A 72089-nucleotide genomic window follows, 5' to 3' on the forward strand; every position below is an offset into this window, starting at 1 on the left:
CACTGTCTCTCTGCTTTTCCTCCTACCTCTCTGCCATCCCTCATCAAGTTCTTTCTCAGCTCCTCAAAACTCCAACTGCCCTTTAAATGCTGAGATTCCTAAAGGCCCCACCACCCTTGGCCTTCTCCTCTTACTCTGAGGTTACACACTCTCCTTGGATGATACCTTCCAATTGAGTCCCAGTAGACTTTCCAGTTGCTCCGCCCACACAGAGCACAATTCCAAGGGTCAGGTCTCAACTCCAGCTGCCAATCAATTCTCTCCAACATGTCCTAAACCCAAATCATTCTTTCCCTGCCCCTCTCTGGATAATGTCATAACCATCCACCCAGTCACCCCGCCCACTTGGAGTCCTCTTAAACTGCTTCCCCTAATTCGGTCGGGATGCATGATTCACCACCCAGTCGTGTCAATCTGGCCTCCTGAATCTCTGTCCTCTCCATCCCCATGATCATGATCGTGGGCCCAGGTTTCTGCAGTAGCCTCCTTGCCAGTTTCTCTGGCTCCAGTTATCCCAATCCAACCCAGCCTCTACACCGCTGGCAGAGTAATTCCTTCTGAAGCACACATAGGAGCCCCTCCTTCTCCTGCTTGAAACCCTCCCTGCCCTCAGATAAGGTCCAGATCCCTTCACAGGATTCCAGGGCCCTTCATGACCTAGTTCTGCCCACCTCTCCAGCCACACCTCTCACCACTTTGCATGCTAGTGACTCTAACCTGGCTGAATATTAGCATTATCTGGAGAGCTTTAAAACAAGATACCAAAGCCTTGACCCCACCCCCAGAAATTATGACTTACGTGGTCAGGGATGAGTTGCGGGCATTGTTATTTACCACGCTGATTATTAACTGTCTCACCACCTCAAATAGGTGGTGACTTTCATAGGGGGTCTTTCATCACTCCAACAGCAGGCTCGATACAGGTTCGTTGAATGGATGAATTAATGAATGATCCCCAGTCCCCTCTGGCCATGGGAATAGGAACTTGTCTTTTCACTGCTTCCTCCTCCTCCCATAGTTTGATGCCAAAGCACGTAGTAGGTGCTCAATAAATATTTGTTGAGTGGATTAATAAATATCAGATGTGGAGAGACGAGCATCCACGCTGCCCTCATTTTTACAGGAGAGCTGTGGGGAGCAGAGACAAATCAAATTTAACTTCCTACAGTTTTGCTAAAATGGAATTTGCCAAAGACGTCCTGAGAAATGGATTTAATTAGGTCTGTTAATAGGGGAGTCGTTGGTGGCTAAGATTTAAAGCTGAGGCTGGAAAAGGTATCAATAATTTTACCATTTTAAATTATACAGGAGGTTATTTCTCACTCCTGCCTTAATTATGAGAATGCAACTTGATGAAACCTCAGCTTTGGTTTCAGAGGCAAGACCTGATATTTCATTGAAATGGAGCATCAGAGGTATCGCAGCTATACTCGACTGGCTCAGCCCAGGTGTGCTGGCCGTGGAAGAAGTGGACAAGTGGCGCTGCACAGCCAGATCTCATCACACTAACGACTGTCAGTACAACCCCATGTGGCTTTTAATTGCAAGAAACATCCAGGAGAGGGAAAGGTGCGGGCGGTCTCTAATGATGGCGTGAAATTCTGCATAGGTTTTCAGAGCCCAGTAGATTTCTTGCATTTCATTCCCTCATTAGGCAGTTTTAGAGACCTGAGTTCTAATTAGTTCCTCTGTCAGATCCTGAGAGGGGCACGCCCTTCTTCTTTAGCTCACCACTATCAGAAATACTCAGCTGTCGCCAAATGATGGAGCCAAGTAAAAGCAGCTCAGTTTGGGGTTCGAGCTTCCTTCAGATACAAAGACCCTTGAATACCCACTGGAAGACAATATGTTCTCTGGGGACTCAGGAAATGAGCCTGGATACATGGTAGGGCATCATTCATTCTACAAATCTTTCTTGAACGTAACTATGTGTCAGGCACCCTTCTGGGCAGAGCTGGGACTAGGGTGAGGCAAGCGAGGCTCTCAGGGGCAAAATTTGAGAGAGGGACCAAAAAACTCAGGCATCAAGATAATATTTTAATACAATATTATTAAAAATAAAAATTAATGCAGGGGCTTCCCTGGTGGTGCAGTGGTTAAGAATCCGCCTGCCAATGCAGGGGACACGGGTTCGAGCCCTGGTCTGGGAAGATCCCACATGCCGCGGAGCAACTAAGCCCGTGCACCACAGCTACTGAGCCTGCGCTCTAGAGCCCGTGAGCCACAACTACTGAGCCCACGTGCCTAGAGCCCGTGCTCCACAACGAGAGAAGCCACCGCAATGAGAAGCCCGCACACTGCAACAAAGACCCAATGCAGCCAAAAATAAATAAATAAAATAAATAAAGTTATTTTTAAAAATTAATGCAAATATATATATAATGAACAAAATATCAAATTTTTAACTAAAGACAGGATCTAAGGACCTAAGCCTAAGGCGGTCCTTGCAGGACCTGCCTCTCCTGCCTCACCCCAGCCCCAGCCCTGGTTCTAGGCACTGGGGATACAGCGATGAATTGGTCAAAACCCCTCCTCATGTAAATGTTCAAGTGGGTGCGAGACGAACAGTGAACAAAATAACCAAGTCAAATATATAAGGCTGGTGGAGGGTGTTATGGAGAGATCTAAAGCAGAGAAGGGGAAAATTCCGTAGTAAACATCTCAAAACCCCCTCCCCAGTCCGGACTTTCCACTTCCTGGTAGAGTAGGAAGAACAGGGACCCCCAGCCCAGTCCGAGGGACAGATCCCAGCCCCAGCAGCCACCTGAACTAGGTCTTAGGGCACGTAAGTCACTTGCTTTCCAGGCTTCACTCTCACGCTCTATCATCTGAGGAACGGAAAGGCGGAAGTTCGTAACAAGGGTAACGTTTGTGAGCAATCACTCTGCATGGAGCCCTGCGCTAAGCTCATGAAGTTCATTCCCTCGTTCACCGCTCACCACGAACCAGTGGCAGTGGGTATTTCTGTGGTGTGGAAAGCTGACACTTCACATTGAACCCAGGGGAGGCTGAGGCTTTGAGGTTCTTCAGGCCAAATTCCCAGCCATAATGCTGCACACGTCAAACTGCAGCAGGGTTCCACGCCCCAGTGGCCTGGAGCAAGTCCCCGGATTCTTCTGAGCCTTACTGTACTCATCCGAAAAACGGGGATAATGATGCCCCCCCACCCACCCAGGACTGATGAAGCCCGGCGTCTGGCATACAGTGGGTGCCCCATAAATGTGGGTGCCCCTCCTCCCCCTGGCCCCGGCCCTGGGCGGTGATACCAGTCTCCAAGGCAACGGGGCAGAATCAACCAGAGAAGTTCAAACGCGGCCCATTTCCTATTTTCCTGACAGCCTATTTCATGGATCACAGAGACCCAAGTACAGCTGCTTATTCAACGGAGGAAAGAATGAATTCATTTTCATTTTCATTCCTTAATAACTGATGTGACCTATTCTCTGTTGATCTCTCCCTTCCGAGGCTGCAGCCCTTCCGTTTAAATTTGGCCAGAGAGAGGGAATGTGCATTAATGACAGAATGTGCTGCCCGGAGAATGCTGGGAGCCACATCAGCGCCGTGCAGTTGTAAGTCCAAATGAAAGATATTATGTCACGTCGTTTGAATTAAACAGAATTAAACTATAGTCCTAGATCATTAAAAATGAACCAGTCTGCTGGACGGCTTCCAAGTGCTTGGCGTTCAGTGCCCCAAAAGGTGCCCAGCTCCCACAGGGTTTTTTTTTTTTTAACACCTTTATTGGAGTATAATTGCTTTACAATGGTGTGTTAGTTTCTGCTGTATAACAAAGTGAATCAGCTATATGCATACATATATCCCCATATCCCCTCCCTCTTGCGTCTCCCTCCCACTCTCCCTATCCCACCCCTCTAGGTGGTCACAAAGCACCGAGCTGATCTCCCTGTCCTACAGGGTTTTATATCCTCATTTTCTGCAAATAATTCCTCCTCTCTGTGAACGTGAGGGAATAATTTGCTCAAAAGGCCATCACCCATCAGCGGTGGCCGCATTCCGCAGGCGGCCCTGCTGTGCTAACTCAGGGCCAACCCTGCCCTCGCTGGCGCTCTCTCCCCTGGGCTCAGGCAGGCAGGGCAGCCTGGCAGCGGGGATGCACTGGGAGGCACCAGGAAGCCACGGGGCAGGCAGCCAGGGCCGGTCTGTGGACCCAGTGATGATTAACTGCCCCCTGGCAATGTTTTCTCCTCCGGGAGTTCTGGGGAGCTCCCCGCCTGCACCCAAAAGCCCAGAGAGGGAAGCAGGCTGATAGCATTGCTTCTCTTTACCAATGGGGAAACCAAGGCTCCAGAGCCCAGGGCACTTGGGGTCGCACAGCTTAACCCGGCGTGCCTGGGAGGGAAGGCCCCCAGGCCAGGCTCCCGCTCCCTCTCTCACCATGCACCCCGCCTTCCGGGACACAAGTGGCCTCTCCCTTACACTCTGCCACCCACTTGCCTCCTGGTCCAGGCACCGTTTCACCTCTCTGAGAACCTCTGTCCCAGTCTGCAAACCTGTAATTCCCCAGGTGTCCCTCAGAGTGAGATTGAACTGGGAGTCAGAAGAAGGGGTTGAACCCCAGCTCTGCTGCTTACAAGTCATGCAGCTTTAGGAAATCTTGTTCTGCTCACTGAGCCTCAGTTTTCTCATCTGCAACTTGGGACTTAATAACAAAGGACCTTTCTCCAAGGTTCCTCTGCCCTGACACCCTACCCAGCCCCCGGCCAGAACCCTGTCCAGCGTGCATTTAACATCCTCCTGCCTTTAGGTCTCAGCACCTGGGTAAGATGTCACTCTGCTTTCTCATCTAATCTACCCCGAAAGCGAACGTCTGGTTTGCCCTATGTTGACGATAAAGAGGCTTTATACCAAAACCCAATCATAAGAGTAATTAAACCTACTCAGCTTTCCAAGTGTCAGTGTGGCTCTAAGCACTTTGCACCTATTCATTCAGCAAAACTTTAGGGAACGTTTGAGCCTCCTCCAGGCACTGGGGATGCAGCAGTGGCAAAACACACGCCCCCCCCGACCACAAGGATGGCAAGAGCTGGCACTTCCCAGCCTCGTTTCTTGGGGGAGGAGACTGGGGGGAGGGTTTGGATAACTTGCCCAGGTGCAGCGCTGGCAGAAAGCAGAGCCTGGGCCAAGGCCTCGCCCAGGAGCCGCCACCCAGGACTTGCGACCTGGGGCGGGCACACCAGGACTTCCGAGAAGGGACTTCCCACGGCCTGAGGTCTAACCAGATGGCTCGCAAGCTTGAGTGCCTCTAAGAACGTCTGAGGGGGAATCTCTTCACAAAACTGCGGGCCTGATGGACGGAGTGGGTTTTCAGGGGTCATTTTGACCGTATATGACTTCACCGCAGGTTAGGATGACGAGCTCACCCCAGCTTGCTCAGCTCTGTTCCCCTTTAAAACTAGGAGTCCCACATCCCAGAAGCCCCTCAGTCACACGCTGAGCTGAGACACTAACACCCACGTAGGGTTGCTGCCCAGCGTGTTCTGTGCTCAGCGCCCTCTCCCTGCAGGGCCACTGCTTCCCCCCTCCTGGTCCTCTCCTGAGACCCACTGTGGCAAACAGCCCCCTGACATCCAGCTCTGGGGGATTTAACCTCTCTGGGCCCAGCAGCTTGAAGCCCCCGGGGCGGGGGGAAACTGGCCTTCCCTGAGATGTCTGTTTAGGAGGAGTCTGTTTGGGACGAGCCTTCTCAGAAATCCTCAGGGGAACCGTCATGGGAAAGAGACACTTAAAGGAATGTTTATTGCAGGGGGAAAAGAGGAAAAGTGACCTAACTGTTCATCAAGAGAATGGATGAGTTATGACATTCATCAATAGGATACTCTTAACGTAGTGAAAATGAACTTGAGCTACACGACAGACGTGTCCGTTGTATAACGACAGACGAATCTCACAAATCTTTGAACATAAGCCAGTTGTAGAAGGACATATAAAGAACACCACGTGTATCAAGATTAACAGCACGCAGAACAATTCCATGTTGATTTAGGAATATGTCCTTTTACACTTCAAGTATAAAGATGTGCATCAGATTCAGGATTGCCATGGGGAGACACGAGGGGAAGGGGTAAGTGGGTTTTAGGCTATATCAGTAAGGTCTTATTTCTTGACTTGAGTGATGAGCACACAGATATTCACTTTATTGGTCCTTTCTTATGCCGTAAGTAATTTAAATAGTGGGGAGAAAATCAGTCATGGGGCCACTCAGAGGAAGAATTACCTTTCTCCCTGGACAGATCACACTCCAGGCCATGGCTGAGCTGGTTCTCTTTTTCTCGCTCCTGGGAGAAGGTATAGAGCTCCTGCTGCCAGGGCCCCAGGTCCAAGGCTGGAGACCACCCATTTAAGCTCTGATGCCAAATGCACCTGAGTAGGGAGGTACCCACCACTCCTGACCCAGAGGCATGCCTCTCGCTGCTCCCACGACAAGCCCGGCCTGGCGGCCCAGTCAGGTAGCCAGGAGCTGGGCTTTGGGGCAGACAGAGGATGAAAAGAGACTGAGTGAGATATTCATGCCAGCGTCTGGCTCGGCCCGCACACGGTCCCTCCACAGCTTCGGCCCCCGCATAGGGAGCCCCACATGCTCCCCGGTGTGCACTGGGCTCCGGCTCTTAGCGGAGCACTCATCGCGCTGCCCAGTGATCACACACTAGGTGCCCAGCGATGCTCCAAAGTGAATGAATGCCAGCTCTTACCCAGATGGGCCAGATGATGGGGCCTCCTGGGAAGAGATAAAGGCCTCCATCAGAGGACTGCAGGGGAGGATCTCAGATAAGAGTGCTCCATGTGGACAATCTCGGGGGAGAGGGGATGCCCTGGGGGGTGCTGAGGGCCAGAGGGTTTTATAGTTTAAAAAAAAGTGTGTATATGTGTGTGTGTGTGTGTGTGTGTATATACACACACATTTATGTGTCCATGTATATGTAGATATACTTATGTATCATATATATACATATATGTGTGTTCAAATATATGTAGATATACTTATGTATCAATGCATATGGATAAATATTACATGTGTATACATACATACATATATACTTATGCTTTCATATATATACACACATACTTGCATATGTATTTGCATAAATACATAGATATATACTTATGTATGTATTCATATATACATGCATGTATTCGTGTATATATACTTATATGCCAGTGCACATACTTATTTTTTTCATGCATGCACCTGTGTTCTGTCTTAAAGCAGAGGTTCCACGAGGGCGGGCAGCACTGCCAGGCCATGGAGCCTACGGGGCAGCCCCTGCGCTGATGCTTCCTGTCTGTCCGCGGAGCATCCCTCGGGGCTCGGGGAGTGGCATCACCGATGCTGCTGCTCCATTTCCCAGGTAGGGAAACTGAGGTTCAGAGGTTAAGATGGCCACAGCACATCCCTCAGATGGTGGACACAGGATTGGAACTGCAGCTCACTCGGAGTCTGAAGCCCCTCCTCTGGCCTGAGCCCCAGTGGAGCAGGGCAGTCATGCTATTTACCCTGCACTGTGCTGTCTACCCTCCCACTTGCTCCATCACCTGTTTTATTTCCTCCAAAGTGCTTCTCACTGCCTGAAATTAGTCTTGTCTTCCCACTCTCAACTGTGAGGTCCACAAGGAGGGACTTGCCTGTTTTCTGACACAGGCTCCTGAACCCCAAGCTGGCCTTGACCCTGCCCTTCCTCTCAGCCCCACATCCAAACCCTCAGCAAATCCTGAGCCCTGCTTCCAAAATACATCCGGGATCCAACCACTGCTCTGCACCGCCACTACCTCTCCCTGGTCCAGGCCATCCCCATCGCCCCCTCAACTACTACACAAGCCCCAGCTCGCTCCCTGCTCCACGCCTGCCCCTCCAGACTGTTCTCCACTCCGCGGCCTGTTCAAACTCGAGTCCACGCATGTCCCTCCTTTGCTGAAAAGTCTCCAACAGCTCCCAACTCACTCACAGTAAAACCTGAAGCCCTAACCGGGGCCCACAAGGTCCCAGCGCCCCCGTGGCTCCCTCTATGACCTCTTCCTGTGTCAGGTCACTCACTGAGGGACAGCGAGTTCCCACACGCCTAAAGACATGACATGTCACACACACACACACACACACACGCACGCACCATCATCCTCTACCCTTTTGCTCTGCTTTATTCTCCCCCTAACTTTTCCTATCACACAACAGATATGCGTTTACATCTTTTTGTCCATCCGTGAAGGCAGGGGCTAACACACTGCCTGAGACAGGGCATGTGCTCTGTACTGGTAGAAGGAAAGAAGGAACATGAGCTCAGGAAAGAGTTGTTGAATGAATGAATGAAAACCAGAAAACATCTCCCTGAGTTAGGAGTGGTTATGCTGTGTCACATCAGAGAACTGATGCCTCACTTAGCCGGGGGTTTCTGCAGGGTAAATTCAGGTTAATAAATATTAGGGTTGGAGGCCTGGGGCTGCTGGGCCGTTTTCTGGGCTACTGAAGCTCTCTCTGGTGATTTTCTTTCCCATCCTCAAAATCTGAGCAAGTGTATTTCCCCCATCAGGGGACTTGGCTGCTGGGATTCTGAGGGGAGATGGTAGGGCAGGGAAACAGCCCCAGAGCCCACCACAGAAACCCTCAGAGATAAGGCCAAACCAGTGAAACACATCGGCAACGTCCAAGCACATGATATATTAGTCTGTGTAAAGCAGACTCCGCCGTGGTAGCAAATAATCGTCCCTCCCCCCAATTTCGGTGGCTTAGTACAAAAATAGCCCACTGCTCGCTGACATCGCAGGTGCGTTTGGATGAGGCTGGGGGTTCTTCTCCGCATGATCATCCAGGAACCCAGGCTCCATCCACCGTGGGCCTCGGCCATCTTCAGCGTGTGGCTTCCAAGGTCCCTGCAGAAAGGGAAGAAAAACAAGGATGCACAGGAGACACTGATATCCCAGGCCTAGGACGCTGACCAACCCTTCTGCCCATGTTCTGTTGGCCCCACCTAGACACGAGGGGGTGGAAACGTACTTTTCCTACAGTCCCAGGAGAGGAACGAGATGGTTCAGTGAACATATAGCTTTGTCTCTGTCACACCAGGGAAGGGCAGACACTGGTCTCCAGGACACACAGATAATGTGACTGCAGCTAGGCTTCCCGTCTGAGCCTCGGCTGGGACGCAGAGTCAGGCTAAGGTCCTGGGGTACCGGTCAGCTGTGTGAAGAAACTGAAATACATGAGGGAGGGAAAAGGGAGTCTGGAGAAAGAGGCCGGACCGTGCACCTGGGTGAGAGAAGGGTTCCGGGGGGCAAATAGCAGTGGAGGCTGGAAACCGGAGTAGCAGCCTGGTACCTGGTCGCCAGGATGAGAAAGGAGCCCGTGGAGAAACCAGCTTCCACCCGCTTCTCCCCAGATGTGCGTGGCACTGGGGCCGCGAGCTCAGGGCGGTGCTGCTCCACTGGAGCCGTGCGCACCGGCGTCCCCGGAGGATGCCAGGAAACAGCACCTGGGTGAGCCAGCTCTGGTCTGACGCTTTCCCAAGACCCCCAGGGTGACCAGGAGAGACTTTCAGGAGGAGGGTGCTGAGCCAAGCCCCGGCCATTCACGTGGTCTTGCTGCATCCGCAGGCACCGATCCCGACGTTACCTGTGCTGGAAAGGAAGAGCCCTCTCCTCACTGGCGCGCTCTCTGCCCTTTATCCTGGACACGTCCCCAGGTGCTCCCTACAGCCCGCAGGCTCGGAGTGCAGCGTACCTGGGCAGGTGGGGCGGGAAGTGGAGGGAATATGAGTCCCAACAGGCTCACCGTCCATTCCCAGCATCGGTGCACCCGCCCTGTTTTGCATTCATGAAGGGACAGGGACAGTCACGAGCCCCAGACCACCTGCTCGGTGTCGGTCCCTGCCTCCTTCCTGCCCGGCCCCTAAAGCTAAACCTTGTCCCTGCTTCCTACAAGAGCTGGCTCCCGCCACGCCCCTTCCTCTGGATCACCACCAAGTCATGGCTCTGCCCCTTCCCTGCCAGTGCCTGGTGGGGAATGCAGGATTGTGGGAACCAGAAGTCAGACAGCCCTGAGATGCCCTCATACCCCGGAAGGATCAGAATTTCCCAAGCAAAAGAGATGCCTCTGTGTACAGCAGAGGGACGCTGAATGGCCCCGGGCAATGGGAAAGGAATTCATAATAAACACGACAGTGGTGACTGGCCCTGCTGACTGCCAAGGGGCGGGGCCGCTCACTCTCCAAGGAGCGCCTCCCTTCTCCCCTCACCCTGCATCCCAAACAGAGCCAGCCAGCCCACTCCAGACCCATCACAGTCAGGCTAAGCACCAGGGCCATCCCTCTCCCAAGTGTTAGGCAAGAGTTGCGTTGAATCTTTATGCTTCTGGATCTTTTGAGGATCACGGACACCCGGGAGAATGCGATGAAAACTGTGACTCCTCCCTTAGGGGAGAAAAAAGTATACTTGTAGCTCAGTGCAAATTCTGTACACAACTTCAATGAATTCCCCGAGTCCTTAAAACCCACCTATGAACGCTTTAGTGGGGGGGGTCAATGAATTTCTTAATTCAGTCATTCAGTGAACATCTATTAAGTATCGGCTAATAAGTGCCACGCTTGGCGTTCTCACTTACAGTACTACTTAATCAGATTTGCACACAGAATCACGTACAAAAAAGCACAGGTAGCCAAGCGTCTCTCCCACCACAGCAGTTCTCAATGCTGACTGCACGTTGGAATCACGTTGGAGAGCTTTTCAAAATTCTGATGCCAAAGTCTCACCCCAGACCAATTCATCAGAACCGCTGGGAGTGGGACCCAGGTGATCTCAGGTGATCCTGATGAGCAGCCGAGGGAGAGCCACTGTCCTCAAAAATCCAAACGCTCATAAAAAGCTCCCTGCGTGGTTCTAATATACATCTGAAGGTGGTCGATTCACTCATTCAGTAAGTGCTTAATGAGCATCTATTATGTTATGTGCCAGGCGCTAAGCTGGGTATCAGCGGCAGAGCAGAAAATAAGAAATCAAAATCTCTGCCCTCGTGAGGTTGACATTGCAGCAGAGGGAACCAACAGCAATAAATAACCAATACATAAAAATAATCGCAAATCATAATTAAAGCCACAAGGCCCATAAATTAGGATGTGACCTGAAGAATAATAGAGGGATCTTCTTAGGGAGGCCAGGGAAAGCTTAATGAGTGACACTGGAGCTGAAGCCTGAAGGGACCGAGGAAAGAGCATTCCAGGTGGTGGGAACTGCCAGTGCAAAGGCCCTGTGGCAGGTAAGGGCTCAGAATAAGAAAGTGGCCCATGTGGCTGGGCATTCAAGGTAAGGACGGGGTAGGGTGTGACGGGGGATGAGGCTAAGAGCAAGAGCTTGACCAGGCAGGGCCATGGAAAACTTGAGGTTAGACTCCTGACTGTGAAATTCTCTGCAGTCCTCACAAGTGGCTCAGCGAGGAGTAAGCGGCTCAGAAGATGAAGTGATGTGAGGAAACACAGCTCAAAAGGGTCTCGGCTGGGATGCTTGGCCAGGTCTCCTGACATGGCAAAGCAGAGGCCACAGGCCTCTCTGAAAGTGGTTCTCACCTCTTCTGGCCGTGATCCCTTTTTCTGCCCAACTGCCACTAATGCACTTGGTGCCAGCCCAGCATTGTTCTCCCTCCCACCCCACCCACCCGCCTCACAGGCACCATCACCATGGGAACCGAGCCAGCCAATCAGAACACTCCCTTTTAAAGGGGAGCCTTATAAATTGAGCCTCCTCTGCCCAGACACACCACATCCAACACTGAGAGGCCTCCAGGAACCCCTCCCCCTGGAGAAACCAAGTCAGCCGCCCCCTACTTTCCTCCAGGGTAGACAAGGGGAGTCTCCTGCCTGGAATGCTCAGGGCCAAGGTCCAGGTCTACAGCCACCCAGCTTAGAGCTCCCTTCCCCCGCGAGGCCATGCAATGACACAGGAGCCACTCAGGTGCCCCTGAGAGATTCTGGTGGTGACCTGGGAAATACCTGGAGCCGCGAGAGCAACGTGCCGCTGAGCCCGCAGCACTCCAGCCTGGAGAGAGGCAGTGACGTCAGTCGGTTGAGCAGCGGGTACGCGGGGGATGAGGAGAACAGCGAGGTCAGCCTGCTGGGAGGCAGCAGTCGAATCGTGCGGTTGAACAGAAGCCTCCGCACCCAGGCAGGCGGCGCCCAGACCAGCCAGGTTTGCGCCACCTACTCTCCCAACCAGTTGAAGAGCCGGCTAGCCAGCCAAGCTGACAGCACCGTGCAGGCTGGAAGGGAAAAGTGAGACCAGCCTGCCGGGCGGCAGCGTGGACAGCAGGGCCAGCAGCTTGAGTGACATCAGTTTCATCAGCCTGGGCAGCAGCGCCCTAAACTACCAGGTGAGCAGCGGGCTGGTCAGTTCCACGGGCAGCCTTCCCTCCAGCCAGGCCAGCAGCTACCAGAGCATCAGGGTGGATGGCAATGTGCAAAGTGGGCTGCAGAGCAATACCAGTCTTCCGGGGGACAAAGCTGGGGGCAATGTGAATGCTAGGGACCAGGTCGCCAAGGGTGAGCAGCCTGCCCAGGTGTGCATGCCTTTATGAGAAGATTCGCCACTAGGACCTCGAAAAATGCAGACATGAGGACAGAGCAAACCCAGACTTCACCCAGAGTGGTTATTGCCAACAAAAGTAAGAAAGACCTTTAAAAAGTACACACTTGGTCAAAATCATCGATGGATAGCCCTACCTGTAGCAACAACCATCAGCAGAAGAGTCATACGTAGCCAACTACACCAAGAATCAGCAATCGATGATGAGACCATCTACACTTAAAACCATTCTCGGGAAGAATACGATCAAGATCCATCAGTGCTGGGTCCACCTGTGTTAAGACCACCATTGGCAATAACGTCAGTCCTGTGAACCCCAGTGACAAGCCGTCCCTGACAGCATCCATCAATGGCAAAACCATCTCTGTTGAGAACCATTGCTGGTGGGATCACCTGTGCATAAACTCATCAGTGGGGACAACTGCTTTCAAGGCAAGTGTCAACTGTATTAAGAACCATCTGAAGTTAGAAGCTTCCACAATGAAACCATCCTAAGTGGAGAACACCATCTACAACCGACACCAACCATGATGAGCTCAGAAGACACAACCACCAACCACAGATGGGACTGTCCATGTCGAGAGCCAGCTGAAGCGAGCGCTATCCAGGGGGCTCTGTCCCAAGCACGCTCTGTGACACGCACTGCCCACAGGAGCCAGGAGCATCTAGAGAGGACAACTGTGACGACTGCATCAATGGAGCCCCATCCCTGAGGAGCATCATCCAAGGAAGCTTTACACTTTCATTTTGAACCCTGTTTCCAGACAGCTTCAGGCCAGGACCTTCCCAGGAGCAAATGCTCCCTGACGTCCATCCGTGTCTCTGTTGGATCTCAGAGGAGGCAGAGAGACAAGAGGAGAGGCCAGGAATCATCCTTTGTTGAGATGGTTGGGACAGTGCTTCCCATGGTGACAGAGACCAACCCAGCCAAGAATGGCTGCAATGGGTGAGCTCTGGGCCATTTAGTGAATGACCCCTAGGTAGGTGGGAGGGCTGAGGTCTCTGCCCCGCCCCTTCTCAGGACAATAAAGCACTCCCCTGGGCTGATCACATAGACTTGTGGGGGGGGGGGAATGGGGGGAATGAGTGTGTCCTCGGAGGGACAGAGGCCAGAACAGTCATGAAGACATCCACTGGGTACCAGAAGAAAAGCTGAGGGGGCACCAAAGACAATAAAAGGTGTCTGGAGAGGCTATGTGTGTGTGTGTGTGTGTGTGTGTGTGTGTGAGTCTGTACGCTTTCCTGGCACGGCTACCATGACAGTGGGCCACGATCATACTGAAGAACCGTGGAAGGAGTAGGGCTTAGCTACCAACTCTGCTGCTTCTAAGCAAAATCCTCACACTTTCTGAGCCTCAGCTTGCTCATATGGAAAATGAGACCAGTCACCCCTATCTCATACATGGATAGGATGGTTACGTGGATTACACGAAAACGTATTTTAAGTACCTGGCTAGTAATAGACACTGTTTGGTCCCTTCCCTTTTCTTGCCCATCTGTAAAATGGGCACAGTGGTTTCTGCCTTGTTTCACTCACAGGCACAAATTAGACTGCTTAATAGAGCATCTGCTTAGGAGTCAAGATGGTTCAGCAGTTGGGTTTGAGGAGGGGTGAGTTTTTCTGGGTTTGAGGGTGCCACGTGTCTGGACGGGTGGGTTCCTTCCCCTCAAGCATGAGCACGCCTTTGGAGGACAGTCTCCCCGAACTTCCTGGCTCTTCACAAACTGACCTAAGTATGTTTTCCCTACCTCAACTCCGGCTACTTCCTCCTAACGCTCTAGGTACTGTCACAAACCTGAGTTCAAGCCTCTGGGCCTTTGCACACACTCTTCCCTCTGCCTGCCATAATCTGCGTGCAGTATAACTTCCATACAATATAATTCACCCTTTTTTAGTGTACAGTACTATGCTTTTTGACAAACACACACATGCAGTCATGGTGATCCACCATCACCCCCAGAATACCAACTAGTTCCATCATCACCCCCCAAAATCCCCTCATGCCCCTTTATATCCGTCCCTCCTCCCACCTCCACAATCACTGACCAGTTTTCTGTCCCTACAGTTTTCCAGAATGTCACGTACATGGAATCACAGTTTGAGCCTGGCTGCTTTCACTTAGCTAATGCATTTGTGACCCACCAACATCGTTTATGTTCGTCCTGAGTAGGGTCCATGGTTTATCAGTCCTCTGGTTGAGAGGCATTCTGGTTGTTTCCATTTGGGGAGGTGATGAATTGACTAATAAATGTTTATGTACCGGATTTTGTGCGAACATAAGTTTATCATTTCACTTGGGTGAATATCTAGGAGAAGATGGTTGGGTGGCGTGTAAGCGTGCTTCAATTTATAGGAAACTGCCAACTTATTTTCTAAAGGAAGCTTTGCTTTACCGGAACTTTGTATTTGCTAGAGCTTTGGTTTTTCATTTTAATGATCTAGCTCCCTGTTCATTATCTTAACAATATGAGGAAGTTTGTTTCAGCCTCCCATTATTAACTCCATTTTACATATGGGGAAACTGAGGCACAGAAAGGCTAACACTGTGTGAGTTAGTTGGCAGGGCTGGGATTTGAACACAGGCAGTGTGGCTCCAGAGTCCATGATCTTAACCACTGGCCTCTCTACCCTTCCCTCTGTGCTTTGGACTCATCGGGCCCCCCAGCAAACCCAGGCCACAGGCCACACCAAACACAGGGCCCCCAGCCAGCTGTTTCTTGTCTCAGGCCCCTAAATATAATGCCTCCCACTGGATGTGTCTGTCTCCCTGAGGGGAGGTGCCACTCCCACCCCATCTGAGTTTTTTTTTTTTTGGCCGTGCCACATGGCTTGTGGGATCTTAGTTCCCTGACCAGGGATCGAACCCGGGCCCACGGCAGTGAAAGCATCGAGTCTTAACCACTGGACTGCCAGGGAATTCCCGGCCCCACCCCATCTGTATCCTCGAGGCCCCATCCCTGTCAGCGGCACCAATGATCGCGGAATGAATGAATGAATGAATGAATGAGTGAGCAGGCAAGTGAGTGAAGGATGCATGGCTGAATCAGAGGAAGAGGCTGGGTCCTCCAAGGCCCATTCTCCAGCGACTACAGCCCACTGTCCAAAAACAAATGTAGTTCAGGATTCAAAAGTTAACTACCGCTTACTGTGCACGCCCCAGCCCCCAGGACAGCTCCATCCTTCTCTCACTGTCTGCCCAGCAGATGTGTGTTGGCCCAGCTCCCTCTCACCCCAGCACTGGGCACGCAGCAAGCGCTTGAAGTGAGGATCATTTTTCAAGTGGGCACGGAAAGAAAATTTTTTTCTTTCCTGTCCACTAGCTCGGCGTTCAGGGTGCAACAGAGTTGGAATGATGGGTTGGCTGCAGGCGCTGGCTCCTGAATTATTAACTGGGCTGGGGAGAGAGTTGCTTACAAATGCTGTCTGTCCAGCAGACCGCGGCAGCCCTCAGACTTCAAACAGGCCTGGAGTGGGCAGGCAGGACAGGTTGGTGGGCCTCACATGCTGACCGAATCCAGGACCTCTCTTCCCCAGTGCTCCCTTGGCCTCCGTCCCCCAGCCCTGCCTGGAAGGAGGTCATCTTTCACGCTATGATGTGCCTGGTCTGTTGGATTCAAGCTCCTGACCTCTCCTCCTCTGCCCACTCCAAAACCAGTGGGTAAAATGGATGGAGTCTGGCGAGTATGGTTCTTTCTGAGCCAGGAGCTTGCTGGGTAAGCCGGATTCTCAGTCCACGGCTCCTAATGGGCAGGGAGGGGGAGTAGGGCATCCAAGGTCAGGTCCCCTAGAAGCAGAGCCTGAGATGGGGGTTCTTGTTCCAAGGAAAAAGGAAGAGGAAAGCAGGTTGGGGAAGGGAAGGGGCTGGAGAACGGCCTCAGGCTGATCTCACGGTGAGGGGGAGGGAGTGGGAGGAGGGCAAGGGGGGGTGTTCTACAGTGTCAATTGCAACTCAGAGCTGGTCCCACCTTCGATCAAAAGGGGAGGGCCCTTCATGCCTCCATGCCTGGGTGAGGGGAACATAACCTCCCTGGTGGAATAGCTCCCATCCAACTAAGAGCAATTCTCCAGAGAAGGGACAGCTGTCAGTCACTAGTGGCAATGCCAGGCAGGTAGTCAGGTTGGTATGGTGGCTCCACACAGTGGTCAGGAGCTCAGCTCCTTCCAGATCTCCATTCCCACCATCCTTAGGATGAGACGCTCGTGCTCATGGTCCAAGATGGCTGCCCAAGCTCCATCCAACACATCTCCATCCAACACATCTCCATCCAACATCAAGGAGAGCAGGGGAGGAAGGAGGGAAGAAAAGCTTGGCCCTTCTTTTTTAAAAAAGGCTTCCTAAAAGTCCCATACAACAGGGTTATACCTAACGGTAAGAGAGGTGAGGAAATTTGGTCTTTATTCTAGGAAGCAATGTGTAGAAATGAAATTGGCATTCTGTTACTGGTAGGGGAGGAAGGAATGGATATTGAGGTACAAACTGCCCACAATCAATTCTCCGCTTTTTACCTTCTAATAACATCACCCTTTCACTTACGACCTTTGGGGTATCTGGCGAAAATGGCCCCAATACCTAGCAACCCCTCCCACTAAGAGGAGGAGTCTATTTCTCCATCACCTGAATCTGGGTTGATCTTGTGATCTGACAGAAAGTGATGCTCTGCAGCTCCAAGTCTAGGTCTTCAGGGCCCTTGCAGTTTCTGCTTACACACTCTTCACTCTCCACAGCTATCACGGGATCAAGCTGGGCCAGGCTGTTACATGATGAAAGAATCCCCAGGCCCCCCAGCCATCCCTGTCAAGGCCGTCATAAACCAGCCAGCCCCACGTGACCCACCAGTGACCACAGACACATGAACAAGCTCAGCCCAGATCAGCTGAGCCTGACCCAGACCACAACCACCACCCACTGAGCCAAGCCAAACTGCGGACCGACAGCCTCCTGAGCTAAAGCGGGTTTTTCAAGTCGTTCTCTTTGGGGCTAGTTTGTTGCACAGATAAAGCTAACTGCTACTGCTCTGCTATTGGCCCCTTGCTTTCAGGATAAAGAACAGAATTCTCCCCGTGACCTCCACGGGCCTGGCCTCTGCTGACCATTCTGGCCTCATCTGTTCCTCCCTGTGGTGCCTTCACTTCCTCAGACCCCCTCGCCCTGAGCCTCGGCACCAGCAAGTCTGGGACCCAGAATGTTCTCTGCGCCCCTCACTTGGTTACTGCCCACTCTTCCTTCAGAGTCAGCTCACGTGTCCCTCCCCTGGCAGAGGTTTCCCTGGCCCCTGGTACACGCTCTTAGGCCACCGTGCCCCTCCTGGTCACAGCACTTCATTCAAGTTGTAACTTGACCCTTCCCTGTGTGATTCTTTGATTTAAATCTGCCTTTAGCTCCACAAGGACAGAGACTGGCTCTAATTTGCTCTTTGTTGGGTCTCCAGAGCCCAGAACAGCCTTTGCACAGTCGGGGCATCTTTGTGTCCCCAGCACCTAGAGCCAAGCCTTGCACACAGTGGGTGCTCAATGCATACTTTTGAATAAATGAATTGAATCTGAGCATTGCAAGGCCAGCCAGTGGAAACTCGTCAAACCTCGACTGTAATGTTAGTTCTTAAAACATGAAAGGTCAAAAGTGAGAGCCATGGAGGTTGAAAGTGTCTCTCTCTCTCTCACACACACACACACACACGTGCACGCACGCACGCACACACGCACACACCAAGTCTGGCAAGGTCAAAAAAGTGACTGTTGACAGACTTACCTCTTGGGCTCATATGAGTCCCTAGGACCACCTGCTCTCCTCAATGGATTGTCAGTTGTGGTTTATGAAAACTTGCCTGGAATCCGTTTCTTTCTAAAGAAAATCCTTCACTTCCATATCACATCAGCTGTATGAGCACAGAGTGGCCTCATTCTAATCCTAGAATTCACAGCAACTTAGAGGACAGACGGGGTTCAGCACCCCTGGGCACAAGTGTCGGCTCTGCCACACACCTCTCTAATCCTCAGTGTTCTCACCTGTAAAATGGGATGGAAATAGTACCTCCAGGGTAATCTGTGTCAAGCACACCTGTCTCAATGCACACGGTCGGCCATCAATAAATGGTGGCTATTTCTGCAGCAGACCCTGGGGCTGGCCTGACTCTCCTCCCAGGCAGCTCCCAGCTCAGGGTGTGTCCCGCTAGTTGCTAGTTTACCTGTCTTTCTGCCCACCTCCCACCCTCCACCCCACCTCCAGCCCCAGCCCTTAGCTCAGGGCCTGGCACAGAGCAGATGGTGATAAATGTCTGTTGAATGATGAAATAAGAACTTGAAGAGGAAAGACGGAATTCAACTCATTCACGCATTCAGTATTCACTAGGTGCTGAGCCCTGGGCTAGATGTCAGAGAACCAAACCAGAATGAGACCATTTCTGCCTTCAGGTTGCTCCTGGGCCGGAAGTCAGAAAGCATCAGCACGCAGATTTCACTTAAAGATCCAAATGGCCGTCTGCCTGAGATCTGGCTACGTCCCCACCTGGCAACAAGCAGCTGGAGCGGAGGTCCTTCTACTCCAAACTTATTTTTTGCATGGCCTGTAAGCCGTTGAGTTTGCAGCCCTGGGCTAGAGGGAGAGGCAGATGGGTAGACAGTGCAGCAGAGGAGATGATGGAGCCAGAGGCGGTGTGAGGCCCTCACTCAGTCTGGGAAGACAGGGGGGAGGGGAGGGAGGGACGGGCCATTTCTACTCAGACCACGCAGTGACAACGGGTAGGTCAGTCGCCTTCTCTGGCCTTCGTTTACTCCAGAGTTACATGACGGGGCTCTGCTAGATCAATGGCTTTTATATATATCTGTAAAAGTACTTGAAACCATTCTCCCAACCCCACCTCAAACGAAAGGAGACACGTGCGCAGATAGAGGCTGAGCTTGCACAGAAGGCTGGGCAGTGGGCAAGACCCGAGCCATCTGTCCCCCACCTGGAGCCCCAGGCCACAGGGATCTGGGAAGAACAGTGGAAAAGATGGTTCTGGCACTTGGGATTCTGAAACCACGTCTCATCAGTCCTCTGAGGCTCAAACCAGGGGTCACAAACCCACGAGTGCCAGGCCCAGGCCCAAGACAAGAGTGAGGGACCACACGAGTCCCCGTTACTTGTCAAAGCATCTTAGGCTGGACTCTTCCAACCCAGATAGATAAATTTGGCTTTATGTATCAAGTAATTATTTTTTATTTCCATCAAGAAATATGTGCTCTTCCATTTGTCTTGAAATACATGGCCCTCTAGGTCTACCTTTGACTTTTTTTCTGTTTTTGATTAAGATGTAATAAAAAATGGCTCACTTTCTTCCTTGGTTGGTAGAAGAAAAATGTGGTGCAAGGATCATGACAGACAGAAGCTGCCATCAGCCTCGGGACAGGAAGGTGACGGGATAGTCGGGACTGGGGTGAACTGGGACCCGCAGAGCCCTGTCTCAGGAGAAGTTACCACTTAGCACCAGCCAATGGCTGCTTCGCAGGAAGGTGGCACCAGTATTGACGAGTCTGCTATTTCCAGAAAATTGGAAACTGGACTTTTTGTGAGAAATCTCCTTATTTTTAAATATTATTTCTTTTTTTTTTTTTTTTTGTTCTGGCAAAACATGTCCATAGATCCAGATTTATCCTAGGAGTCACCAGTTTCTGACCTCCACTCTAATAAGTCTGGTTTATGAAGCCAGTTCTCCTTGGAGATTGGCTGGCTTCCTACCCTGAACTTGGCAGTGTCCGGTTTGAGCTGACAAGTTGGCAAAAGAGGTGAGTGGAGGTCCTTCTTGGGAACCCCCCACAAACTCCCTCCTATCCACGCCCCCCCCTCCCCCGAGAACAGATGTAAGGGATGAACAGAAACAAAAAGGCAGCTTGAGATTGGACAGACTTTAGAAACATAAAGAATGACTTTTTTCCGCAAAGGATGACAGGCAATCAGCTTGACCAGGGTGAGAAGGGTTTAAATCAATGCCCTGAGGGTTAACTATAGAAAACAAGAACGACCAAGTGCTCCAGCCAGCCGTCCCAGGATCTTTTTAAAACAAATCCAATCGCGTTTCCAGCACCTTGCTTAAACCTTCAATGGCCTCCCCCTTGCCCTCAGGGTAAAGACCAAATGCAAATGCCTTAACTTGACCTTGATGCCTTCCAGGATCCAGCCTTTTCTCCAACCCCTCCCACACAAGCCCATGACCCCACGTAGTCCCCACAAAAGTACCTTTCCTTCTCTTCGGGGGATTTTTACAAATTTTCTCTCAATCTGGAACACCCTCCTTCCCTTCTTTTCCTCCCCAACTGTCTCCAGAGGACTCAATTCAGGTGTCCCCTGCACCTTCCCTGATCTCACCCCAGGCTGAATTTAGGTGTCCATTCCCTGTACTCTCACGACCTTCTGCTTTGCTCCATCTTTGTCCAAGTCCTTCTGGGCTGTAATTGTCCACTTCCTTGGCAGCTTTCTCCTCTGTGGGGGCAATATCCCCAGCACTTAGCACAGAGCAGCCACTCAAATGTGTGCTAAAGGAAGAAAGGAGGTCTGTAAATGGAATAAACCCCTTCCACAAAGGCTTTGGGGTACAGATCTCCCTGGAAACAGAGGCCTCAGTGGGTGCTCAAAGTCCCTTTCATCATGTGGATTTCAAAGCATCAGAGTCAGTTCAAAGATGGCAGGACTTCTACTCAGAGAGGGACAGAATTTATCAATGGTCACACAGCAACATGCAGGCAAAACTCCAATGAAAACTCAAATCAGGACTCTGCTGTGTTCTTGGCTCTTATTTACTTTCCCAAATGCCCCTTCCCTCACCGAGGGGTCAGGAAAACGTCGAGGTGACTGACGGGGCTGGTGGCAGTGGTGGGGAGGACAGACAATACAGAAGGTATTTTCTCTTCTAGGTCTTCGTAGGCACTGGCTCCATGAATTATTCATCAGGAAATCTGCTTGAGGTAGTGTCCTAGCCTTAATTTTCAATCTTCTAATGCTGGCCAATTCTCTGCTGAAAAACCTCTCAATTATTAATGTTTCTAAAACAATATTTGTTTTCTCTGCATCTGCAACAAGCCAAGGCCTCATAGCTAGTGATCCTGCCCTGAAATTCCCAAAGAGAGGCTGGACTTGCTGATGAGGCATTTCAAGGGGGTCACGGGGGTGTTTGGCTGCAGCAACAGCCAGACGGAGAACATTAAGCCCACGTAGAGAACAGGTACTTAACAGTTTCCTGTTATCAGGAACTCCCAGGACAAAAGAAACTACAATAAAAGCAAAAACAATTACTATGTATTGGTCGCTTATGTGCCAAGAGGGAGGCTAAACACTTTACTTTTACTTATTTAAGTCTTACAAAAACTCCACGGGGTAATATTTCTCATCCCCATCTTAGAGATGACGAAACTGAGGCTCAGAGAGGCCCGTGGTTCCACAGCTCACAGCTCAGGAGAACGGGATTAGGACTCAAGTCTATACGACTCCATGGCCAGTACATTCTCTATCTTGACACAATGGTGTCAACTGGGATTTTAGTCACATACAAGGAAGAAGTTTCTGGAAGCAAATTATGTTACTTTCAAAGAGCGTTTGCAACAAGGCACTGATGAAAGGGAGATATGGATGAGGTGAAATTCGGGAGGTGTGACAGTGGAACTGGGGAGATCTCTGGAGTCCCCGTAGGGACTGCTCTCCTTTACTGTAATACAGACTAGACCGCCCAGGTCTCGGTGGTGGCAGGTGGGAGGAGGGGTAGGAGACAAACTCTAAAAGCAGTGACAGAAGGCGTGTGTGTGCCACCTTTAACACTCAGACTCAATCATGGACAAAGGGCATGGTGGTGGTGCTGGAGCCTGGCTGAATAGAGGACCCAGGCTGCACAGCCAGGCCAGCCTGGGATGGCGTCCCCAGCTGAACTACCCCTATCCTCTCTGCCTCTCGTTTGCCACATCTGTGAAATAGGGTAACGCCAGTCCCTCCCCCATGGGGTTGTGTGCCCATGACGAGCCTGACACACAGTGAGAGACCAACAAGTGCCAGCCCCCCTTTCCCTTTCCCTCTGCTGAGCGAGAGGCTAACATTTTCAAAAAGACTTGCTAAGGAAAAGGGGAAGGACAGAAAGGAAACAGAGAAAACACTTCTTTTTCAAGCCTCTTCAGTTGCAAGGGAAAAAAATCCACTCAAAAGGGATTGAGGCAAAAGGAGGAAGTGAGGGAGAAAAGGAACAGCTTACTGAGGACGGGGCGGTCTCTCACAGGACGCAGGACCCTGGGCCGGGTCTAGCGGAGCCTCACGGGCCAGAAGCACTGCTTCTCTCAATGTCCACTTCTTCTCCAGAACTCCAACATCTCCTCTTCCTGTCCCTCCCTGCATTTCTTTCCCTCTCCTCTCTCTGCAAAGTGGCTTTCTTGGCTTTTCTGTGGATAAAGATGGACACTGCACGGCTCCCTGGTTTTCAAGTCCTTTTTCAAGGTCTCAGCAGCCTGACTGGCACCGCTTACGTCTCAATTCCAAATTCTGATTGGCGCTGCATACTGTCAGGTTTACATCCTGGGCCAATCAGATGTGGCCAGCAGGGAGGGTGTGGCTTAGTAGAAACATTGAGTCTGGGGCCTCTGTCATTAGGGAACTTAAAACCAAACTAAGAATCCACTACACCCACACCAGAATGTCTGAAATTAATGCCTTACAATACCAAATGGTGACAAGACTCTGCAGCAATGGGAGCTCTCATACACTGCTAGTGGAGTGTAAAATGGCACATCCATTTGGGGAGATTTTTTGATAGTATCTGCCAAATCTAAATATATCCCTACCCTTTGACCTGGCAATTCCAATCCTGGGTATATATCCAAGAGAAATGATTGCTACCTCCACCAAAAGGAATGTACAAAATGATCATAGATCCAACTGGAAAATGTTCATAACTCCAAACTGGAAAAAAAAATCTCCACCAACAGTAAAATGGACAAATTGTGGCACACTCATACCATGGAATATTGTGCAGCAGTGAAAAAAGAATGAATATTGCCACACATAACAACATCGATGAATCTCATAGGAATAACATTTAGCAAAAGAAGCCATACACAAAAGAGTATATACTATAGGATTCTGTTTACAAAAAAGTTTATCCATGGTGATAGAGACCATAGTATGAGTTATCTTTGGGGAGTATCAACTGCAAGAGGGCACAAGGGAACCTCCTGGGGTGTTATAAATATTCTATATCTTTTTCTTGGTGGTGGTTATATTAAAAAAATATCATCAGGCTAAACATTTAAGATTTGTGCCCTTTACTATACATAATTCCTCAATAAAAAAACAAAACTTGTGGGACTTCCCTGGTGGCGCAGTGGTTAAGAATCCACCTGCCAATGCAGGGAACACGGGTTCGAGCCCTGGTCTGGGAAGATCCCACATGCCACGGAGCAACTAAGCCTGTGCGCCACAACTACTGAGCCTGCGCTCTAGAGCCCACGAGCCACAACTACTGAAGCCTGCACACCTAGAGCCCTTGCTCCGCAACAAGAGAAGCCACCGCAATCAGAAGCCAGCGCACCACAACGAAGAGTAGCTCCCACTCGCCACAACTAGAGAAAGCCTGTGCGCAGCAACAAAGACCCAACGCAGCCAAAAATAAATAAATTAATTAATTTAAAAAAAACCTTCTACAACACATAGAAATATAGAATCTACTACATAACCACCCCATCAGCAATACGGTCACCTTTGTCTGAAACAGAGACAAGCACAGGCTATATAAACACACATATACATATGTTACATACATATATGTTTTCTATATTTCACTTGAATTGATAAATATTGACACCAGTAGACTGTAAAATAAATGACATATATAGATAATGTATACCCAGAGAAACCACTAAAAAAAAGATACATACTCAAAAACATTATAGATTAATCAAAATAGAATTCTAAAAATTGTTCAAGTAACCTACAGGAAGGCAGGAAAAAGAAAAGAGAGAAATGAAAAAAGAGAACAAACAGAAAACAAAAAATAAAAAGACAAACTTAAGCCTTAACACAGCAGTAATTACATTAAATATAAGTAGCCTAAATACATCAATTAAAAGACAGAGTTTGTCAGAGTGACCTAACTACATGCTCTCAACAAGAAACTCCTTTCAAATATAACAATATAGGTAAGTTAAAAATAAAAGTATGGAAGTATATGCATCCTGAAAATTTTAACTGAAAAATCAAGATAAAGTATAATTCAGAGCAAAAATAATTACCAGAGACAGAAGGGAACACCACACAAAGATAAAAGAATCTACCACGAAGACATAACAATCCTAAATATGTATGCACCAAACAGAGCTACAAAATATGTACTGCAAAACCTGATAGAATTGAAAGGAGAAATAGATACACGAGCACAATTGGAGACATCAACACCCCCTCTCAACAACTGATAAAACAACTATTCAGAAAATCAACAAAATCTTCTTCTAGTCAGAAGAACTCAACAATATCATCAACCAGCAGAATTTAGTTGACATTTATAGAACACTCCACCCAACATCAACATAATACACATTCAAGTGCTCACAAAACATATACCCAAATAGATCATATCCTAGGCGTCAAAACAAACCTCAATAAATTTAAAAGCATTAAATCATACAGAGCGTGTTCTCTGACTGTAGTAGAATCAAACTAGAAATCAATAACAGAAGTAGAACAGCAAAATTCCTAAGCTTTTGAAAACTAAACAACGCACTTTTAAATAATCCATGAGTCAAAGTGGAAGTCTCAAGGGAAATTTTAAAATATATGGAATTGAATGAAAATGAAAACACAGTATGACAAAATTTGTGGACACAGATAAATGTCGAGAGAGAATTCATAGCATTAAATACTTACATGAAAAAAGAGTAAAACTCTCAGATCTAAGAACCTAGAAAAAAGAGCAAAATAAACCCAAAGAAAGCAGAAGAAATATAAAAACAGAAATCAAAACTGAAAACAAAAACAATAGGGAAAAATCAATAAAACAAAAATCTGGTTCTTTAAAAAAATCAATAAAATTGATAAACTTCTAGGAAGACTGACAAAGCAAAAAGAGAGAAGACACAAATTGCCAAATTTAGGAATGGAACAGCGATATCACTACAGACCCTGCAAACATCAAAAGGATAATAATAAAGGAATAGTACAAACAACACATACAATCTACATACAGAAAGCTGGTAACAAATAAAAGGAACCAATTTCTTGAAAAACACAAACTACCTAAACTCACTCAAAATGAAATAGGTAATTTGAATAGACCTGGAACTGCTAAGAAAAGTGAATTTATAATTTTAAAATTCCCCAAAAGAAGAAGTCTCCAGGCTTAGATGGTTTCACTGCAGAATTTTATCAAGTATTTAAAGAAAAAGTAATCATAATTCTACACAATCTCTTCCAGAAAATAGAAGAGAGGGCACTTCCACTTCATTTTATGAAGCTAGTATTTCATTGACACCAATATCAGACAAAAACAGTACAACAGAAAGAAAACTACAGATCATTATTCCTCATGAATAGAGATGCAAAAACCCTTAATAAAATATCAGCAGATAGAATTCAGCAATATATAAGAAAAAAGGACACACCTTGACCAAGTGTGGTTTATTCAAGTGATGCAAGGCTGATTCAATATTTGAAAATCAATCAACATAATCTGTATTAACAAGCTAACAAATAGAAATCACATGGCCATATCAGTTGATAAAGAAAAGCATTTGACAAAATCCAACACTCATTCATGATTTGAAAAAAAAACCTCTGAGAATACTATAAATAAATGGGAATTTCCTCAACTTCATAAAGAGCATCTACAAAAAAACTATAGCTAATACTATACCTAATGATGCAAGACCTAATACTTTCTCCCTAAGTTCTGGAAAAAGTCAAGGATGTCCACTCTCACCACTCTTATTCAACATAGTGCTAAAATTTCTAACACGTGCAATTAAGCAAGGAAAGGAAATAAAATGCATATAGTTCAAAAAGAAGAAATAAAACAGTCCCTATTTGCAGATGACATGATTATCTACACAGAAAATGCCAAGGAATCTTTAAAAAAAGAAGAAGAAAGAAAAAGAAAAAACTCCTAAGCCAATAAGGAAGGTTAGCTAAGTTTGCAGGACACAAGGTAAACATACAAAAATGTTTAGCATTTCTGTATACTAATAATGAACACATAGACACTGAAATTTAAGATACTATACCATTTTCAATTGCCCTCTCCCCCCCAAAATGAAATACTTAAGTGTAAATCTAATAAAATACATACAGTATGGACTCTTATCCTGAAAACTACAAAATGCTGATGAAAGAAATCAAAGAGGATGTAAATAAATGGAGAGAAATACCATTTTCACAGATCGGAAGAACTCAACATAGAAATGATATCAGTTCATCCCAATTTGATATTCAGTTTTAACACAATTCTTATCAAAATCACAGAAAGAGTTTTTGTAGATGTAGACAAGATTATGCTAAAATTTAAATGGCAAGACAAAGAACTAGAATAATTAAAACAATTTTGAAAAAGAAGAATGAAGTGGGAGGAATAAGTCTACCTAATTTCAAGCCTTATTACATAACTACAGAAATCAAGATCATTGACAATGATAGAGGAAAGACAGCACAACGCATAAAAAGAAAAAAGTGATACATTGAACATCATAAAAATTAAAAAACCTTTTCTCTGTGAAAGACTCTGTAAACAATGAAAAGACAAGCTACAGATTGGGAGAAAACATTTGCAAACCACATATGCAACAAAGGACTAGTATCTAAAATATGTAAAGGATTATCAAATCCAATAATAAGAAAACAAACAATCTAATTAGAAAAAGGGCAAAAGACATAAACAAAAATTCCACCAAAGAGGATATACAGATGGCAAATAAGCACATGAAAAGATGTTCCAACATCATTAGCCATTAGGGAAATGCAAATTAAAATCACAAGACTACATACCTGTCTGAATGGTTAAAATAGAAATTAGTGACAAAACTAAATACTGGTGAGGGTGTGGAGAATTTGGATCACTCATACATGAAATGTAAAATGATACAGCCACTCTGGGAAACAGTTTGACAATTACTTATAAAAATACACATGTGACTACCAGATGAGCCAGCAATTATACTCCTGGGCATTTATCCTAGAGAAATGAAAATGTGTGTTCCCACAAAACCCTGTATACAAATGTTCATAGCAACTTTATTCATAATAGTGATACATTCCAGATGTCTTTCAATTGGTGAATGGATAAACAAACTGTGGTACATCCATATGGTGGAATACTACTCAGCAGCAGAAAGGAATAAACTATTGATACATGTAACAACTTGGATGAATCTCCAGAGTATTACGTTAAGTGGAAAAAAAAAAAAATCTCAAAAGTTACATACTGTGTGATTCCATTTACATAACATTCTTGAAATACTAAAATTATAGAACTAAAGAACAGATTAGTGGTAGCCAGAGAAAGGGCAATATAAGAGATCCTTGTGGTGATGGAAATGTTCTGTATCTGGACCATAGCAATGTCAGTGTTCTGGTTGTGATTTGTACTGTGGTTAAGGAAGTCATTGCCATTGGAGGAACCTGGGAAAGGGGTATACATGGGCCCTCTCTGTACTATTTCTTACACCTGCATGTGAATCTACAATTATCTCAAAATAAAAGGTTAATTGATTGTTCTTAACCACAAGAAAAAAAAAAACCTCTAAACTCCCCTACCTCACCCTAGTTCTGGCCCTAGTCTTAAACCTAGACTTGGTTTAAGATCTTTTCCTCACAATTTTGGCAAATTGACCATTAGAAGGATGACTAATTTGGGGCAAATTGTTTTTGATGACTTGGCTTTGGATGAACTAACCTACACTCCAGTTACTCAGAGTTAGGAAGAAAGAGGCTGAGGGTGTAAATTAGGACTGGATAATACCAGTCTTCAGAGCCACTTTAAGGAATCTAGACCCTGTCCTTGGGACAATGAGGCGTGTATTAGTCAGCTCATACTACCAAAGCAAAGTGCCACAGACTGAGTGGCTTAAACAACAGAAATTTATGTTCTCACTGTTCTTGAGGCTCAGAAGTGTGATATCAAGGTGTCAGCAGAGTTGGTTTCTTCTGAGGCCTCTCTCTTTGGTTTGTAGATGGCCCTCTTCTCCTTGTGTCCCCACATGGTCTTTCCTCCGTGTATCTGTGTCCTAATCTCTTCTGATTGAAGACAGCAGTCATATTGGATTAGGGCCCACTCCCAATGACCTCATGTTAACTTTACCTCTTTAAAGATGGTATCCCCAAGTACAGTCACATTCTGAGCTACTGGGGATTAGGACTGCAACACATGCATTTGGAGGGAGGGGATGTAATTCAGCCCATAACAAGGAGTTATTAAATGGTTGAAACATGGGGTTAGTGAGGTGATCCATATTTGTGTTATTTGTCTTGTCCTCTGGCTTCAGTGTGGAAAACTGATAGAAGGCAAGAAGGGAGGCGAGAAGACTGATAAGGAGGCAGTCACCATCGTCCGGATAAAAGGAGACGGGGGTCTGCACTGAGGCGGATGCACTGGAAGTGGAGAGAAATGTACAAATCCAAGGTGTCATGGTCAGGGCTGCCCTAAAAGCAGACTACAGACATGGACTTGGATACAGGTAGTTTATTTGGGAGATGATCTCAGGAAGCACCATGGGGAAGCTGGGAAAGGGAGGCAAGAAAAGGAGATGAGCCTATAAAGGGTATGCCAGGGAGCAGATTCCCCCTGTGGGCGCCTGGAGCTCAGTCTCACTGGGAACCATCTGAAGAACCAAGTAAACTGCCCACTGGAGACAGAATTGGCCCACTGGAGGACAGGGAGCCTGGGTAATTTATCCTCCAACTCTCATCCCCCATTGGTTGGAGACGGCCCCCAGGGGTCCCCACACATCTGAGTAGTATATACACACAGCCGAGTGACCTTTGGAGGCTTTGAAGCACTGTCGTCTAATAGAACTTTCTGCAATAAGGGAGATGTTCTACATGGATGCTGTCCAATATGGTAGCCACTAGCCAGCCACACGTGGCCACTCAGCACGTGAAGTGCAGCCAGTGCGACTGAGAAACTGAATTTTTCATTTTACTTAATTTTAATGAACTTAAATTTATATAGTCATATGTGGGAGTGGCCATCATATTGCCCAGCACAGCTTTGGAGAAGGCAAAGCAGAGACCTCACAGAACACAGGATGTGGGGCAGGAGCAGGGAACTGTCCACCACAGCAGTTCTGAATCAGGCTGGCTGATGGGTCCAACGAAGAGAGGGAGAATCAACAGGACTTGGTATTTAGTTGGATATGGAGCTGCGGGCTGTGCTGGTGGCTCCAAGTAGGGTGTGCTACAATTGGCCAAACGCTGTGCAGGTGGTGTTTCCAGGGGCTGAGCTAACCAGTGCCATGGGGCACACTTTGGACCCTTACTATGTCTGCTGCTAGAAAGGGTCCAGAGGATCAAAAAATGGTTCCCTCACTGCTCTTCCAAACAGGACTAAGCCTCCCTTACAAAGGACAGGGCAGTCAATTCTGAAGGAGGCAATTTAAGGGGAGAAATATTAGTGTATTTGGGGTCTCTTGTGGATATTTTGTGGTGTTCTAAAAATGGACATAATTAAAAGCAGCATTTCTTTCAGAAAATCAAAACGAGGTCCCCACCTAAAGAAAGTGATGTGGGTAGATCCGCGTTGGTAATAGACTTGGCAGTGCTCTTGCAGTGCCTACGTGCCGACACGCTATAATTTTTTCTTGATGGTTAGACATACTCTGTTGTTCTTCAATCTGACTCTTCTGAAACTGTTGCCAATAGTCCAATTAAATAGTTAGCTAAATATATTAGTGCACATTGCTGTGTATTTGGCCCTAATGAGGTTTACAGGAAATGCATTTCCCAGACCGCAAGGGCTCTAGAGGTGGGAATTGCTGGTGGCTCTGCTCTCCTTGGCCATAGTCGCTGGCCCCAGGCCAGCTATCCCTGAGAAAGAGCCTCTGATAAACCAAGATGACAGAGCTAGAGCAAGGAGTTGGGGAGCTGCCTTGGTTTCCTGAAGAGAAATAATCAGTCTTGGGTCTGCTCCAGCTGCCATAACAAAATACCACGGACTGGGTAGCTTAAACACAAAAATGCATTTTCTCACAGTTCTAGAGGGTAGAAGTCCAAGATCAAGGTGTCAGAAATTTTGGTTTCTGGTGAGAGCTGTCTTCCTGGCTTGTAGATGGCCACCTTCTTCCTTCTTCCTTCCTTCTTCCTGTGGCACGCAGAGAAAGGGAGATAGAACTCTAATGTCCCTTCCTCTTCTTATAAGGACGTCAGTCCCATGGGATTAGGGCCTCACCCTTAGGACCTCATTTAATTTAGTTATCTCCTTCAAGTCCCTATCTCCAAATACAGTCACATTGGGTGTTAGGGTTTCAACATATGAACTGGGTATGGGGCACAATTCAGTCCATAAAAGGGTGGTTGAAGACGTCAGTTAAAACAAGCAGAAAGCAAACTGGATCTTGGTCACCTCTGCTTAGAAGGATGCATCCTGACAGAAATATCCCATGCTCACACAACCAATGTTTACTGAGCACCTACTATATGCCAGACATTGAGTTGGTGCTGCAGCTACTGTGGTGAGCAAGAGGGGTTTACTGCTCTTGGAATCTAGTAGGTCCAAGAGAAAGTGCAGGACACCATGAGAATACACACATCAGAGCATCCCTAGTCCTGACCTGGAGAGCCCTAGCAGGCTTCTCCAAGGAAGCAACAATTAAGCTGAGACCCAGTAAATGATTATGGATCATTTTTCCAGGTGAAGGAAGTGGGAATGGCCGTGGAGGGCTGTTCCTGACAGTGGGGACAAAACCTATGCAATGACCTTGAGGTAAGAGAGCACGGCTCATCAGAAGAACAGAGAAGTCAGGGTGTCTAGAGCAAAATCCTTCCTTCCCAGCCCACAACAGCACCAGGGCATCATGGGCACCCACCCTCATGGGTCGGATGCTGGATGTTGCTAAGATATTCACTGGCCAAGAGTCAGGCTTTACTTTCTAAAGTTCTCTCTGGCCCTGAGAAGCTAAGACAGTTAGGGTAAGTGGTGTCCTCTCATATCAGCAAAGTTGGTGGAATCATCCCAGACAGACCCTTGCTAGTCTGAACCTGGGGAAGTGGTCTCTTGAAGCCCATAGTGACTCCCAAAACACTGGCTGTGAGAGACCAGATGTGGCCAGGTAGTTGGCTTTTATAAAGCCAGGTAAGAGGCAGCACTTTGACCTGACCACATCTTCGGTGGCATCCCAGAAAGCCAGGACACAGCCCCCAAGTCAGGGAGTTCCTATATAGTACAGTGAATGGAAACTGGGGCCCTGGAGTCAGAAGGACAAAGATTTGAGTCCTACTTCTGCCTCTTCTGGCAGGGCGACCTTGGGAATGTTGCTCACCTCTCTGAGTCTCAGTTTCCCCATCTGCAAAATGGGAATTTATTCCACAAATATTGACTGGCTGCCTACTGTGTGGCAGATGCTGTGCTGGGAGTCTGTGATACAATGGTAAACCCAATAGACACAGGTCGCTTTTGGTCTAGCAGGGGAGCAGACAATCAAGCCACAGATGAGGATAACATGTGACCAGAACAATAATGCAAACCCACAGGGTGAGAGGATGAAGACAACAGGAATGAGGAGGAGGGGCATCCATTTATACAAGGTGTCAGAGAAGGCTTCTCTGAGGAGGTGACATTTGAGCCAAGACCAGAAGATGAGCAACAGTCCCTAACTCCCAGGGCGTGTGTAAGAACTACATGAGATACTGTCCATAAAGTGCCAAGCATGGTGCCTGCACATAGGCAGAGCTCAAAGAAATACTGACTTTATCATCAGCCACTAAACCATAAGCTCCTTTGTTTGCCAGAATTGCACCTGACACATACAGAGCTGACTAAATTAACAAGTTTCTTTTTTTCTTATGCTATCGTGTTGCTGGTAAAGTCTTTATCTGGCCTTCATTTTTGAAGGACAGTTTGCCAAGGGTTATACTTACAGCCAACAATGATGTCTTGTACACTTAAAATTCGTTAAGAGGATAGATCTCACTTTAAGTGTTCCTATCACAATAAAATAAAATATAAAAGAGTTTACCAAATTAATACATTTATAATAGTCATGGTAGTAGTAGTAGGAAGAAGAAGAAGAATTGCTAGTAGTCCTAAGAGTAGTAGTATTAGCAGTGGTAGTAATAACAGCAGGAATATCAGCAACTCCTGCTACCGCCGGCCCTTTCAACAGGGGCGCCATGTTGCAAGGGTAAGAATGTGGGATTTCAAGTCAGTCAAAGCCACGCTTGAATAATCCTGGCCCCGCTACATGGTTACTGTGAAGCACTGCAACTCACTTCCCTAAGCCTCAGTTTCCTCATCTATATATGGTAGGGATAACAGAGTGCATCTCTCAGGGCAGCTGTAGGGATTGGGGAGGTGTATGTATGGTGACTCAGACAGAGTAGGCCCACAATACGTGGTGATTCTCCAGATGCCAAGCACGCCCTGCCCAGTAACTGAACTCCAGGCATCTGACACTCAGCCACCATGTTTAGGGAGAGGTGGGGAAGCCAGCTGGGCATGTGTGGGTCAGGCCTTGCAGCTGCCAGCAGCTCATACTCACCAGGCAGCCACTGCGAATCTGGGTCGGGGTAGCTCACTTGGCTAAACGCTCTCAGACTTATCTGGTCCGGGAACTAGACCCCTTGGAAAATTGCTAGATGGAACTAAACTAAGTAAAAGTTTTCCACTGGACTGAAATTCCAGTGGGCAGAGAAATGTTTTCTGACATATTTAACTGTCAAAAAATACATATCTATCAATCAACAAGAAAAAGCAAAACTATAAAATAGAAAACTGACAGGGACCTACTACATAGCCCAGGAACTATACACAATATTATATAATAACCTATAAGGGAAAAGAATCTGAAAAAGAATATATATATATAAATAATATATGTATGTATGTATAACTGAATCACTGTGCTGTACACCTGAAACTTACACGATATTGTAAATCAACTATACTTCAATTAAAAAAAATTTTTTAAATCCATTGACAAGTAAAAAACAAAAAAGAGAGGGAAAAAAGAAAAACAACCCAAAATGGACAAAGTATATAAACAGGCAACTCACACATAACAAAGACTTTGGACCAACTAACACACAAAAAGATCCTCAAAGATCTATGGAAATTAAAGAGAAACCCTTTCAGACCTATCAAAGGGACAAAAAAATTAGATCAAAAGTGGCCAGGGCTGGTGACAGTGTAGGGAAATGGGTACTTTCATGTACTGTTGCTAGAAATGAAAAATGGTAGCTTTGGGGAGGGCAATCTGACAGTGTCTGTTAAAATCTGAAAGGAGGATATTATTTTAGCCACTACTAAGTGAGTATCCTAGAGAAATACTCATATCCGGGCCCAAGGAGGCATAAAATAGGGATGATCACCACAAGCATCATTTGTAAGAGCAAACAGTTGAAAACAGCGCAATGTCTATAGTTATAGGAATGACTAAATTAAAATAATACAATCATATTATGGAATATAATGAAGCAGATAAAAAGAGATAGATCTAGACAATGACCACAGACAGAAGATGTCCAAGACATAGTAAGTGAAATCGAGTGTTACAGAATAATACATATAGTATAATCTGATTTGTATTGGAACAAAGAGAAGAAAATAATGTATTCCTATAGGAATGTATGTGCATGTGTATGTGCACAAATACATAGAAGAGGGTTGAAAGAAAACACAGTTAAATGATAACAGTTGTTACTTCTGGGGAGAAAGGGGAATGGATTGAGGGGGACTTCAAGTGGAAGTTTAGTATTAGCCATATTTGAATTTTTTTCAAGAATGCATGCATGTAAGAGAAGATAGGTACAGCATACAAAACAAATCAACAAAGGCTTGTTATTCAAACTGTATTAAGAATTCTTATGAATTGGTAAGAAGACAAGACCCACTAAAAAAATGGGAAAAAAAAGACATGAACAGGAATTTCCCAGAAGAGGAAACTCAAACAACTAATAATATAAAAATAAACCAATAAATAAATAAACTAAACCCAACCAAACAAAAACAAACACACAAACACGTAGATACATAGAACAGAGTAGTGGTTACCAGACGAAGGGTCAGCAGGGCAGGGGCGGTGGGGGGGAGTGTGAAATGGGTAAAGGGGTTAGCTGTATGGTGACAGATGGAAACGAGACTTTCGATGGTGCGCACACTGTATTGTACAGGGAAGTAGAAATACAATGTTGTACACGTGAAACATATAATCTTATACACTAATGTTACCTCAATAACTAATAAATAAATAATTTAAAAGATGCAAATCTGACACACAGAAAACTCTTGGTACAACCTAGTATCATTTCAACATTCAGCCGATGTGTGTTGAGTGCTTACCATGTGCCAGTATGGAACAAGGTCATGGCGGGTGGTGGAGGGGACTTATAATGGGGGAAGAAAGACACATTTAAGAAATAGGAAATTTACAGATTAGGCTCAGCTCTGAAAATTTTTTCAAAGAAGAACTAGAAAGGAATGAGGAGTTGGCTGCCTTTAGATAGGCTTGATCAGAAGAACGTCTGTGAGGACACGACATTCGAACCGAAGGATGCAGTCGTGGGAAGAGCTGCGGAGAGAGTGTTCTGGCCCAGGAAGTATCAGAGGCAGAAAGGGCAAGGCCTTGAGCGGGGAACGTCCCACCTCCCAGTGCACTGAGAAGCCTGCGGAAGTTTCTCAGCAAAGTGAGACAGGATCTGAGTTGTGTTTTAAAAAAATCCCCCAGTCCTAACCCATGGGATGTACAACACAAAGAGTGAACCAAGAAACGTAAACTGTGGACTCTGGTTGGTAATGATGTGTCCACGTAGGTTCATCGGTTGTAACAAATGTACCATGTGGTGGGCAATGTTGATAACAGGGCAGGCTGTGCATGCCGCAGGGTGGTCTTTGGGAAATCGCTGAACCTTCCGCTCAATTTTGCTGTGAACATAAAACTGCTCTAAAAACATAAAATCTTCATTAAGAAACTAAACTACTAAATTGAAAAAAAAATAATGAAAGATGCAAATCATAAAAGCGCAAATTAAAACCACAACGAGATTTCAATTCCCACCAAACAGATGGGCAAAATTGTTAAAGTAAAACACTCGCAAATGCTAGCAGGGATGTGGAATCACAGGAATCCTCAGACACTCTTGGTGGGGTGTTTGGTATAACCACTTTTGAAAACAGGTTGGACTTACCTCCCAAGTTTTACATAAGAAAATCCCATGACCCAGCAGTCATGCTCCCAGGCACATACCTAGATAAACCCTTCAACAAGTGTGCCAGGCGACATAAATAGGAATGTCCCTCCAAACTAGTCCCCCCAAACTGGAAACAATTCATGTGTCCATCACCAACAGAATGGATACATGATCTGCAGTCATTCACGCAACAGTATACCAGACAGCAGTAAAAATGAATTAAACCTTAGCACAAAATTCAAGATGGTGCTAATTTTTGGAAAGGGAGGGAAATTGTCACTGGGGAAAAGCACCTAGGAGGTTCTGAGGTCCTGAGAAATGTTCCACTTCTCAACCTGGGTCTTTATTTTACAGTTACTTTTTAAACTCTGTGTGTGCTTTATATACTATTTTTTAATTCTTTTTCAAATTTTTATTCTATATTGGAGTATAGTTGATTTACAATGTTGTGTTAGTTTCAGGTGTACAGCAAAGTGATTCAGTTATACATATACATTTATCTACTCTTTTTCAGATTCTTTTCCCTTATAGGTTATTACAGAGTATTGAATAGAGTTCCTTGTGCTATACAGTAGGTCCTTGTTGATTATCTCTTTCATATTTTATATAGTAGAGTTATACACTATTTTAATGTGTGTAATTGAAAATAAGAAAAAGTCATGAAGGAAAGAAGAAGAGAGACTCCTCAGCCCAGTGGCACATCTGTTTCCCTCCACCCAGGAGAGACCACGAACTTACTTCTGGATCCACATAGAAAAGTGCTCAGGTTGGCTGAACACCCCAAGAGCCAGCATGGTGATGACAGCAGGAACAAGCATAGGACAGGCCCATGAGGACCCTAAGGCCAGTCTGCTCCTTCCAGGCTCTTTCTCTGCTAAAGCCTTGGCCATTGTGGGTTTAGAGTAAAAAAGGAAGCCCACTTTCTTCCCCACGTCATTGCTCTAGAAAAGCCTTCAGACATATCTGATCCAACCTCTTTGCCTCACAAAGGCCCGAGAGAGTGGGTCACCAAATCAACATAGCCATTCAGTCTAGATCGGTGGTTCTCAACCTCCCTGCCCTCACCATGACCCACAGGGCAAATGACATCCACAGGAGTATCCTGTCAGGGATATATCCAGCCTATGATCAGAGCATAGACAAGACAGACTCTGGGTTATGTGCAATGCCCCCAGGAAAACTTAAAGTCAGGAACGTGTCCATGTCCCCTGACAGACCCCATCTCATTCATAGAACCTGGCACAGTTCCTGACACAGAGCTGAAGCTCAATAAATATTTGTTGACTTACTTTTTACTCCATCTAATTTATTTCAACTAAACTCCCTGGACCTTTAAACTGAAGAAGAGAAAAGGAAATGCTTAAACCCACAGGGAGGTGTGGAAAGCATACCAGGGTTCTGGAAAGTGCAGGTACCATGGATGAAATCAGGAAGCAGAGCTGAGAGGCAGCTACAGCCCACCTGGAAGCTACTCACCTTTGGGAAGTCACTTCTTTGTGGAACCTCTACTCTTCCTTACACAGCTGCCATGACCTCCTCTCTCCACTACCTGGCTTCCTCTGTGACTCAGGTGTCCAAAATGGCTGCTCCAACCCGGAATCCACTTTGCATTCAAGTTCAACTGCCACTACCAACTGGGAATTTCCCTCTGAGTCTTGTTCAAATTCCAGGAGAGAATCCGATTGGCCAAGCCCATCCAGGCCACACAAGGGATAGGTGGTGAGCCAACCTATAGTCTGGCTGTCCTCAGGTCACATGGCCACTGCTGGTCCAATCAGCCATGACTGGGAAGAGAAAGGGTGGAGTCACCTATTATAGATCACGGCAGTTTAAGGTGACCCAGGGCTGTGAGGAGGGAAGTTTCTTGCAGAAGGCGGGTGGATGCAGGAGAAAATTAGCATCTCTAGTCCTTTTAACCTGTGGTTCCTCAGGTCTGAAACGTTACCCCTCAGGGAACCTGCCTCCTGGGATCTGAGCGAGAGGGTCAGGGATATAGTGGTTGGCATGAGTGTCTTTTAGATTATTTATCTCAAGCTGGAAAAACGAATATGACAAGGATTAAGAGTATAGGCTGTAGAGTCAGACAGATCCAGATCTAATCCTGGATCTGCCACTTACTTTCTGTGTGTTCTTGGGCAAGTTACTAAATGTCTCTGAGCTTTTGTTTTCTCAGCTGCGTAAAGTAATACTTGAACCTACTTCACAAGGTTGTGAGGAGTAAAGGTGACAGAACATGATGCAAAGTGTTAGCACAGTTCCTAGAGCAAAGTAGATGCTCAATAAATGTCAGTTTGTTCTTCTGAATGGAAAGCCCTCATCCAGACACGTGGACAGACACCTGGCCATGTCACTTGAGCACCTGGATGCAGGTGTGCTTAAAGTCATTACCCTGGACTTTTTGGATAAATAAGCAAATAAACTCCCTTTTGTTTGCACAGTCCTGTTTTAACTGGTTCTGTATCACTTGCAGCCAAAAAAATGTCCTGACAAAAACACTGTAAAAAATTACTCTCGGGCTTCCCTGGTGGCGCAGTGGTTGAGAATCTGTCTGCTAATGCAGGGGACACGGGTTCAAGCCCTGGTCTGGGAAGATCCCACATGCCGCGGAGCAACTGTGCCCGTGAGCCACAACTACTGAGCCTGCGCGTCTGGAGCCTGTGCTCTGCAACAAGAGAGGCCGCGATAGTGAGAGGCCCGCGCACCGCGATGAAGAGTGGCCCCCGCTTGCCACAACTAGAGAAAGCCCTCGCACAGAAACGAAGACCCGACACAGCCATAAAATAAAAAAAATAAAAAAAAAAAACATTACTCTCACTCACTTGCTTTCTGATCAGCTTTCCTTCACAGAGAAAGAAAGCAGTGGATTCACAGCCAGTCACTGAGGACTGCATATAACCCAGAGGCTGTCTTACCTGTGCTTCAGATCATAGGCTAGCTGTGCCTATAACAAGATACTCCTATGGATGTCATTTGCCCTGTGGGTCATGGCAGGGGGGCAGGGAGGTTGACAACCATTGGTCTAGACTGAACAGCTGTGTTGATGACACATGAAGGTCCACCAACCCCAACCCACCTCCTGCCAGCCCAGCCACAGCACAGCCTCTGAGGGTGTGTCTGAAGTACGGGGGTCTCCACACACCCTCTACCCCCCCACACACACACACACACACATGCACACTCGCCTTTCCTGGGCATTTCTGACAGTGCCAGTCAATGCGCAGAGACTAGGGTCCTGGCTCAAGCGGTCTGGACTCCCTGGGGTGAGAAGCGCTTCATTCTTCCAAAGACTCATTCTATCATTCACTTAAATACCCATTCTTCTTCTAAATGCACACTTCCTCTGTGCCAGGCTCTGTGCTGGGCATGGGGGTGGGGGAAGTGCACAGAATGAACGACCACCATCCTGTGGAAAGAGCTCCCAGACCAGCAGGACTCTCAGCCATGGATGTAAGTGGTACTGCGGATAGGGTAGGTACCAGAGGAGAAGAACAGACACGGTTCTGCGTTTTCAGAAGCAAATGCCAGGACACACAGTCTCACAAATACAGTCTCACCCACGGGGACATGATCAGGGATGTGGAGACTTTGAGGGATGGAGTATGGCTGGTGATGAGAGTGGTTACAGACAAGGGCATGGCTAGAAAGGAGGACAAGGTCAGGGATGGGAATGTGGTCAATGGGAAGGTCCCCAGGATTGTTCAGAGATGTTCAGTTTCTCTGCTTTATGTTACGTGGTAGGATTGCACTTCCTTTGACATTGGCTGTGGCTGTGTGACTTGCTTTGGCCATGATATGTCAGTGGAAGGGATATATGTCACTTGTGAGTGGGCAACTTGGGACACCCCAGATGGTGGAGGCTCTGTCCACCAGGGTCCCGAGTGAGGAGAAACCCATGAGGGACACGAAGCATGAGGGAGGACGAAACCTCTGTGGCTCGGAGCCACTGAGATGGAGATGGGAGATGTTTGTTACTGTAGCAGTACACAGTCTGCGCTGACTGATGTGGTCAGGCAGGGGGATGAGGGCGGTGACAGCACTGAGCAGGGATGGGGGAGGGGAAGGACCGGGACTAGTAGATCCTGCCCCTCTTCTCTTCACCCTCCAGAGAAGTTGGGCCCCACAGACAGGGCTGCTCTCTTAGCACAGCCAGCTGTCTTTGTCTTCCTTCCAGAAATTTCACTTGATTTCCCTGGAAGGGACCTGGGGAGCTCTCTCTCTTTCTCTTTATTTCATTCCGAGGATTCCTCATCCCCTCTGTGGAGCCTGCATTTATCCTGAACTCTATCAGCTCCGCTGAGCAGCCATAAATCAGGAGCTGTTGCAAAGAGAATCTGCAGAGAAGAAAGTCAAAGCCAGGTTCCTTGGGCAGAGAAAGGACCTTGAGAACAGAGCCCCCAGGATGGTGCCAGCGCCTCCAACTCTAGCCGGCTCTGCAGGGGGTCCAGACACTGCCCCTACCCCACACACACCCAGGCAGCTAATGGTGGTAGCAAATTCTGCCTCCTGTGATCAACGGGGACCATATTTCAACAAATCTAAGATGCCATTGATTGTATGGTGCATCTTCATGTACCACTAAGAAAGAAAAAACGCTGCCAATTAAACCAAGACATAATGCTTTATTGTCACTTAGAATTTTTATTTTATATGTATCAAAAGGGCTCTCTTAGACGTATTTAAATGTAGATTTTTATCATATATCACTATGGTGCATATAAAAAATGGAAAACATGAGCAAAATAAATTGGTCAAGGTATCCTACAACATCTTTGCCTTCAGAATTTGACTTTTGTGAGTCTCTTTTCAACTCAGAGTCATTGATGTTTGTGTTTTTCACACAATATCATCTTCTGGCACATCAAGAGCTTAGGTGATGCAACATTTCTTAAAAGAGTGTTCCACCTTTGTCCCTGAGATTTTATCTCAAGTAGACACTCATTCTTCAAGTTTTGATGCTGGCACTTTTTAAAAAATCTTGCCAAAAGTTTCCAGGCAATGACAAGTGTATCACACTGCCATCAGGCTAACAACAATTGTGAAATGCCATTTCATAAGATGAAACCTGTTTTCATAGAGAGGAGAAAACACGTGTCTTTGAATCAGTGGAATCTGCACCCACCTTCCCTGATTCTGCTTCTAATGTAATAGACAAGAGTTTGGGATCATAAAGGTATGGGTTCAACTCCCAGCCACTCTACTTCTTAGCTGTGTGATGTATACCTCATTTTATTGTGCTTCCCAGATATTGTGTTTTTTTACAGATTGAAGGTTTGTGACAATCCTGAGTCGAGCAAGTCTATCAGCACCATTTTTCTAACAGTGGTTGCTCCCTTCGTGTCTCTGTGTCACATTCTGGTAATTCTCGCGCTATTTCTTTTTTTTTTTTTTTTTTAATAAATTTATTTATTTATTTATGGCTGTGTTGGGTCTTCGTTTCTGTGCGAGGGCTTTCTCCAGTTGCGGCGAGCGGGAGCCACTCTTCATCGCGGTGCGCGGGCCTCTCATCATCGCGGCCTCTCTTGTTGCGGAGCACGGGCTCCAGACGCGCAGGCTCAGCAATTGTGGCTCACGGGCCCAGTCGCTCCGCGGCATGCGGGGTCCTCCCAGACCAGGGCTCGAACCCGTGTGCCCTGCATTAGCAGGCAGATTCTCAACCACCGCGCCACCAGGGAAGCCCTCTCGCGCTATTTCTAACTTTTTCATTAGTTTTATATTTGTTACGGTGATCTGTGATCAGTGATCTTTGATGTTACTACTATGACTCACTGAAGGTTCAAATGATTGGTTAGCTTTTTTTAGCAAAAAAGTATTTTTAATTAAGGTATGTACATTTTTTAGACATAATGCTATTGCACACAGACTACAGTATAGTGGAAACATCACTTGTATATGTACTGGGAAACAAAAAAAATTTTTGTGACTTTCTTTATTGCATATTCACTTTATTGCAGTGGTCTGGAATCAAACCTGCAATATCTTTGAGGTCTGCCTGTGTTAATCAGGGTAGGCTATGATCTGCTGCAGTAAAAAACAATCCCAAAATCTCAGTGGCTTAACACAATAAAGGGTTGTGTTCACACAAATCTACTCAAGGTCAGGACCACGTGTCAGGGCAACTGCCCTCCACATGCTAACTGCCTAGAACACATGGTTCCATCACCTGGAGTGATGGGGGGTGGGAAGGGAGAGATTCCATAATTACCGAAGGACATTTCCCTGCTTCAGCCAGGAAGTGACACCCATCACTCCCAGCCACATTTCAATGGCCAGACTAGTCCTATGGCCCTGCCTAACGTAGGGGACTGGAAAATGTTCTTGTCTGTGTAGGCAGGAAGGAGAAAAGACCAAAATATTTGTGCCAATAGTAAAGTCGAGCACAGCGATACTAGGCAATTTGCTAAATCTCTCTGAGCCTTTGTTTCGTGTCAAAAGGAGGGTTATGAATGTGTCTATTCCTGTGGCATGGGTGAAGGATGACGCATGAGACACACACACTGCATCCTGCCTGATGCAGGGTAATCACTCAGTGAATACCAGCTGCGATGTATCGCGACCTCCTGAAGTCACACAGAACACCCTTCCCACCTGGAAACGACTGTGCTTGCCCCACATCAACCCCTGAGACATCTCTTCTCTCAGGTGAAACAGTCCCAGCCCCACCCCATCCCACCCCCAAGTCCTTCTCATGATTTTCTCCCCAGAAGAGACCCTCAGAATCACTCATCACCCCTTCTTTATGTCTCTGCTATCTGACAGCCCTGGTGCCTCCAAACACTTGCTTTGTGACCCTTGCCAAGTGCACAGGCCTCTCTGGGCCTCTGCTTCCTCATCCATAAAATGAAGAATGGCAGCAGAGCTCCCTACCTCGAATGAGGCCCGGAGGTAATATCAGCAGGAACCTGGACCTGGAGTCTTGAGAACTGCAGGGGCTCCCCCCAGTCTGATGGAAGGTCAGTCCTGCTCTAGCCCATGGGAAGGAGGCGGGGGTGCTCTCCGTTTTTCACAAGAAGGTGTGAAATCTGCCAGTTTTTAAATGTCAACAACTACTTCTTAGGAAAACAATTAACCCTATGTATGCCAAACAACACATGTCAGTGGGGAAGGTTTGGCAAGCTTACCAGCTCTGGCTACACCTTAAGTCTTTGAGAAGCTAGAGGTGGGACGTTTTCCCTTTTAATAAATATTCCTGGACCCAAAGATCTTATTATTCCCCCTCTCAGGAGAAGAACCACAGGGGATACAGGGAGAGAGGTCAGATTTGCCGGTGATGGCGATGTGTCTGCTTATAGGACTTGATCAAAACCAAGTTCAATCAGCAGAAACATCCATGAATAAACCTATAACAGTGCCCACTCCATGCCAGGCCTGGGACACTCAGAGAAGAATCAGATCCAGACCTCACCCGTGAGAAGCTCCGACACACAGGAGAAGACAGGTAGAAACACAGGCCACTGAAACGGCAGATGTGGGGATGTGCGAGCCTGGGGTGTGTGGCTAAGAAGGGGGCATCAGCCCAGGTGCTAAGGTGTTTTCCAGGTGCAGGGGTGACGGCTGTGTATGCAAAGACCTGGAGATGTGAATGTGCTTGTTCCTTGAAGAAAGGAGGAGTTCTGCAGGGAGGCTGGAGGCCTGGGGATACTAGGGGAGTGGGAGGAAGGGAGACAGGTGACTGGGGAGAGGGCAAGTTAAGTCCCCGCCCCACCCAACTCCCTGGGGGTTCACCTGGCACAGAGCCTGGCACTAGCCGGCATCAGTCAAAAAGTCTTCCCAGTTGGTTTCCACCCTAGCAGCCCATTAGAATCGCCTACAGAGCTGTCAAAAATTCCCAGTGTAGGGGCCCCACCAGAATTTCTGGAGAAGACCAGGTAATCGATTCCAAAGTTTCCCCAGATGATCGTAATGAGCAGCCTAAGTGGAGAACGAGGGAACGGGAGGTGACACTCCGAGAATCCAGCGCTCACCAGGTGCCAAACCTTGGGCAAGGTTCCTCTGTGGACCATCACTCCATCCTCACAGCAGGCCCGTGAAGCTGGTCCTGGTGTCCTCGCTGCCCAGATACAGAAGGGGCGACGCAGAAACGTTGACAACTTGCCCAGACATGTTTGGCCAGAGGTGGAATTTGTAGTCCAACTGCAGAATCCAGAAGGAAGGAAGGAAATGAGAAAGAAGAGAGGGAGGGAGGAAGTAGAAAAGATGAATGGATGGAGGAATGGATGGAGAGAAGAACGAATGGATGGGGGGCGGGTGGTGAAAGAATGAGAGGGAAGAAGGAAGGGAGGAATGAAGGGAAAAGGGAAGAAGGGAAGAAGGAAGGCCGGGAAGGGAGAGAGTGAAGAAAAGTAGTATGCAGGGGTTGAAGCAATGAAGGAAGAAAGAATGGGTCAATTAAGGAAGTACAGTCAGGCCCTCCGTATCCGCAGGATCCGCGTCCGCGGATTCAACCAACCGCGGATCAAATTTTGGTTGAACCAGCGGATACTGAGGGTCAGCTGTATTACCTCACTGTATACAAGGGACTTGAGTGAGCATCCGCAGATTTTGGTATCCGCGGGGATCCTGGAAGCAATCCCCCGCGGAAACCCAGAGCGAGATGAAAGGGGACGAAGGGGCAGTGAGACGCTGCCCTGGGCCACCTCTGATCCTAGGGTACCAGAAGCAGCCCGAGGTCTCAGGCCGGAGCCTTCCGGCCCCTGCAGCCCTGAGCCAACTCGGGTCACCGCCCCGCCGCCGGCTTTTGCATTCCTTCGCCCGTGCCGGGACGTGGACTGCATACGTGACGCCGATCGGGCGGCCGCGCATCCGCAGGGCCCTGCTGCACCCTAGCGGCGGCGCGGGGCGCTGCAGCGCGGGGCGGCGGCGGGACGCCGCGAGGGCCACCCTCCCCAGGGACCCTCCGAGCCGCCCGCGTTCCCTAGCAACCGGCCCTAAATGCTAAGTCCCTCGCTCCGGCGGCAGCGCGCCGGCTGCAAACTTTAGCATCTCCAGGCCTGGCATCAGCTGGAGGGAAGAGAGAGAGAAGCGTCTCCCATAGCTTTTTCCTGAAAAGGTTTTCTCTTCTCTCCTCCTGAAAAAGGATAACGAGGTGGGGGTGGGAGAAGGAAATGGTTTAAGTTTTAAACTGTGTCTGGAGCAGGCAACAATCCAGGAAAGGTTTTTCCCTGTTTTTAAAGAGTCACGTTTGAAGCATTGAGGGAAGCTCTTTGCTGCAGCCCAGCGGCCACTGCTAGACCTTGGAAAGTCTCTGCAGAGAACCTGCTGAGTTAGAGAGGGTCCCACCGAAGAACAGCACCGAGGCTTGGCGGTGGCCGAGGTCAGTGGAATCGCCAAGACTAGCCCAGGACCCTTGAAAGGGCGTGGCTAATGTTGACTGAGGGCTTCCTCTTTGCCAGGCATTTTTCATATGTGGGCTCATTTTAAACGCAGGGAGCCATGAGGTTGGTTTTATCCCCACTTCGCCGAGAGGAAACTGAGGTCCAGAGGAGTTAAGGTCCCAGAGCCAGTTAGTAGCAACACCCGGGTTTTAAGCCATGAAGTTCCACCCAGGGCTCACAGGCTTAAGGGCTCCGCGGTAACTGCTAAAAATAGATGCTATCACCCCTCTCACCCAACAAATACACTCAGACCTCCAGAGGCTTATTCAAGGCCACTTGTGTACAGTCTGCTGCCCAGACCCTCCCTCCCACACTCACACTTGAAATTTCCCCCTTGAACACCAGGAGCTTACCTCAGACAGCCCCTGGGGCTGGTGGAAGAGTGTTGGCAGCCGGCCTCCAAGGTGGCCCGAGGCTGTAGTCCCTGACAGCATCCCTGATGACACAAGCTGTGTGCAGGGGACAAGGGAGCTCAGGGGCTGAGCCACAAACTCTTCCTCACCTGTCTCTTGCCTCCTCCACCGTGTCCAGAGGCAGAGAACTGACACATGAGGCTTCATTTCACCCAACGACTCGTTCATACAATCAGCTGATATTCATTGAGCATCTGCAGATGCCAGACCCAGTGCTGGACAGTAGGGGGGGCCAGCGGTGGGCGGGGTACTTCATGATAAAGACAGGAAACAAACTAATCAACCAAGGAATGCACGAGATGATTTTGGATACTAAGTGCTGAGAAATGAATGAAACAAGTGATGCACTAGGAAGAGGCTGGGGGGGAGGCGGGCAGGGCACTGCTATCAGTACTCTTGTTTGAATCCAGCTTTGCAGTTGCACCTCTTGGATTCTGAGGTGCATGCCTGTGTCTGCACCTGTCCCCCCACCACGTGATGGCTTGAAGGCAGAGCCTGTCCTCCCATCCCTGTGCCCCTACCCCAGGGCCGGGTGCCGGGCAGCACCTCAGGGAAGGGAGCAGAGCTGATCTGGTACTTGCTGAGTGAGGGAGCCCAGAGATGGCTGAAGAGTTTACCTCATGGCATTGAACTTGACACTAGTTTTGGGAAGGGAGATCCCAGTGACGGTCAAAGTGCTCTGAGCCCTTGCTCTGCTCAGTCATTTGCATGCCTCATCCCCATCAATCCTTGCAATAGCCTTTCAGATAGATACCATTACTAACCCCATTTTACAGATGTGGAAACTGAGGTCACATCTCTAAAGAAGGAGAGCCAAGATTTGAATGAAGACAGCCTGGGTTCAACACCATGATTCTAACCACTGCACCCTACATTCTGCCACCCAGCAGGCCTTACACTCTGTGGGAAATGCTTTGGGGGTGGAGGTGTTACCTTGAGCGAGTCACTTCCCCTCTCTGAGCCTCCGTTTCCTCAGGTCTGTGAAACAGGGGTGAAGCAGGGGGCCTACCTTGGCTGGGTTCATTTTGGGGATTCAATAAATAATGCAAGAAACCTGCCCAGCAAGAAGCCTGGAATTCAGGAATAGGTTTTTTAATTAAAGAATGAAGAAATAAATGAATGAGCATGTAAATGTTAGTTCCCTTCCTTGTTCTTCAATTCTGTAATAATGAAAAAAAAAAAAAAACTAACTAAAAAGCTTCTGCTGGGTCTGCTGCTCTGCCCAAATTCCTGCACACAGCAGACGGTCACATATCCCCTCAGGCGTCGCTAACAACGTGCACACATTGCTGATGGGCTTGCAGCCTCTCTCTGGTTTGTGGCTAAAGTGTAAGGCAAGAGACCCCATCCGACTCCTTCTGCACAGTGTGTTCTTGAATCAGACAGACCCGGATCTCCAAATCCCCATCTATCACCTACTTGCTGTGTGATCTTGGGCCGATGTCTTAACCTCTCTGATGTCTGAATTCTTTACTTGTTAAGAAGATACTGCCACGTTGGGCTGTCCTAAGGAGGTCATCTAAATCCCCTTTCCCTGTGAAGCGGTGAGGGTGGGCACAGGGAACAAATCCAGAAGGTGATGTTTCCACACACACATAGCTGTGAGCTTCCTGAGCTTTAAGTGAGGCTGAAATTGAGTCGTCCATTATTCTCTTCTTCACGCTCCTTTCTCATGTGGCCTTACCCCTCCCCCACGCCCAATCCACCACATGGGTTTCACCTCAAAATATAACCCTGAGCCCATGCTCTTCTCTGCATCCTCACCACTCCGTCCCTGGTCCAATCTACTGTCATCAGCCACCTGGACAACTAGAAGAGCCTCCCAAACTGTGCTCCCCACCCTGGCCCTCCCCACCCAATCCACTCCCCAGACGTCAGCCAGAGAGGTCAAGTTCATCCCAGATCAGATCACTCCTCATCTTAGACCCTGCAGTGGCCCCTCACTGAACTCAGAATAAAATGCACACTGGACCACCCCTTCCACGACTAGGCTAGATCTTCTCTGTTTGTCCCCAGGGCACTCTCCATCCTTCCCCACACTGTTTAGTGACCCAGAGGCTGACCTGAAGGGTCAACATCAACCTTTGCCCTCTGGCTTCTGGTGGGGACAGCCAAGGGGAGGTGCCAGCAGGAGATGGGGCGGGAAGGAGGGAGGGGGTATCATTCCCAGCTTCCTCTCTGCTTGGCCGTGGGTTGGCATGGCTGGGTCCCTCTGATGAGAGCCACTGGTGGTCTCCTACAGCCATGACTATTTCTGGGTTCCCCTCACTGCTCCTCCCTGGCCCCGTCAGGACTAGGGTGGCAACAAGGGCCCAACTGCTACTGGTGCCCAGGTGCTTCATGCCTCCTAATTAGTCTCCCTCAACCCCACCCAACCTCCATAAATAGTCCCCTCATTAAACTTTCATCACTTACCTCCCTGAGTGTGCCGTCTGTTTCCTGTCTGGACAGCAACGGATGCTAAGACCCTCAAGATCTAGCCCCTACCTGGCTCTCCATCCTCTTCTCACTCTTCACTACGCTCTGGCCACACCTGGCTTCTTTCTGCCCCTCCACCACAGCAAGCTTGGAACCTCCTTGGTGCCACTGCATTTGCCATTCCGTCCAGCCTGGGACACTGTTCCAGGTCTTCACACAGCTGGTCTCAGCCCAAATGTCACTCTTCAGGGTGACTTTTCTTAACCACCTATCACACACGCCGTAAAGTGTATTTTTCTCCAAACACCTCGGACACCAAGATGTGTTGGGTTTTTTCACACCAACAATCAATTCTGCAACTCTCCACTCACCAACTGGGTGTCCTACAATTCAACACAATCTGACACTAAGTACCCGAGGTTAGCACAGACCCCACAGGTTAAGGGTCCTGTCCCACAAGACAGCTCCCACTTCAGACCCCAACTGCAAGCCACGGGCCTCCTGTACTCCTGACAGACTGGCTGTAAGTCAGGGGTTCCCACAACTCCCTCGCTGGGTTTGGCTAATTGTCAGATTACTCACAGAACTCAGGAAAACAGTTTACTTACTATTACTAGTTTATTATAAAGGATACAACTCAGGAACAGCCCATGGAAGAGATGCACAGGGCAAGGCGTGGTGGAGGGGGTGGTCCATGGACTTCCATACCCTCTTCAGGCACATCGCCACCCCTGCACCTTGATGTGTGACCAACCTGGAAGCTCTCTAAACCCCATCATTAGGATTTTTATGAAGGTTCCATTACACAGGCATGATGGATTAAATCACTGGCGCTGGGTGACTGCACTCAATCTCCAGCCCCATCCTCTTCCTAGAGGTCAAGGGGTGGGGCTCAAAGTTCCAACCCTCTAATCATGCCTTGGTCTTTCTGGCAACCAGCCCCAATTCTGAAGCTATCTAGGTCACCACACCCAGTCATTCTTAGCATATAAAACAACACTCTTATCATAAGTCCCAAGGGTCTTAGAAGCTCTTGAATCAGGAACCAGGGACTAAGACCAAATATTATAACAAAAGATACACCTATCACCCCCCATCACTCAGAAAATTATAAGGATTTTAAGAGCTCTGTGCTAGGAAGTGAAGACAAAGACCAAATATATATATATTTATATTCCTCATTATAGCACAATATCACACATCCTAATCAATTTCCTTCACTGGATTTATACCAGTCCAAAATTAGCCCCCTCATTTATTTGTTGGCTTAGGTTTTTGTCTATTTCCACCTATAAAAATGTTAGTTCCACATGGCAGTCTTTTTGTTTACTGCTGGAGAACCAGCGCCTAGTGCCACACCTGGAACATTGGAGGGACTCAGTAAATATTTATGGAATTAATACAAGAGGTATATGTTCACTTAGAAGAAGAGATGGAGGACACCCACTTGGGACCCTGGAAGGCAGTGGGAGCACTTGGGTATCTTTTCCAAGCCTCAAACCTTTTAGTGAATCCTCTGAGGGCCCCGGATCTCTTGTAGTTCAGTTACAATCCCAGGTGTGTTTCCTGAGAAGCAGGTGGATAGTGATAAAAGAGCCTAACTCACTCAGGAGTCAGACATATCTGGGCCTCAAGCCTGGCTCTGCTATACCCTTCACTTCCCTGAACCTCAGTCTGGAATAAAAGCACTGAAGGAATGTTAGCTACTGAAATCATTATGCAAGTTTGACTGCACATTGGGATCACCAAAGGAGCTTTAAAAAACACTGATGTAACAAAAGAGTAAAACCTATACTCTGAAAATTACAAAACATTGTTGAATGAAATTAAGGAAGACCTAAATAAATGAAAAGACATCCCATGTTCATAGATCAGAAGATTAAGTGTTGCCATTTTGGCCAGACTTCCCAAACTGATCTACAGCCTCAATGCAATCCCTACCGATATCCCAGCTGGCTTCTTCTTTAGAAATTGATAAGCTTATACTAAAATTCATATGGAAAGTCAAAAAATCAGCAATACAATCTTACAGTCTTGAAAGAAAAAGAGGAAGTTGGAGGATTCACAGTTTCCAATTTCAAAACTTACAACAATACTACAGTAGTTGAGACAGTGTGGTATTGGCATAAATATCAATGGAATAAAATTGGGAGTTCAGAAATACACCCATATATCCATGGGCAGTTGATTTCTGGCAAGGGAGAAAGAATAGTCTTTCCAACAAATAGTGCTGGGACAACTAGATATCCACATGTAAAAGAGTAAATGAAGTTGAACCCCTACCTCACACCACATAAAAAATTACTCAAACTGGATCAAAGACCTAAATGTAAGACTATCAAATGTAAGACTATATAGTTGTTGTAAAACTATCAAATTCTTTGAAGAAAACATAAGATGAAATCTTTGTGACCTTGAGTTTGGATCTTAGATATGACACCAAAATCACAAGCAACAAAAGAAAAACTAGATGAATTGGACTTAATCAAAATTAAAAACTTTGTACTTCAAATGACATCATCAAAAGAGTGAAAAGACAACCCACAGAATGAGAAAAAGGTTTTGCAAATTATGTCTGACTTGTATGTAGACTAAATAAAGAATTATTACAACTCAACAATAAAAACATAAGTCAATTTTTAAATGAGCAAAGAATCTGAGTAGATATTTGTCCAAAGGAGATATACAAAAGGCCAATAAGCACATGAAAAGTTGCTTAACATCATTATCCATCAGAGAAATTCATATTGAAACCACAGAAAGATACCACTTTACACCTGATAGGAAGGCTATAATCAAAAAGACAGATAATAATAAGTTCTGGTGGTTATGTGAAACAAAGTGTAAGCAACCCTCTTGCACTTCTGGTATGAATGGTGCGGCTGCTTTGGAAAACAGTCTGGCAGTCCCTCAAAATGTTAAACATAAAGGCATCATGTGACCCAGCAATTCCTTTCCTAGTGTATACCTAGGAGAAATGAAAACATAGATCTACACAAAATCTTGTACAGGAATATTTACAGTGGAATTATTCATAATAGCCAAAAAGTGGAAACAATCCCAATTTCCATCAGCTGATGAATGGATAAATAAAATGTGGTATATCTATACAATGGAATATTATTCATCAATAAAAAGAAATGAAGTACTGATACATGGATGAGCCTTGAAAACATTATGCTAAGTGAAAGAAGCCAGTCTCAAAGGACCACATATTATATGATTCTATTTATAAGAAATGTCCAGAATAGACAAATGTATAGAGACAGGAAGTAGATTACTGGTTGCCTACAGCTAGGGTGGAGGGTGGAGGAAGGTGGGGGGATTTGGGAGTGACAGTGAAGGGGTGCATTGATATCTTCTTGGAGTAATGAAAGTGCTTTTCAATTGATGGTGGTGATGGATGCACAAGTCTGTGAATACAGTAAAAGGCATTAAATTGTAAGAGAGAAAGAGAGGAAGGAAGGAAGGAAGGAAAGGAGGAGGGGGCAAAGGCGGGAAAGGGGGAAGCGGGGAAGGGGGGAAGGAGGGAAGGAGGGAGGGAGGGAGAAAGGAAAGGAAAGGAAAGATGCTGATATTTAGGCAATCTGCTTTAACTGGTCTGGAGGGCAAGTGTCTGCATCCATGCAGGCTCTGCTTACCAAGCCCTGAGCTCACAGGGCTGATCCTGCCCACAGGCATCTCCTTCTTCTAACTCACACTAAGGTCCTGTGGTGATGGTCCTGTAGCTGACTCAGTCCTGCCCTGAGGAAGGGATGGGATACTAACCTCCCCATCTTGCTCCGTGAGACTCTGGCGAGCCTGACCCTCCCTGGTCCAGGGATAAGCACATGACCCAAGCCTGGCCAGTCAGAGTGCTCCGTCCACCTGGATACAGTGATTGGCTCAAGGATAAGCATGTGACCTAAAATGATCCAATAAGATTCTCTCTCCCAAGAATTTGAATCTTGAATGAAGTGACACCGGATGGAAAGTGGTTACAGCTAATTCATCCTGATGGTGAAGCTGCCCAGGCTCTGCCTCCCAGACCCCCAAGGCAGCTATGATGGTTCAGCAGTTCCACACCCTTCTGACGAAGCATGTGTTTTCTGCATATATCATTCTCTCTTGCTTGCAACCGCAGACTGGACCCTGATGCTCTGATCTGGTACAGAATCTCCCCAGCCAGACACCCCTAGGCTCAGCCTCCTGAAGCTTCCTCACCACATTCTAGGAGGTATTTGTCTCTATGTGCTTCTTGGTACAAGGTCAATTACAACTTTTCAGCGGTAACGCCACCAACTGACCAAGAAGCACTTTCTGGTCTTCCTCCCCAGAATCCCAAAAGTTGACCTGATCCACAGTGGGTACAGGGAAGGGACCCCACTGGATGCCAGGACACTAGCAGACTGTGGGACTTTGGGCAGGTTGTCACCCCTCTTAGGTCCTCCATTTCCAATTCAGAAAAATGAGAGGCTTGGACTGGACCCGACAGCTCCTATTACAGAGGCAGAGAGGGGTGGGATGGCAGAGTGGCTAGGAGGCTGGAGACTGCCTGCTTAGAATCCTAGCTCTGCCCCCTCCCTCGCCATGCAGCCCTAGGCCGGTAACTTCCCCTCTCTGTGCTTCAGCTTCTTCTTCTGTAAATCAATTTAGAAATAGGACCTGCCTCATTGGGTTGTTCTGAGGGTCAAATGATTTAATATTTGTGCTTAGAACAGTGACAGGCACATAAGTAAGGAGAGTAAAAAGCAGCCATCCTCCACCTCTCATCACCCCTGCCAGCTATGGGCTCCTCTGGTCCAGAATGGGGCGAGGGAACAGGACCTCACAGGACATGTCACCCAGATGGCTATCTGTGTTCCGTTGACTCACGTGGTCCTCTGTCCTCAGGTCGTAGGTGTTTATGATGGGGGTGGGGAAAGGAAGCTCTGGGTCTCTGAGCTTCCAAGGAAAGAGCAGTCTTAGACCTTCCAGATTTTGCCTCTTCCTCTGCACCCATCTTCAAGGGCTGTAGGATGGCAGGGTGGGACGAGCTTTTATAGCATGGTGAGTCAGGCTCCTGGAAAAAGGAAGAAGGCTTCAGGAGGTAGTTAGGTTATACCATGGAAAGAGGAAGCGTTTTGGAGTCAGAGAGGTCTGAGTTGGACATTTTGCTTCTGCCACTTTCTAGCTGTGTGACCTCGGGCAATTTCGGTTCTCTCATCTGTAAACCTGGGAGACTAATGCCCTCCTGACAAGTGCAATGGCTATCTTCACGGCTTTAAACTTCATTCAGTAGGAGGTATATTCCCCTGGCCTGGTTGAAAACTACCCCAGGTCCCGTGGCTCTTGTGACCATGACTGTCCTTCTCCAAGGAAGCAACACTAGAATTGCAGCCCCACAAGACCAGTCATTGGTGCTCTGTTCATGGATGTAACCCAGCACCTAGAACAGTGGTCAATAAACATTTGCTGAAAGAATAAAATAGTTTCAATTCAATAAGTAGAGTGTCCAGACCAAATTATTCATCCAACTCTGAGCTTGGTTTAACCATCAAGTCCTGAGGTTCTCCCAGGTCAAGACTATGTCTGGGTGGAGGTTAGCCCTGGGACAGGGAATGTGACTGGCTTCTCTCTGCCTCCACTCTGCCTGCCCCGCCTGACATGGAGAGACTTCTCCCTTCTGGGGCTGGTGCTCGAAGAGGGAGGAGGGTAAGGGGGCAGGAAAGGTATTACTTGAACCCCTACTGTGCAAGCTGGCCTTGCCCCCTCTAGACTGGGCAGATGTTTAATACTGATGCTTTCATAGGGGACTTGTTAGTGCCTTGGGGTTCCCTCCTGGAGCCTCACCAGCTGAAGTTTCCCTGTACTTGAGTGGGTGCATCTTTATCACAAGTGGTCTTTCCTCAGCCCAATGCATTCACCTCCTTCTTCCAGGAGCTCCTGTCAGATGGGATCCACAATGATCCCATGTCAGGTCTCCCCCGCTTGGCTAGTCCATTGGAAACAGCCACACATCCATTGCCCTGAAACACTCTGGGAGTGCAGGCTAGACCCCTTCAAGCTCTCCTAGAGGAAGAGCTCCTAGGAAATGGTAGTACTCACCAAATATCCAGGTGCTCCTATGTTTCCCAGACTACCTTGCAGTTGGATTAAAGCCATGTGACAAGTTCTGGCCAATGAAGTGAACAGGATTGCCATGTGTCCCTTCTGAACTGAGGTGGTTAAGAACCTCAGAGGCTTCCATCCTCTAGCTCTCCTCCCTTGAGGGCCAAGTATTCCAGACAGCACTGCTATAAGATGGAAGAGAACAGCATCAGACTTCAACATGAGCAGGAAATAAATCTTAGTTTGATTAAGCCACTGAGACTTCTGGGTTTATTTGTTACTGCATCAAAGACTGTCCTATCCTGACTAATACTCTCCACATACCAGTCTTACTGCTGTACTCCACACACCTATCTCTAGCTTTACAATGAAGAGAGCAGCATCTTTTACTCCTTAAGACAGGGAAAGAATAAGGCTCTCAGGACAGCTTTTTGTAAAGATATCTTCCTCACAAATTGTTTGCCTTCCTCTTCATTTTCAGTTCTTTTCTATTTCTGAAGTAGGTAAAAGGGGATTGAGAGTTGAGGTACATGTTTCCAACTATTTTATTTGAAAGTCTGCATACAGAGAATTGGCACCTAACTTTGAAATTGCTAATCTGTCTTATCTTGGTGCCTAATTGAAACTTCAGTTTTAACATCTAATTACACAAGGCTGTTGTGAGATAACAAGATTGAATAATATTACCATTCTATGAGTGAAGTTATGCTCAACAAGTAGTATTTATTATCACACTTAATCCTTCCAGCAACTCTGAGAGACAAGTTACTACTGTTATTAACTCCATTTTACAGATGAAGAAGCAGGTTTGGCAAGGTAAGTGACTTGCCCAAAGGCACTAGGAAGTGTCAGAACAGGGATTGAAACCAAGTCAGATTGGTGCCAAAGCCCCTGCTGTTAAGACATATAACCCTCCCTGCCCCCAAGTCCTCAGCAACAAGCCAGGGGACTGAAGTCTCCTGATGTCAAGTGTCTATCTGCTGGTCAACAGTGGTAGTGACAAAACCAGCATCTGTACCCAGGTTCCTGTCCCCAAAGCTGGTGACTACACTGCCTCCATGTTTGTGAGGTACCCAGTACATAGTAGGGACATAGTGATGTCAGCATCCCCTTCCATCCACAAGGAAATTAACCCAGTTAACCAACCTGGCAACTTTCCTTTGGAGGAGCCCCACCTCTCTGGAAGATGCAGCGGGCATATGCAAGGTTTCCTAGGATGTATACGCATACACACCCATTGCCATGACCATCCCTTAAGAAGCCTCATCTCTTTTAAGCCTCACTATCCTGGGAAAGACCTAATCCTATTCTCCCTCCTCCCAGTGCCCCACACTGCTATCCTCCATTGGCACTCACTCCAGACATATATATTATTCATGGTGAATTCATTTGTCCTAAACGCAGATGTAAGATGTAATTCCTCAAGAATTCAAATGTAATTTAAAGTTATTTTCCAATATCTAATTTGCCTTTTATTTATTTAGGGCAATATTTCAGCAGGCGCCTCCCAGCCAAAGTACCAGGGTTTATTTACAGTGCCAGGCCCAGCAACAGAGGGAAGCCATGCACCCGAGACACAGACGTTACCAATTTAAAACATAATTACAACATTGAACACAGCCCTAAATAAAAGCAAAAAGGCAGGAGACAGGAGGGGAAGCAAAAACATAAATTGGGAGAACAATACTGTTTTCCCCAGACGTTTTGTAATATTTGCAGCCTGGCTGGTACTGGCGCCCTGCCCTGGCTGCATCAGACACAAGCAAAGCAAACAGCAAGGAGGGATGGTGCGGCTCTGCCCTGTAAGGAGGTGAAAAGAAGTTTCTAATTATGATAGATCATCTATCTGCCTGTTTGCCTGTCTGTCTTAATGTCTTTCACTAGTGAGACTCCTCTTAAACTGGTTCTCAGGAGATGAATTAGTAAGCTATATTATGACAAGTAACCAAAACTCAGCCCAACTCAGACGGACCTAACTAGAAAATGAGTATGTTCTGGCTCATGAAAAGACCATCAGTAATGTTAGCTTCAGGTACAGTTAGATCTAGGTACTCAAAATCTTCAAGAATCTCTCCATCTCTATCTCTTGGCTCTGCTCCCTGCAGAGTTGACTTCATTCTCAGTCAGGCTTTCTCCACCTGGTGGCTAAGATAGAATCCCAACAGCTTCAAGCCTATATCCTACCAGCTTAGCATTCTCAACAGAAAAGCAGTGCTTCTCTTCCCATCGTTCTAGCAAAAATCTCAGGTCAGGCTTTCATTGGTCCTACCTGAGTCATGGCTGATCCCTGAACCAATCACTGTAGCTGGCGAGTTTCAGTCCTGTGATTGGCCAGGCCTCAGTCAGAGTCCCACCCCTTGAGAATAGAGGTAAGACCAGTCTTGCCCAAACCACAGGGACTGACAGTGGGGGGAAGGGTGATTCCTGAAAAGCAAATTGAGGTTCTGTGAGAGTTGAAGAAGCAATGGGATGCTGGGCAGGCAAATGCAGCTGATTTCCACCACAGATACGAATGATTTCTGTCTGTTTCCAATCCTGTACTCTTCCTACATCGTCTCTAGACCATGTTTAAAGATGTGTGAGCAGGACTTCCCTGGTGGCCCAGTGGGTAAGAATCCACCTACCAACGCAGGGGACATGGGTTTGATCCCTGGTCCGGGAAGATCCCACATGCCGCAGAGCAACTAAGCCCGTGCACCACAGCTACTGAAGTCCATGCACCTAGACCCCGTGAGCCACAACTACTGAGCCCACATGCCACAACTACTGAAGCCCACATGCCCCAGGGCCCGTGCTCCGCAACAACAGAAGCCACCACAATGAGAAGCCCACCCGCATCAACAAAGACCCAACACAGCCAAAAATAAATTTTAAAAAAAAGAAAGAAAAGATGTGTGAGCATTGCAGAGGGTACTCTATGCTCCACTGTCAGGAGGATAATAGGACCGTCCTGAAGAACATCAAACCCATGGGTTCCTCCCTCAACTTTACTTAAAGCAGCTGTCAATTACAGATAGCATGACTAGGAATAGAAGGCATTTTGTCATCACTGGGGGTAGCCTGCAGCATAAGGATAGGTACAAAGCAAGTTGCCCTTCAAGTGGACTTCTTTCAAGATGTAACAAGAGCTTTGAGGTTTGAATGAGTCAAATAATAGCTAATTGTCTAATAATTAGGTCAGAGGGGAAGCCTGAGGTAATACTTATGAACTGACTCCAAACCAGTGCCCCTGGGTCCAGCTTTTACCCAAAGAGTGACTGTGTATGTGAAGTGACAACACTGACCATAGAGATGTACCCCTGGGGCCTTGGCCAAGCATAGCACTGAAGGAGTCAGAACACCTTCTCTTGACAGGTACCCGGAAACCCAGTGTAACCACAGAACAAATCATCCACAAGACTGTGCAGAATTTATCTTCAACAGCGAACCCTTTGGTAAGAAGAAGCAGCTGCAGCAGTGGACCGACCAGACTCCTGCTCTTGCTTTGTCTGGGTTGGAGGAAGACAGATCCCCTTGTGAACTAAGAAATTCTTTGAGGTTCAGAGAGCATTCCAGGGAGGGGTGGAGGCAAGGAAAGAAACTTAAGAGAACAGTGATAAGTATCCTACCAATAAGGCAGGTGAGTGCTGCTGAAGCAATTGATCAGAAAGATACAAGCACTCTCTCTTATTTATGCCCCACGTTGGTGTGGGGTCCATAGAATGTTTTCCATAAAAACAGTTTATATAGTAGAGTTGAAGTATCGCTGATGACAATGAGGCAATGAGAAAAAGTTTTAATCACAGAAGTCAGATTTCCATATTAGAAAGATACTCTGGCACTACGTTGGATAGAAATAGGGAGACCATTTTTGCAGGAGATCAGCTGAGAAATTATGAGGACCTAGACTGAAGAAATATAAGGAAAGATGAGGACACAACTTGAAGAGGTACGCAGGAGGGGGAATCAATCGGATTTAGTGATTGATTAGATGTGGAAGGGTGAGGATGTGTGGAGAGGGAAAGAGGAGAAGCAGGATCCAAGGAAGGGAGGGAATAGCATCCCCAGGGTACAGAAAGGTAATGAATGTTGAGATGGTGTGCTTATGGTAGTAATGATGCTGATACTGACAGGGGTGTTGAAGGCTCTGGTGATGATGGGGTGGTGACTGTGATGATGATAGTGATGATGGAGATGATAGAAGTGGGGATGTGACAGTGGTGATGGTGTGGTATTGATAAAACTGGTTTAAGGAGTGATAATGGTGATGATGGAGGTGATGGTGGTGCTGATGATAATGGTGATGATGGAGGTGATGGTGGTGCTGATGATAATGGTGATGATGGAGGTGATGGTGGTGCTGATGATAATGGTGATGATGGAGGTGATGGTGGTGGTGTTGGTGATAAAACTGGTTAAAGAGGAGATCATGGTCATAGTGGTAGTGGTAGTGGCAGCAGTGATTATGATGATGATGACTATAATAGAATTATAATCAAGATGTTATAACCAGAAAACCTAGAAGTAAAAGTGGCCACATTCAGCATTGGCCCCTCCAGCTGCCCCATCTTGACACCAAGCACCTACTAGGGAAGATCCTACCTTCTCCTGGCCTCATCCATGAAACAAAAATCACACCTCTCTTCTCCCATCACGATGGTAGGTATCACTCTCACGCTGTAATCACTCAATGGGAAATAAACTGTAAGTGAGCACTGGAGCCAACAATTCCCCCCACAGCAGGGAATATCCATTATTTACCCATAAAAATATTTCAAGGGTTATTAGCATGTAAACTGTGATTAATTAAATTCACAAAAATTGTTTCTGATGCATGCAAATGAGGTGGTTCCTGCTGGGTGAGACTGAGATTTTACTCTCTCTGTGGCTGCTTGGGGGAAGTTGCTCAACTTGTCCCTGACTCCAAAACTTCAGAAAAAGTAAAACTATAGGGTCCATATTAAATGAGGTTCTGCCCTGAGCTCTTCCAGACTCATCTTTCTAGATCAGGTCTACACAATTAAGGGGATATGTTTGGATGCTGGTTTCCCTATTTGGGAATTTATTCACACCCATGAGTTTTGAGGGGGCCTGAAGGTCATGGAGCTTGAAGGAACCAGAAGGGAGAAAATCAGTTATCAGTGGTCCACTCTGACCACTGGGTCCAGGAAAGGGCCAAGACTAGTGCCCAGTTTTTCTTTTCTAGGGCTTTCTGTATGCCTCCTTAAATTCTTACAGGGTTTTCATGAGGTCAGCAAGACCCTAGATTGCATACCCAAAGGAAGATGGCCCAGAATTTGTGGCCAGAAGAAAAGGGCAAAGGAAGATGGAGGGATCAGACTGAGTGCTGTTGCAGTGACCTTCAGCATCCGAAAGGTTTGTCCATTGTCTCTGTCTTTTAAGCCTCCAGAGATCCACCTGGCTGACTCTCTAGGCATTTGGTGCTACAAAGGGCCCACAAGGGTTTCAGTTATCCAAGAACCCATACAGGTCCCCAGCACCCACCCTGGTACAGCCAGACCCCAGCAAGGGTTGTTCTCCCTGCAGCCTCCACGAGTTCAGTCATTGTTTCTCCAATCCCGGCAGGGCCCACCTCAGCCCAGACGTCTGCCCAGGTCAGGATGTTTGGAGAAGAAACAGACTGTGTGTGCCTGGGTGGAGTACCTGCGAGGTCTGCAGCTCAGGGACACGCCCTCTCCTGCTAGGACCCGCCCACATCCAGACGTAACGAACACTTGCCCGCACCATCTGTGGGCGGCCAGATGCTCTGTTGTGCGTTTTCACTCACAGCTCTGTAAGTGGTGGTGTTACTCAGGTTCTCCTGATGAGGAAATGGGGTCAGCCATGCCTTGAGGACACCACCTATACCAGGTGCCTTTGACAAGACAGGCAAACTCCCCAACACAGACCACGATGCCCCACCCTGCGGCCAGCTATGTACACAACAAGACAAGGCCAGATAGTTTCACTGTCCCCCAGAATACTTCCCTGATTCTTTTCTTTTAATTGAAGTATAGTTGATTTACAATGTTGTATTTATTACTGCTGTACAGCAAAGTGACTCAGTTATACGTATATATATACATTCTTTTTCATTATGGTTTATCACAGGATATTGAATATAGTTCCCTGTGCTATACAGTAGGACCTTGTTGTTTATATAAATGCCTTTTTTTTTTTCTTTTGGCCATGCCACATGGCTTGTGAGATCTCAGTTCCCCCAACCAGGGATTGAACCCAGGCCACGGCACTGAAAGCCCAGAATCCTAACCACTTGGCCACCAGGGAACTAACTACCTTAATTCTTGAGGGCAGGTTTTGGCCCAATGTCCTGGGGCCTGAATGCCAATCCTGAAACTTCTGCACCATTTCTCCCAGAGGCTCAGGAGGCTGTTTTGAGTGAGGCAACGTGGAAGTTCTCAGATGCAACTCCCTTGGAGAATGGGGAAAGGACTTTCTGAAGGAATGGAGTCTCGGGAAGGGTCAGGACAGGAAGATGGAAAGACTGACCCCCAAAGTCAGGACGAAGGAGTCAAGGGGAGCAGAGCCTGGCCCATAAAAGGGGTCATGAAGACATAACTGTCCCCGAGCCCCTGGCCTCAAGCAATCCCAACTCCACTGCCACCACAGCCGGCCTAAGATCTGGGCACCTAAATACCATGGGCCTCTGGGTACCAAGGGACCCACCTGGATCCGCATCCGCACAGCTGTAGGGTCTGTGAAGGGCAGTTCTGACATGTTAGGGTCTCGGGGGCCCAATGATAACACTGGGGAGACCTAACAGTTGACAGAATTGGAAAAAAACAAGGCAGAGCTCAGTAGGGAAACTCTCAAGTCTCCTGTGTCTTAACAACCCACTGCAGTCCTTGCCAGGCAGAATGGGCCCGAAAAATTCTACACTTGCATTGTCAGGTTCCTTTTGTCCTTCTGGTGTGCAACCAATCTCTCTGAAAGCCTTGACCTCTGCCGTTTATCCGTGTCATTCCTCTCCATAGTGTTTTGGAGTCCTCTTACGGGGACCCAGCCCCACTACCTCATAAATAACTTCTAGGTCACCTGGGATCTTCACAGACTCAATACTGACATTGCACTTGACTGGGCTGGTGTCTTGGACGATGGTGGTGGTTCCAAAACCTGGTCAGGTATCCAAATCTCCCAGGGATTTTTTTTTTCTCTGCTATTAACAAATAAAGGGAGAAGTACGAGATATAAATGGTAATCAATTGAAGCAGTATCAGAGGGCACAGAGTCAAAAGGTAATTTTCCCACCTAATTCAGTCAACCAGTCCCCATTTTCAATCCCCACAGGTGATCACTGGAACAGTTTCAGGGGTATCCCTTCTAGAGAGAGTCACGAATATACAAGCAGCCAGCTCCCCCAGCTTCTCCTCCCCGCTCCAGAGGGAGACACACCATCAAGACTCTCACCATCTTGCTTTTTCCTCTTAATATTTATTGGAGAATATGCCATAACAGCATGTGTAAATCTGTCTCATAATTATAAATAGCTATGGATAACCATAATTTATTTAATGAGTCCCCGTCTGACGGACCTTTAATAAGTTATTAAATGCATCACATTTAATCCTCACAATCGCCTCTGAGACATGTTATTCCTGTTGAACAATCCAGTGCAGTTCAAAGGCGATCCGTGTACCATCTAAAATGATTAGGAATCCTGTGATATTGTGATTTATAATAAGAGATATATATATTTGACTTTTGTCCCTGTTTCTGGCACAGAGCTCCTAAAACCCTTGGAATTTCCTAGGTGATAAGAGCAATAAAAGTATCTTGATATTCATAACAAACCCCTTTTGACCACACCTGAGTTTATGTTAATGAGATAATGAAGAGCACCCAAGAATGGGGGCTGGTTGTCAGGGGAACCAACCTCGTGATTGGAGGGTTGGACCGTTCAGTCCCACCTCCTGACCTTCCGGGAAGGGAGAGAGGCTGGAAGTTGGATCAATCCCCAATGGCCAATGATTTAATCAATCATGCTTACGTAGTGAAGCCTCCATAAAAACCCAAAAAGACTGGATTCGGAGAGCTTCCGGGTTGGTGAACACACGGAGATTTGGAGAGAGTGGTGCGTTCAGAAAGCATGGAAGTTCTGCAGCCCCTTCCCCATGATTTGCCCTGCGCATCTCTTCCATCTGGCTGTTGTTGAGTTACATCCTTTTACAATAAACCAGCAATCTAATAAGTAAAATGTTTCTCTGAGTTCTGTAAGAGGTCCAGCAAATTAATCGAACCTAAGGAGGGGGTCTTGGGAACCTCTGGCTTATGGCCAGTATGAAGCACAGGTGACACCCTGGATTGTGATTGGTGTCTGTGGTGGGGCAGTCTTGTAGGACTGAACCCTTCCCCTGTGGGATCTGATGCTATCTCCAGGTAGATAGTGTCAGAATTGAGTTGAATTGTAGGACACCCAGCTGGTGTTCAATAATTGCTTGGTGTGAAGTTGGCCTCAGAATCAGAAGTCCGCAATCCTGGCCGCACAGTAGAATTACCCAGGGAGCCAGGCTGCCCCTCAGGGGTTCTGGGCTGAGGTCTACGCTCCACCCCCTCCTCTGCCTTAGCTGCTGGAGGCTATGTGAGGTCCAGCCAGGCTTTGTAGTGATCAATCCATCCATTTTTATTTTATGTTACAGTTGTTCTTCCTGCTGACCGCCACTGCCTCCAAGCTATTTCAGGACATTAACCTTTATGACTGGCCCTCCTCTGCCACTGTTTCTTGGGGTGGCAGTTTACTCCACTCAGAAGACCTGGGGACAAAGCAGCTGCAGCAACAGTAACTGGGCAGTTAACACTCCAGGACCCCTGAAGTGCCGCCTTCCCAGCTGGGACTGGTGGCCTTTGGTTCTGTCCCCTAGATTGTGATGGAGCCAGACATGAATGCAGAGAAAGACACCAAGAGGGGTCGAGAGGATGGAGAGAGATACCAAGAGAAGCAGAGAGACAGAAAGCTGTGCCCTCGTCCCACCTATCCAAAGATGACTCGTATGAATTGGCTTAAGCACATTTTAAATCAGATAATCATTTATAAAGACACTACTATCAATAAAAAGCATTATCCAGAGTGCCTACTGGATGCCAAAGGTAATACAGACCTCACCTCTGGTTCTGTCTGAAATCCTACAAGGAGGTATTATTGTGAAGAAACTAAACTACAGCCCAGAGAATTAAGTGCCTTACCCCAGTATATCAGTCAGTGTAGGCTAGGTCATGCTGTGTAAAAAACAATCCCCCAAATCCCAGTCATAAAACATCAGAGAGCAGTAAACTATCTCTTTCTCAAGCTGCATGTCCAACAAGGCATGGCAGCGACTCTGCTCCATGTCACCTTCTTTCATGGACACTGTGCTTCATCCCCAAGATAGCCCCTTAGAGGATGAAGGACCTAGTCCCCAGTGGTGTGTTGGTAAATGTTTAATAATAATTCTCTGAGAGAAAAAATATAAATACACACATTTATTATAAATTTTGCTGATATGAAGAATGTATAGTGTACTGTTTATATTTGATAATAAAATATGCAATACTTTTTATTGTAAATTCCATATAGCCCAATAATTCTCACAGAATGCTTTTATTGATCTTTATTGAACTCATACATCCACAGCCACCTATAGTTGCAATTCAACTATTATTTGACTTTTTTTTTTACTATTCACAATGTAACAGCTACCAGTGACATTTAGTTTAGTCTGCCTTTTCTCCATCACTTTCTCCAGTCTAGACAATCAACCAAACAAAGGATAAAGCCCTGATTTGTAGCATTTGCCAATTTCTGTGGTATAAATACTCCCACTAGGATGGATTTCAAGCTGCCGAGGTCACTGAATGCAGAGCTGGAGTTGTGTGATAGCACACACTGTGTAGTATTTCCACCATACAATGATGTAAATCAGCTCAAGAGCTTAGGTAAAATAAAATGTAGTAAAACAATTAGGAAGTGATGAGTTGTGAGTATTTATTACCTTTGTTTTTAATAAAATGTATGTATACATTTATGTAATTTAATTTTTAATGGTGACTATGTTTAACAACTGGCTCGCCAAATTCCTGAACATTTAATAATCGGTTCTCACAGGCTGCTAGAAGCTGGCTCCTTGGGGATTCCCTGGTGGTCCAGTGGTTAGAACTCCGCGCTTCCATTGCAGGGGGCACGGGGTCAATCCCTGGTGGGGGAACTAAGATTCCACATGCCATGTGGCGCTCCCCCCAAAAAAGAAGCGGGCTCCAGCACACCACTGCTATTCTCCAGCTGCTGGAAGCGCTGCCCTCAGCCCGCAGCTGTGATCCCTCTGCAGGAATTGCTCTCAGCTGAAGAGCTCCATTTCATCCAAGGTTGCATTCCCTTCCTGGTGTGTGTTTTGCAAGGACAGGTTCATTTTTTAGCCCATTTTGTGAGCTCCATTGTGCTTTTTTCTGTTGTTCTACGCAATTTGACTACAAATGAAAACAATATGAATGCATGGTTGCTGCATTAGTGTAATGTGGTGTGATTTTGCACTTAAAAGAGGTATTCAGATGATCTAGTTATAAATGTTCATGAAAAGCCTCCTCTGTACTAGTCTAACTGCTTTCAGTGAGTCTCCCCAGTGGCTTTACATCTGCAGAGCATTGAGGACTAGGCTGACTTTTTGAGAGGACTGAAATTGCTTCATATTGTGATCCTAAATTTTATATTCACTATATTCCCTAAAGTATACCTTAATAAATATTTTATGACCAGGAAAGACAAAACTTCCTGGGGGTAACTTACATTCAATGAGTGATTGATATGAAGGTATAAAAGCTCAGACCATTGCCCCATCTTGGGACATCTCTGAAGGACCACCCCAGCTTCAGCGCTCTTGCTCTCCTCCCTTCATCGGTGAGTGTGGATCCCAGGAGCATCACCTGGTAAACTTCATGTGTGCTAATCTCCATCTCAGACTCAGCTTCCCAGGGAGACCAGCCTTCACTCTGGGGTCCAGGTTGATGGCTCAGCACATCTGGAACATTTTTGTTGGTCATCATGGAAGAAGGAAAGAAACGTTTCTGAGGGATCTCACTTCTGCTCACAACCCATTGGTCAGAGCTAATCACATGATCCTACAACCATACTATCTAGTTCCCCCAAAATGGGAGCTCCAGAATACTTGACAAACAGCACTGGTGATTACCACTGCACAGACACACGGCTGGGAAATAGCAGCTCTGGGATAGAACTCCAGGTTTCTCTGACCACAGAGTCTATGGTCTTTCCTCCAGGCCATTTGAGGAGTGAAACTCCTCGCCAGGTCCTGAGAATATGAAGATGAGTAATATTCATTCCCCACCCCGAGCTCCACTCTGAAGCACCCACAACATGAAAGCTGATATATATAGACTTGTCAGGTCAGAAATCCGCACAGTGACTGAATCTTAGTACTCCCAAGAGACGCCTAAGAGACTACTAGTCTAGGTCGGCAGATACACTCCATCCTCCCACCTCACATTCATTGCAGACATCACTAATCCATCATGACACTTCTTCCTGATAAGCCTGGATGTGGTGAGATCTCCATTCATGGTTCCAGACAGACATTACCAATCAGTCATAGGCAGCACATAATTTAAAACCATTTGCCTTTCTGAAATCCTCCGATTTAAATATAAGGAAACTGAGGCCAGAGAAGGAAAGATCATAACCCACGTACATGGTAAGTCAGTTTGGCCACATTGTCACTCCAGCAAAGACATATGTCCTGGGACAACAGAAGACAGCTACCTAAATCACCCAGAGTGCTTGTTGCTAGGAGGTAGAAAGCCAGCCTCAGCCCAGAGCTTTCCCCCTTGCTTGGTTGATAATAACTAATAGCAAAAAACAATGATATTTGCCATTTATAGGGCACATTCCATGTGTGAGCCCCAGTGGTAAGTCTTTGAAATGCATGCATCATTTCTCATCCTTACACCATCCTCAGGTGGTTGTTAGCAATAGGTAACGTGATGTCTGCCCATTTCAAAGATGGAGAACCTGAGACTCCGAGAGTGATGGTAGGAAGTCTCTCCTGCAGTGAGTGTTTATTACGTGGCAGGTTCTATCTCTTTTGACCCTCACAACAGCCCTATGAATGGAGTAGTATCATCTCTCATTTTGCAGATAGAGAACCTAGGTTGTGTCTGTGACCCAATGTCACAGAGGTGGGATTGGAATCCAGACAGTCTGACTCTACCATCCAGCTCATGACAGTAGATGGTGGTTAATAGAGAAGTTAGGACTTGAACCTCCTGTTAGTCTGACGCCCTCAACCACTAAGCTTTACTGGCAGTGCCCACTGCCCATCTGAGGGTGGCGCTAAGGAGAGACTTGGAGCTGGGTCTGGAACGCAGAGACCTAGCAGTCTGCAGAGCAGGGCAGAGCAAGAGAGCCGGATGGCTCACCCTAGGCAAGAGGTAACCGGCCAACAGGAATCTGTGATCAGAGGAATGGCGTGTTCTGATTGGCCAAATCTCACGCCCACCACCGGGCTATACATCCCCATGGCTGAGTGCAATGCCTGGCAAAGATTAGGCACCAGTGAAATGATTGCTCAGGGATTGTTTCAGTTTACGTTTACTGCATAGAGAACCACCCCTAAATGTAGTGGCTCAAAACAACAGTCACTGTATTTAGCTCATGGATTCAGTAGATTTGCTGGGCTGGCTCATTGGAGCTGGGTGGTCGAAGGGGGTTCACCCACGTGTTAGCAGGCTGGTTACCATCAGCTGGGCGGCTCAACCGTGTTCCACATCATCGCTGCTCATCCAGCAGGCTAGCCCGGGCTGTTCCACGTGGAGTCTCAGGGCAGCACGAGGGGACTAACATCAGCTGTCACCGCATTTGCTAACATCCCATTGGCCAAAGGCCATCCCATAACTAAGCTCAAATCTGTGATTTGGAGTAGACTTCACTTCTTAGTGAAAGAAGTGCATCACAAAGGGACTGGATACAGGGATAGGAAGAATTTGTGCCCGTTTTTGTTGCAACCTCCCACAGTGATTGAATAAACGAGTAGATGAATAAATAGAAAGGCAGAAAGGAACTAACGAAAAGGTTATGTCCAGGTTGAGCCCCTGAACTCCGTCCGACCTCGGAACCTCGTATATTCCTCTGTCCTTGGCAAGGAGCAGGGGACAGAGCACACACGTCCCTCAGTTGGGATGAAGTGGCTGGGGAGAGGCCAGCAGGAGCGAGGGGCTGAGCAGATCCACATGCCCAGGCCCCAGCTAGCCCAGGGAGGAGAGGCAGGCTTGTGTGTTCTGCAGGTCCCTGCGTACCACCCTCCCACCTCCCCCTCCCCCAAATCTGCATCCCTGCCTCTTGCCCCAGCCATCCTTCTGCCCACCTGAGCATTCTTCCAAACCCCCTGTGCCCCTTATGACGCACAGCGCTGGGGTTTGTAATTGCTGTAGTGATTACTTACAGCCATTACATTAAGTTTTAAAATGCTCCCTTCAAATTGAACAATGTTTTTTCAAAGTCAACAGCTGGTTCACAGCTTGAATGCAACCGTTAGGATAAATTAAATAAAAAGGGTAATAAAATCACAGTCTAAATTTAATTTCTGAAGAGTGCATAGGCTCAAAAAAAAGAGCATTTAAATAATGCCTTTAAAATACAGCCAGAAAAGCTGAAGTTAATTCACTCCCTGATTATGTCAGCTAATGGGCACACTGGCACAATTACCCACATAATTGCCCTGGTGTGGACAAAGCCTGGAGCTCACTCCCAGGGTTCCTTTGTACAGCCCACAGGGTCCACATGGGAAGGGGTTCTCAGACAGGTGGCTGTATATGCAGACATCCCCACAAACTGGCTAACACGCACACGCACACACACACACACACACACACGTGCACATCTGCTATTAGGGACCAATTGTCCCTTGAAGCAAAATAACAGCAAAGATAATGTACAGGGCAGGCCTCCATCCCAAAGCATCTTCTCATTACCTGCAGCCACCTGAGGCTACCTGCTGTTACCTGGCAGGCTGGCTGGAGCTTCTTTGAACTTGCTTGTATGCAAGTTGCAACATTCAGCCACTAAAACACTTTGCCTCTGAAGGGTGGCAGAACACGCCACCCCAAAATATGCCATTTTGGCATAAGGATTCTTTTGAGCTGAAGGCAACTGAAAAAAAAAAGATACAAGAAAATCTCTCCATCCTTCTCCTATTTGCCTAAAAGCAGGACATAAATTTGTAAAGGTGTCCCTCCTCTCTACCGGGAAGGACAGAAGTTAATCACTGGAGACAACTCTAGAATCTTATCAGCATGGAGATGACACTAGAGGAATCTACACAACAAACCTTACTAACTAGCTCTCATCTTCCATTAGTTTCCCCATAGAGTTACCTTCCCACAGTTTGCTGCCCTAGAAACTCAAAATCCTTTTACTTCTCATGTCACTCTAGCACTATATTGTGCCTTTGTTAAGATGCTATGCAAGCCCAAATCCTGACCACTGCTTTGAGTTACTCAGCACTGGATACTCCCATGAGTATGCTAGACATACATGTTAATAAACTTCTGTTTGTTTATCTCTTGTGGGTCTAATTCACAGGGCCCCAGACAATGAATCTAAGATGGGTAGAGGAAGAAAGTATTTTCTTCCTCCCCTACACCTCAAGGGCAACTTGCCTCATAACCCACCTAAAAAGACCCGTCCATGGGGGCTTCCCTGGTGGCGCAGTGGTTGAGAATCCGCCTGCTAATGCAGGGAACACGGGTTCGAGCCCTGGTCTGGGAAGATCCCACATGCCGCGGAGCAACTAGGCCCGTGAGCCACAACTACTGAGCCTGCGCGTCTGGAGCCTGTGCTCCGCAACAAGAGAGGCCGCGATGGTGAGAGGCCCGCGCACCGCGATGAAGAGTGGCCCCCGCTTGCCGCAACTAGAGAAAGCCCTCGCACAGAAACGAAGACCCAACACAGCCATAAAATATAAATAAATAAATAAATAAATAAGCAAATATGGTTAAGAAAATATATTAAAAAAAAAAAAAAGACCCGTCCAGCACTTCCTCCAGGATCAAGCCTTACATTCCAATTTGGAGCCAGCCTGGACTTGAATCCCACTTCTGCCACCTACTTGCCGTGTGGACTTGGACAGTGATCAGCTCGTTTTCCAAAGCCTCAAGTTCCTCCTCCGTAAGAAGGGAACTCATCCATTCTTTCATACAGTCAGTAAATATATACTGGGCACCTAGTCTGAGCTGGTACCTGGGACACAGCAATGAACCAGTTGGACAGAAATCCTTGCCTGAAGGAATGTAGATCCTAGTGGACCAGACAAACAACGAACACAATCAGGAAGCAATATGTATAGACTGGGAGAAGGTAATTCATGTTTGGGGGAAAATAAGGTAGGGGAAGGAGGGAGGGGGTGTTGTAATTTTAAATAAGGTGTTTGGGGGAAGGCCCCACTGAGAGGGAGCAATTGCAGTAAAGCCTGAAGGAGGGTAGGGAGCCAGCCACATGGATATTGGGTGAAGAGCATCTGGGCAGAGGAACAAAAATGCAAAGGCCCTGAGGCAGGAAGGAGGCCAGTGTGTCTGGAACAGAGTGAGCAGGAGAGTGGTAGGAAACAAAGTCAGAGAGCCACCAGGGGAATAATAAGATCCAATTCAAAGGGCTAATCCGTTCATTCAACCAGTATTTACTGAGTATTCAGTACACACATTAGACAGGTTTGTTGTGAGAGTTAAATCAGATCAAGTGAGGGCAGTTCCTGGCACCTACTAAGCTCTCAATACATGGGAACCACTATTACTGCAGAGGGGTGGACCCCCTGCATCCTGGGCAGGTGGAGGTGGACACACTGTTCAGGAGAGCCTGAGCCCTGGCTCTGCTTTCTGCCCCTGGGTGAGGATGCAGCCTCACTGCCAGTGAGCCTGGCTCCAAAGCCAGAGCCTGAAGGTGTAAACAGCCCTTTAACAGGGTGCCCAGGTGGTTGGGGGATTTCTCCCCAGCTGTCGGTCCAGGCATGGAAGGTCTGCATCACAGCAGAACTCTGCTGTCTCCTCAGCCCTTAAAGGAACCATCCTGTGTGGAGAGGGACACAGGAACTGGTCCCATGGAGGGAACCAGGGGAGGGCCTGAGAAATCAAGAGAAGATGCTCCCGCTCTGGGGACCGCCTTGTGCAGCCTTGGCTAAAGAAATCGGTCCCTTGTAGCAGGTGTGCACACGTGTGTGTGTGTGCAGGCAGTGGTCTCTTTCTCCAAATCTGTAGTCCACCTACTACCCGGCAATTATTTACTCTTCCTTTCCTTGTTAGCACCCAGCCTGGGCACCGGGGTTCATTCACCACTTGCATCGGCCACAAGGGGGCTCTCAAGGCTCCCCTTTCCTCTCCCTCCTCCCATTAATGTATCAGGCCAAGGCCCCACATCACACACACAGGCACGTGCACGCACACACCTCCTTCTCCATCTTCTCTCAATTCTTACTCTTGAAAGTACTGGTCCCAGGGCTGGCATGGTAAGAGGTAACCTGGGGTCTCCTCTGGTTTTTTAAGGATGGCCACCCTGGGATGGCCTGGTGGGTCATACAGATCACTTCTACAGAAGCACTCAGGCAGATGCTTCCTTTTGCCACTACTGTGCCTTAAGGTGGTCTCTCCTCACCTGAGTGATATAAGACCTTAAAGAAAGAGCGGTTGATGCTTCCTACTTTCAGGATGGAGATGGGTTAGTTGAGACTCCTAGGGGCTCCCATGAGCCCCTTGGGCTCTGGCATAGAAAGATTGTCCAGGGAAGCTTCTCAAACATTTGGGTGCCTGTGAACCACCTGTGCTTTTTGTTAAACTGCAGACCCTGACTCAGGAGTTCTGGGGCAGGGCCTGAGAGTCAGCATTTCTAACCAGCTCCTGGACACCCTGATGCAGCTGGTCCAAGATCACACTGAGTGGAAAGGGTGGGGCTTATGCACAATTTCCATCTCGTGGCTGCCACAATATCCCCGTTCTTTCCCTCTCTGGACAGAGAGCAGTGATTCAGTGAAGCACCATTTTTTTTTTTTTAATATTTGACATAACTCAAGTATCCATCTATAGGAGACTAGTTAACTAAGCCTTAGTACAGCCATCCAATGGGTGGAGTACCATACATGTTCATAACATCCAGTCCTCTGAGAGGGGAAGCCCTGATTGGTAGAGTTTTCCCACTTCTGTTGAGCAAATACTTCCTCCAAGGCCCATTTCAAGCTCCCAATATGGCGACAACCAGCTCACAAAATTTCTGACAGTTTAACAATCAGTTTTACTGATTCCAGCACACCCCACTATGCAGCTGTAAAAATATATAATAATAATAAGGAAGCTCTCTCTATCAAAAGAGCTTCAGAATATACTGGTAAGTGGAAAAAAGCAAGATATAAAACAGTATATATAGTTTGCTACCTTTTGTGTAATAAAGGAATGAGACACACACACACACACACACACACACACACACAATTGCTTGTATTTGCATAAGGAAGTGCTAGGGGGGCTTCCCTGGTGGCGCAGTGGTTAAGAATCCGCTTGCCAATACAGGGGACACGGGTTCGTGCCCTGGTCCGGGAAGATCCTACATGCCACGGAGCAACTAAGCCCGTGCGCCACAACTACTGAGGCTGCACTCTAGAGCCCACGAGCCACAACTACTGAGCCCGTGTGCTGTAACTACTGAAGCCCACGCACCTAGAGCCTGTGCTCCGCAACAAGAGAAGCCACTGCAATGAGAAGCCCGTGCACCAAAACGAAGAGTAACCCCCGCTCGCCACAACTAGAGAAAGCGCGCTCACAGCAACGAAGATCCAATACAGCCTCAAAAAATAAATAAATAAAATAAAGAAATAGAAAAAAATTAAAAAAAAAAAGAAGTGCTAGGGAAAGACACACAAAAATAATAAATGTGGCCATCTAAGGAGAGA

The 72089-nt window shown here is 47.3% G+C and overlaps 1 protein-coding gene across 1 annotated transcript; it reads left to right on the forward strand.

Annotated features, from left to right (window-relative positions):
* Positions 1-11605: 11605 nt before the first annotated feature.
* On the forward strand, positions 11606-29149 carry C13H16orf82 (chromosome 13 C16orf82 homolog). Its single transcript, XM_061209866.1, is given in 6 exon segments — positions 11606-11650; positions 11652-11709; positions 11712-11780; positions 11783-12266; positions 12409-12550; positions 29054-29149. Coding segments are annotated over 6 exon segments (894 nt in total).
* Positions 29150-72089: the final 42940 nt, after the last annotated feature.

Source organism: Eubalaena glacialis, chromosome 13 (genome assembly GCF_028564815.1).
Source record: "Eubalaena glacialis isolate mEubGla1 chromosome 13, mEubGla1.1.hap2.+ XY, whole genome shotgun sequence".
Lineage (NCBI taxonomy): Eukaryota > Metazoa > Chordata > Mammalia > Artiodactyla > Balaenidae > Eubalaena > Eubalaena glacialis.